We start from the raw sequence: 51,707 nt of genomic DNA, 5'->3' as shown, positions 1-51,707 counted from the left end.
GTACACACCAATTCACACACTATTGACAATTTAGAGAGGCCAATCAGCCTACAACGCATGTCTTTGGACTTGGGGAGGTAACCGGAGTACCCGGAGGAAACCCCTGAAGCATGGGGAGAACATGCATTCTCAATGCACACAGGGCGAACCCCCAACCGTGGAGGTGCGCGGATTTGCCAACAATTAAAATTTTTATTTACTAATGAACATCATTTCACTTTTTAACTGTTTATAGTTACATAGTTACATTTAAAGGGTTATTTCACCCAAAAATGAAAATTCTGTCATCAATTACTCACCCTCATCTCGTTCCAAACCCATAAGACTTGTGTTCAACTTCGGAGCACAAGTGAAGATGTTTTAATGAAACCTGAGAGATTTATGTCCCTCCATTTACAGTCCAAATAAACAAATCGTTCAAGCTCCAAAAATAAAGGCATCGTAAAAGTAATCCATGTAACTACAGTGGTTTAATGCTAATTTTATGAAGCAATGCAAATGTTTTGTTTGTGGAAAAAAAAAAATTAAGTCTTTATTCACAAAATATCTTCACTTCCATACAGATCTCGGACTTGCAAGACAACCGTGACGCATGCGTGTTGTGTTGACATGAGAGCGGACGAAAAATGTCCTCGTGAGCTGACAAAACATGCAAGTTCTCCTCTATGTTGAAATCTCCAGACATCATTGTTAAAAAGATTGTTTTGTGTCACTCAGTTTGTGCACAGCGTTCTTCTTCTTCTGCTGTAAACAGTGCAGTGCTTCCTGGGCCCTTTGTATCATGAGAGTGGACATTCTCGATTTCGACATAGAGGAGGACTCGGATTTTTTTTTTGTCCGCTCTCGCGTCAACAAAATCGTGCATGCGTCATGGTTCTCTTGTGAACTCGCATCAGAGATCTATGCGGAAGTGAAGATATTTTGTAAATAAAGACTTCAGTGGAGTTTTTTTGCACACACAAAGCTTCATAACTATATTGGTTCATAAAACTGGGATTAAACCACTCTAGTCACATGGACTACATTTACAATGCCTTTATGAATTTTTTGGAGCTTGAAATTTTTGGTTACTTGGACTGTAAATGGAGGCACAGAAATCTCCTAGGTTTTATTAAAACGTCTTCATTTGTGTTCCGAAGATGAATGAAGGTCTTCTGGGTTTGGAACCAAACGAAGGTGAGTAACTGATTACAGAATTTTCATTTTTGGGTGAACTATCCCTTTAAAGTTGTGGAACATCCAAGTAATTTCCAATTATCAGTTGTGTTATACCAGCTATGAACAGTTGTTCCCTCACTAGCATCTTTTTTTTCTTCCAAAAATGTTAAATAAATGTCTCCTTATAGAAGGCATCACCATAACAGAGATTATACACTCACTGAACACTTTATTAGGAACACTGTACTAATACTGGGTAGGGCCTCCCTCTGCTTTCAAAACAGCCTCAATTCTGCATGGCATGGATTCCAGAAGATGTTGTAAACATTCCAGATTCTGGTCCATGTTGACATGATTGCATCACGCATTTCCCACAGATTTCTCAGGTGCACTTTCATGCTGCGAATCTCCCGTGCTACCACATCCTAGAGGTCTTCTGTTGGATTCAGATCCGGTGGCTGGATCACTGGACTGGAGAAGGCCACTGAAGAACATTGAACTCATTGTCATGTTCATGAAACCAGTTTGAGACGACTTTTGCCTTGTGATATGGTGCATTAACATGCTGAAAGTAACCATTAGTAGATGGTAAATTGTGGCCATGAAGGGATCCAAATGGTCTGCAACAATACTCAAATAGACAGTGGCATTCAAGCGATGATTGATTCATATTAACAGGCCCAAAGTGTGCTAAGAAAACATTCCCCACACCATTACACCACCTCCACCAGCCTGGACTGTTGACACAAGGCAGGTTTGGTCCATGGATTCCTGCTGTTGGTGCCAAATTCTGACCCTACCATCTGTGTGCCTCAGCAGAATCGAGATTCATCAGACCAGTATACTGTCCAGTTTTGTTGAGCCTGTGCCCACTGCAGACTGTTCTTGGCTGACAGAGGTGGAACCTGATGTGGTCTTCTGCTGTTATAGCCCATACACCTCAAGTTTCCATGTGTTGTGCATTCTCAGATGCTTTTCTGCTCACCACAATTGTACAGAGTGGTTATCTGAGTTACTGTAACCTTTCTGCCAGCTTGAACCAGTCTAGCCATTCTCCATTGACCTCTCTCATCAACAAGGCTTTTCCATCCACAGAACTGCCGCTCACTAGATGTTTTTTCTTCAGTGCACCATTCTGAGTAAACTCTAGAAAGGTAGAGTGTGAAAATCCCAGGAGATCAGCAGATATAGAAAAACTCAAACCAGCCTGTCTGGCACTAACAATAACCAAAATCACTGAGATCACATTTTTTCCCCCATTCGGTGGATGTGAACATTACCAGAAGCTTCTGATCCGTATCTGCATGATTGTATGCATTGCACTGCTGCCACATGATTGACTGATTAGATAATTGCATGAATGACTAGGTGTACATGTGCTCCTAATAAAGTGTTCAGTGAGAGTATGTTGTTATTTATTTAATATTTATTCTTTAGTCTTAGATTATGTGGCGTGTCTGCCATACCAGTCCCTGTGAATGAGCTGATACTATAGAAATACTTACATATTAGAACAAGCGCATTAATATAAAACTGTGTGGTACTGGTGTCAGAGCTGCTGTTACTGTAATTCAACACCATTGTGGTATAACTTTCTTCAGAAGCAATAGACATTTAAATTTGCAGACATACTGTCGATTAATTACGCACTGAGACTCAGAGAATAAAAGAGAATAAGTGATATGTATTATCAATTCAATTTTCGATTCGATTCTTTTTTTTTTTTTTTTTTTTTTTTTTTGCTTACAGTGATATTAAATGTTGACTGGACTCGAATTCAATAGATAGCATTTAAAAAATAATTTTAAAAAAAAGCATGTTTCCTTAATAACAAAAGCAGAGAACCGCCATGGATTGAAAACAAACTGTTCAGTAAAGGAACTTTATGTTACATCTGTGACGTTAGAACAAACGTGACGTCAGCAGTCGTGGCGTTAATAGGAACCTCCAGGTCGCTAGATGGCGGTGTTTATTTTTGAACAGACCGCCGCACTGCGCTGATGAAAGAACTCCCGGAAGTGCTGTAACGCGGTCCTTTCCGCCTCCGGTTTCTCAACAAGCGCAAAGGTAGGCCAAGTCTAAAGCCAGAAAATCCGTTAAAAATCAACGCAATCTTTTTATTTATCGCGTGTTTTTAGATATAATTTGTAAAAAGTATATCTTGTGTGCATGTCCTTAACAGACTTTCGTCAATTAAGCTTTGCGTCACTTTATTTTTTGATGGTAGATGTGTATCGGTCAGAGTATGCTAAGATGGAAACTAGAAGTCATATGTTCAGAAACAGCAGCTGAATAAGTCTCTGAACAGTGTGTAAATTTACTGGTATTTATTTATAATATCACCGATATAAACACCGAAATATCACGGTGTACAAGCGTAGTTGTGAAAGTTTGTTGTAGTAGTCCGAGGGCTAGTGTTTAGCATGATAGCCTCAGTAATGTCGGGTTAATGGAGGGAACTACAGAAATGGAAAGCAGTATGAAGGTTTACAGTTTAATTTGTCCAGTTTAGATACAGAAGCGTTACTGTTAAACAACTCAACTTTAATGAGTTTTACACTGCACTGAGACCTGAAATGAAAGGGATGATGTACAGAACTATTGCACTGGGCTTAAAATGATCAACCTTTAGGTCTGCTTATAAGTTTTTTTTTTCTTTCTTCTCTCTGTATCTATATTTCTCAAACCTAAAGTCTAACATCCCTGTAACTTCTGTTTGTGTAGATGTTGATGCCCAAGAAGAATCGCATTGCCATCTATGAGCTCCTCTTCAAAGAGGGCGTGATGGTGGCAAAGAAGGACGTGCATCTGGCCAAGCATCCGGAGCTCGCTGACAAAAACGTGCCCAACCTTCACGTGATGAAGGCCATGCAGGTGAGGGTTTACTCTGGAACCTTGTCAGCGTGCACGTCCGAGAGTTTCTCAGTTTTTTTGAAAATAAGCAGACACACTTGCACGGTTGTGAACATCCTGGAGTACTTCTCATCTTGTCGAACACGGCCCATGCATGGGTGGTGTTCAAACATTAACACTTATGTGACTAACCTTTAAAGGCTTCTCAGAAATATTGGGATAATTGCACAGACATTATAGATGTGCAAATACAAAAGGAATGCAGTGTACAAAGATTTCGGATGCAAACGGATTAGTCCTTATTTATGTTTAAAATTAAAGATTAGTGTAAAAAAAAAAAAAAAAGAACGGGTAACCGTGGAGTGTCTCGGGTGGCATTGGTCCTTGGTGCCTTTTTTTGTTGGTGTCAGTACTTGGCTGGTTTTGCATTAGGGCTGGGCAAAATGACATCTTAAAATGATACTTCAGGACATTTCTATGATACACGATGCACAATATGATACAATTTGGTTAACAAACTCTGCAAGAGAGTATCAAAATAAACAAATGTTAGACTTTGAGTTTGACTGCTTTTCTTTAATGCTACAAAGAAGATTAAGTTTTTAAAAAATTACATTAAATCAACAGCATTTATTCAGTACCATTTAATTTGTAATTATTAAGTGTTCTATACACACATCACCATACCAGCGATATATCAGTAAAGTGTATCGTGTAATCATTTATCACGATATCGATGTATCGCCCAGCCCTACTTTGTATTAGTATCTAAAGATGTGAGAATTATTAAACAAAACAGTATTGATGATTAGGTCTTGTGCATCACCACAGTTAACACATTTTGTAATGTACTCCAGGTTGTTTTTGATTGGTTTCTTCACCCAGTAATTCTGAGGGTGACCCTCGCCATGGTCTCGGAAAAAGTTTTTTTGTCCCAGATTGAGTGTAAACTTTTAAACACATTGAGTTCTTTCATTAGGTTGTCTTTTACAACTGGTTCCACTGTTACATACGGGCGTGTTTTAATTTATGTTGAGTCCACAAAGACATTGAATAAAATGTTTGCTTTTGGCCCTCCTGACAGTCTCTGAAGTCCTGCGGGTACGTCAAAGAGCAGTTTGCATGGCGCCACTTCTACTGGTACTTGACCAACGAGGGCATCCAGTACCTGAGGGACTTCCTGCACCTGCCCCCTGAGATTGTACCCGCCACTCTACGCCGCCAGACCCGCCCTGAAACTGCCAGGCCCCGCCCCAAGGGTAAAGACTTCCTGCTCTATTAGTTAGGGGCTTATAATCATTGCTAGGACATAGGGCTGGGCGATATGACACACATCATATACTTGAGGACATTTCGATGATACCACTATGCATATCACAATATATAATTTTAAAACAAACTGTCCGAAAAACACTAGGAAAATAAACAAAATACAAAAATCTAATGAATGGCAACTATTCAGTACCATTTAATTTGTGATTGTTAAAAGCATACAAAATACTTTACCATACCAACAATATTTCAGAAGTGTATGATGTAATCATTAATCACATTATTATATCTCCCAGCCCTACTTGAAAGCATTATTTTGTGGAAACCGTTGGCACAGGATTATGAATACTTCAAGATCTTGACTGATCAAATGTCAAGAAAATAAAGGCCAATTCTTTTTCACCTTTCAGGTCTGGAGGGAGAGAGACCAGCACGTCTGGCACGTGGAGAGGGAGACAGAGATGCCTACAGGCGATCTGCAGCTCCGCGTAAGTACACAGCACATGTCACAGTTTAGAGTGGGTCAACACACACCCTTTATCCAGGAGAAATTCTAACTGTCAACATGGGCAAGAACACACCGCACTGGTGTTACAGGATGTACCCTATTATATCTGGGTTGTTTCCAAGCCGGTAATGTGTAAAGCCAAAACCAGCATGTGGTTACACTGCAGTGCTTCTGATGCGAGTTGTTTGAAGGCGGTCTGATTCATTGTGTTTCTGTAGCTGGAGCAGACAAGAAGGCTGAAGCAGGTGCAGGAGCTGCTACAGAATTCCAGTTTGTAAGTACTACTGCTTGTATATGTACAAGTGTCTTGTAATGTAACTGTTCATTATTGGGGATTTATGGGGAAAGGATAATGCTGACGGGTTCTCCCCTCCACTCTTTTCCCCCCCTCATAGAGAGGTGGCTTCGGGCGTGGCAGAGGACAGCAGCCACAGTAATTTTCCACATTCTCTGTATAATAAAGCTTGGAAAACATTTATGCCTGTGAGTGTTTATTTTTCCTATTGACTGTTTGTCACCTTTTACATCTGGCATTAGCATGCAACCTTTTCAGCTGTATGTACACGTGCGCATGCACAAATAAGTTTAACAGAACACATGGTCTGTGGGTTTTCATACAGTACAGCCTGATAGATCAGACTAGGCTTTATTTTTTTTTTATTTTTGATATCAATGGCATGTTCTGCAGCAAATGCGTTTCGTTGATTGAATATTACATTTATCCACAGGTTATATTCAGCCTGTGGGCCTAATTATGTTCTCCCAAAACTTGTAAAAGGGCCTTTTAATGTTTGAATCTGCTGGGATTAGACCACAAGGTGTGAGCTCAGTTTTAAGTGTATTGGAGGGAAAATAATTTGAGTCTGTCTCTCTGAACATTTAACAGTAATTTATGTAGCCTGAATTGTGATGTGTAACTGACAATGACTACATTTACATGCCCATCAATATTCTGGTATTAACTAAGTTTTGTATAATGATTTAGTATTGAGTCATGTAAGGAAGTGTATGTTCTAACAGGTGCTTTCCTGTAGGCTAGATATTTAGGAATGTCAACTCGGGCATACTTACAGCAACCATTATTGACCTTACATGGAATTTAATGTGTGTGTAAGTGTAGTTAGTGGCCACAATTCCTTGTGGACTAAGCACGCACATCTCCTCTCAGTGGATTTCTGAATATGTTTAAATGCACTGAATCTTCCAGAAGTGAGAATCAATATTGTAGTAATCTGAATCAGGCAATTGGATTGTGCTTACCTGACTTAATACTAATTAGAGTATTGCTAACTTCAGATTAATATCAGAATATTGATGTGCATGTAAATGCAGTCACTGTTAGTCAGATATTCTCCTTTGCATCTCAGAAGTTGGCACCCCCATCTAAAAGGAAAATTGGACTTGGTTTTAATTTCCTTGTGTGGAGGAATATCTCACACCAAATGTCCAGCCAGTAAGCAGTGCTAGTTTTCCCAGGAATGTCTGCAACATATCTCTTCCATTTGGCACTTACATTTTATATACAAAATAAACCCAGTGAAATGGTAATGTGAAATACTGATGTTTATTTGTTGGCACATTTATATTACATTCTCAAACTGGTATATTCCACAATCCCAAAAATCACAAAGCAAATGTTGCAGGTGTGCTGAAAGGTCACAGCTTTATGGGCTGTATAAGTGATGTAGGTTTTTATAGGCAGCAGCCCTTTTTGGAGCCTGAAGAAAATGTGAAATGTCCTGATTCGTTTAGAACATTTTTACTAAATCTAGCTGGTGTTTTGATATAATCTACAAGTTTACATTCAGGGTCTGATGCATTACACTGGCTCTGTTGATAGTAAGATGCAATTTTGTGAATGATATCTAGGTCAAATTTGGTCTGGACAGAAAATGCAGTGGTTACCAATCCTTAATTTTTGTTTGGTATTTTGGAAATCTTTTCAACAAGACTTGGACAAAGTCAGCTCTGGGCAATTTAAAAATGACTACAAAGCCTTTTTGCTGCACAGGAGATCTAGTAAAAAAAAAAAAAAAAGTCATACAAACATTTGTGTATGAAAGTGATGGAGCTTAGGGACATTCATCAGATTATCTCATAAAGTCCGTTATAGCCTCGAGCCAAAAAAAAACAAAAAAAAAAAAACGACACCATCTACCTGGTGAAAGGACCATATGTTGTATACATATGACCATATAATTGTAAACCCTGCTATATTACTAAGTAATAAGCTAAAGCAGTGATTTTAGTGTTATACAAATGAAAAAGTCCTACCTAGCAAAATCTCTCTTATGGATTGGCTCAGTTGGCCTATATCAAGATTGGCCTTTTTTTTTTTTTTTTTGCTTGCTCAGAATTAACCAGAAAAATCCTAAATAGCAGCAAAATCACCAACTGTGCAATCTGCACATCTATAAATTGACTCAAAATTAACTCGGATTAATAGTCATGCTGGAATTTGATCTAAACAAAGAAACAAAAGGGAAACGTTGTGATCGGCTACAAGAAACATTGTAAACCTGGACCTACAGCAACTTAAACAGCCCAAAAAGAATAAATTCCCACACGTCCTGTTTGGGGGCTTTAACAGTTCCATCGCCATTCACCAGAAACTCACAATGTGTACCATCAGACCCAACATGAAAAACCACACATACTGTACTTTGTCTTTTTGAATTTAGTTTATACAGAAAGAAAACAAAGTCTGGCTAACTACAGTGGCTCCAGATTCACAGTATTGTGCCAACTGCTGCATGCCATCAGAAGGGCAGTAAGCAACCTGGCTAACACAACTTACTAGACGAAGAAGAAAAGACAGGAATAAAGGAGGGGAGGGTGACAGTCCACATTTCTTACATTTTGAAACAAGGTCTCAGTTACAGCCTTGTTTAGCCCTGCATGTTTTTATATAGTTCCTGTCGAGCAGGTATCGAGTGCTCGATTGAGGCGCCAACAAATTCTTTTAAGAGATCAAGGAAAAAATATCACCTCAGAGATCAACGTACATAAATAATACCATCTCATCCAAATCAAGCTAACAAGAGGCCACGTTAGCCTTCATGCATTTGGCATGAGCCTTTTTGCAAGCTTAAAATAAATTTGTAGGATGACTAAGGCATGTGGGTTTTTTCTTGGAACATTCAAAGGGACTGTTTTGGCCAAACTGAAAAGTGCCTTCAAATGTTCTAAACATAAAACGAGATGATATTATTATTTGTTTAATCCTGTGGTGATTTCAGGGATACATATCAGGCGGTCTGGGGTAACCCGTTGGATGACGCTGAGATTAAATTCTGGAAAACAGAAAGAAGAAGAAAAAAACAAGGCCAGAAAAAGCCAAAATAGGGGGGTTTTTTTCCCCACCCCCTAACGATTATCAGTCAGTACAGGGTTTCACTGTTGCGTCCAAAAATGCTCGATCTTGCGGCGGCTTTTTTCAAAGTTGTGCGGCGTTTTTGTGCTTCTTTGCGGAAAACTCCTCGAATTGGCGAAATTGCAATTGCACAAAATAGTTTTGCGCAGTCTTTCTCAGTGGTGTTTGCTGGTAACTGAGACCTTTTAGCTGTACTCATGTTCGACACAGGTGAATCGAATAGGGCTTTGGCTGAATACACGTTTTGATGCGGTCACAACTCGTGTTGGCCCAAATCTGAGAAAAATTGCAGAGTTTCCTTGATTTTGCCGTTCCATTTCTGCGACTGTAAAATCCTGTAGGGACTGAATAATACACTGTGACATCGCTAAAGAAACACATTCTACATAAACGACACAGAAATGGTTCCATTTAGGTTACCTTGCCCTGGCTGTCTGCAAAGATCACGTCGGTTAAGAAGCCAGTTTAACAAACGCAGCAGGAAATGCCTGAAGACGTCTAAAAACCTCACTAGCCAAGTGTGACTTCCACACACAGTAAATGTCACGCTTTGTTCGAAAGCTACCCAACATGCTGAAATGAACATAAGTGTCAAATCTAGCCCTCAGCAATTAGTTCCCCACCAGTGTGAACATAAACCGTGATCAGTCAGAAGAGACATGGATGAGGCTCGTGGTTAAATGCTGCGAGTGACTTCTAGCTCAGGTGGATGTGGATGATGCCGATAATCAACAGTGATGACTCATTTCACATTATAAACCTGTAATTCCTCAAAATTTGGCTGTAATGTTTTTCCAAATGTAGAGGAGTTCATAAATCTACAGGTAAGTGGGGCATCTTTTAAAAGGGATCTTTAAATGTGATTTTCTTTATTTTCCTTTTTGGGGTATGAACAGGCTTTAATTGGAATACATGCAGGATAGACATATTTCAGTTCAGGAAGGCCTGTATGTCAAAATCTACCACCGTGGAGGGTTTTCCCAGGCCACCACACATATATTATGCAAAATCATTTGGGACCAAAGGGGGGGGGTTGCACCTCAATAATGGGCCCACATTTAGTTTTGACCGTTACCCTGGCCTGACCTACCAGGTCAAATAAACAGCTCCGTAACAGGAGACACTAATAAATTAAAAAGGTGGAGGAAACCAGGATCCATTTGATATGTGCCTAAAAGGGTCTTTTCCAAGAAGCTGTCCTGTTATATCCTCTGACATTCACAAACGTCACCTCGTAAACTCTACAACCCTGTCACGCCTTCTAATTTAAGTGGTTCTGAGTGGTGATTTGTCTGGTTAAAATGTAAATAAAATCATTTTTCCCCATAACTATCATCACCAATAACATTGAAGTTACTGGACCTGTAGGACTCACTGACAGCCATACATGTTACAGCATGAATGGATGCGAGCAGAGCATACAACTCATCAGGTACCATCATGTCCTGTTGGCTTACCCTGTTTGCTGGCCTTGTAAGCATTTTTGGGGGTTTACGATCCCTTTAAAGTCGGTGTTCTGACACATTTAGGCACCACTCTAGTAAGGAAATACGCATAATTAAAGCCGGGCGTGTATTTCGTCAACCCATAAAATATTTACAAAATGGCAAGGGGGCAAAAAAAAAAAAAAAAAAGAGGAGGAAGAGATCACTCAAAAGACCTACTGACACCAAATACAGGTTGAACATTCATCAGTTCCCAAACTTGTAAGACAAATAAATATCAGTGCTCATGCAAACCAACTGACCTCTCGCCAACTCCGTCCGTTCAGGCAACTAAGCATTTCCTTCTCGTTGTTGGGGTGGTTTCCGAGAACAAACACATACTCGCACTACTCACACAAATACATGCTCACTCGCGCTCACATACAAGAAAAATGGATGCGTAAAAAATATTGAAAAGCCTCAAGCATAAGCACTAGGCTACGTGTATTTACATCACAACAGTAAAAAGTAGTTCTTGCATTCATTTAACCTCACACTTGGGTCACAGAGGGCACTAAAGGGAAAAAGAGTAAGGGGGGGGGGGGGGGGGGTGTTCATGCAACTGTCCATTCTTAAGGAGAGGTGTGTGTGTGTTGGGGGGGTGGGTGGTAAATCAGAGTAGAGAGCGACAAACATTAAATTTACATTTACAAAACATGTTTTTGAATATTTATCCAACACTTTGTCAAGTTTGTGCCACCTCTCTGGCACAAAAAAAAGGGTTGGCAAGGCAAACTGTATTTTAAGAGAAAAGGAAAAAAAGAAAGAGAAAAAAAAAAGAATACTGAAAGAATAAGAGCGAGAGTGGTGGCGGAAGCATCCGGAGTGTCAGTGTTGTGCGTTAGTTATCTGATATCAGAAACAGAGCTCTGACTGATGTTGTAGCTGGGTGAGAGGTCTTCAGCTATCGTGGCCACTAGAGGAGTGCCGTTGCTGGTCAGGCAGCTCTCCTGTAGAGCCTCGAAGTAGGTGGCCTGCACTGGCTTGTGACACTGCAACACTTGTATGGCATCGTCTATTTTAAACCATTCCCTTTTTCTCCCTGTCAACAGAAGAGGGTGCACATGTGCTCGGAGTGAGGCAACAAAAAAGTACTCCATTTTAATTGCTCACCTTTTTTTCCATTACCAGGATATACACTCACCATGCAGTTTATTAGGAACAGCTGTACAGTCATGCAGTTATCTAATCAGCCAATCATGTGGAAGCAGCATGATACAAAAAGAAAAAAAATGAGGCAGATACAGGTTAAGAGCTTCAGCTCAAGTTCACATCAAACAAGAGTGAAGACAAGAAAAAAAAAAGTATGCTCTCTGTGACTTTGATCATGGCATGGTTGTTAGTACAAGATGCTGGTTTGAGTATTTCAGAAACTGCTGATCTCCTGGGATTTTTACACACACAGCAGTCTCTAGTGTTTACTCAGAGTGGTGCAAAAAACAAAAAACACCGAATGAGCGACAGTCCTGTGTGTGGAAACGCCTTGTTGATAAGAGAGGTCTGAGGAAAATGGCCAGATTGGTTTGAGCTGCCAGGAAGGATATAGTAACCACTGTCCACTTTACAGCTTGGTTGAGTCTGTGCCCATGATGGCCTCAGATTCTAGTTCTTGGCTGACAGGAGTGGAACCTGATGTGGTTTTCTGCTGTTGTAGCCCATCCACCTCAAGGTTTGATGTGTGTTCTGAGATGCTTTTCTGCTCACCACGGTTATAAAGCGTGACTGAGTTACTATATCCTTCCTGGCAGCTCGAACCAATCTGGCCATTTTCCTCCGACTTCTCATATCAACAATGTGTTTCCACCCACAGAACTGTTACTGACTCAGTGTTTCTGGTTTTTTTGCACCATTCTTTGTAAACTCTAGAGACTGTTGTGTGAGAGAATCGCAGGAGATTCGAAAATACTCAAACCATCCCATTTGGCACCAATATCCATGCCACAGTCAACGTCACAGATCACACTTTATCTTCATTCTCATGTTTGATGCGAACATTAACTGACGCTCTTGACCTTTCTTTTGTGTTGTGCTGCTGCCATATGATTGGCTGATTAGATAAGACTAAAATGCCGGCTAAGTGGTTACATCACAGTGTGTCAGAAGTAAAGTGCAGGATTTGGATAAAATAATACAAGGACAAAAGCGCGTACAAACAGAGAGGCGATTATGGTTACATTCCTGCTGCACACTGTACACACATCAGAAAGAAACCCCAAGTAAAATGGTCCGATTGTAAGTACAAAACATTTCTACACTTACCAATGTTTAGAGAGTCTTCCCAGTCTTCCAATACTTCTTTTACAATGAGAACATACACGTACGTCCTGTGTTTCCTATCCTGGTTCTGAGCGTGTGCGTAGGGGGACAAAAACAACAACAACAACTCTTTTAAAAGGTAGCAGTGGTTAAAAGTAGTTTGTCTTTTGTAGGTGTGTAGTGACTGATTAAATGGGAACTAACTACATGGAGAGACTAAATTGGGTCTGAAAGAATCATTTGAACCAGTTGTTTGGATTTGCAGATTTACCATCATACCTCAATCTCAATTCAAATGTTGTGTCACACGTATGAATGGGTCACGTGAACGTATGAAAGGGTCATGTGCTAATGTGAACATAGGGTTATAATTTACACGTGAACTTCAGGGGCTGCCAAGACTCATTTTGTAATACATACTAAGTAGACTTTTTGATTTAAAATTCTCTCATGGATCATTTTAAGAAACCGTTAACCAAAATGATCCATTATGCCATAACACTACCTGTTGATAGCAGTGTCAGTGAGGTTTAGTTAGTGCTTCAACTCTTGGTCAAGCTTTCTAACTGTCTCCCACTACAACATTTATGCTTATACCGCCATCACCGAGCTTATACTTGTTGCAAATTGCTAACCAACCGCGTTCTGGAACACAGAGTCCAACGATATAAAGTGCTGCAGGCATGACGTGTTTCTGTAGGCCAACCCGGAAGTGAACATCACCCTGGTTCCCCCGACAAAAATCCAACTGGATTCTTCCATTGGCGTTTGCGGCTTGATTGTAGAAAATAAATTCTGCGATCAACAACAGTTTATGATTCTTACACTTTTTCTTAAATCAAAATAATCTTCACAAATGAACAACTGTTATGAATTTTGAAGCCTAAACACAATCGCCAAAGCTAAAATTATTCTATAAACGAACTACACCACGGTCACCACCACTGAGCTTTATAGCACTACAATGTGATGACGTTTAATGTCCCGGACAACCTCTGTAGTGGCATTTAGCCACTAATTAGCAACCGGCTTTTTCAAGACACGTAAGAGCTTAACAAAACAACGAGTGGTGTATTACCTCTCTATATTATATCTTAAAACGTGAAAATATACCTTATTTCAGGCATATAACCTAAAACTAGAGATGCACCGATATAAAGGCGATTTTCCACGCTATCGACCAATAGTTTAAAAACATCAGACGATCAGGGCCGATTATATCCCGTCAATCAAAAGAGGGCGGGAAACCACATCGATTTCGTGCTGTCTGTAAAGATGATGTCTCTTGTGTGGAATGACGACAAAACTGCAGTGTGTAATATCTAATCTCTGTACTGATCAAATTTACTCTGCAGCAGTGAAGCGGGAGTTTCGGCGTCGAGTCTTTTTTTTTTTTTTTTGGTCGAGCTGCTCGCGTTGAATTAAAGCACCAGTACAGCGTTGAAAGATTTAAATGACGATGAGTTGACAAAAAAGTATATACATATTGCACAGAAACATATTTGTAGAGTAGTGTATTTCATATCCATTTAATGTTAATATATATAAAAAAGTTGATATTATATATGACCAGTTTGATGTTCAGTGATGGAGTAGAAATTATTTTGTTTGTGGAGAGTGAATGTGAGACTAACAGGAGGTTTTTTAGAATTCAGTCAATGTTAATATGAATTAATAACATTCAATAAGTTAATAATCTTACTTTAATCTTCAGAATTGAGTTCATGTGTTAATGTTAATCAGAGTAATGTGTTTTCTGTTGATGAGACCAGTTACTGTGAAACAACCTGCTGAAACGGAGAGAATAAAGTTTTTATTTGCATTTCCTTCAGAATTGTGGAATTAATTATCATTAATTTAAAAGAAGGCATAAAAGGCAGAACTATCGGTATTGGTTACCGGTATCGGCCGATATCACTCTGAATAATCGGTTATCGTATCGGCTGAGAAATTTAATATCGGTGCACCTCTACCAAAAACCCATTGACCCATCCGAAATGCTCTCATTTCCCTCTCATTTCTGCACCACTCTACTCAAGTCCCCCCCCCCAATATTGTGATGTTAAAGTAGGAAACCATCCAACAACTGGAACATGATCACTAATGAAAGACCGGTTTCACTAGCTCGATCAGGAATATAATTTGGATAACTGCATTCAAATTATAAATTGTTTGGAATGCTTCTCCATCGCTGAATCCCATTTGTTTTTTTGTTTTTTTTTACATTCAGTGGTCCAAAAATAATTCTCCAACTCTGTTATCTGTGAATGAGATTATTTCCATTACAGATCTAACACTTTCCATACAAGTTTCCAAATGGTCGACAATTTTAGGCCGAAATCACCTCATCATTTCTTATTAAAATGCTGAACGGTATGTTCCCTTGGGGCCCTCTGCACTGCACAGTTTTATGTTCGAGCTGAAGTGAGTGCAGTGCTTCCTGACTAGAATCACAATCACTACTGCAGGAACAAAGCATCATCAGTTTACTGGGTGATACTTACCTCAAATATTCCTACTAGTCTTCCTAAAGTGCCCTTGACACCAGCCTGTTGGAAAAGGGGAGAAAAAGAACAGTCAGAAAAACAAAACGCGATTACACAAACCCAACAGTATAAACGGAGCAGAACAGAAAACCCCGATCTGATAAATGGGGGTGTTGACAAGACGCGTCATTTGACATTTAATGATAACTTGCTGATCCGACACCACCACCTGTTTTATCCTTGATCATGTGAAGTGCTCGTCATAGCCTTGCTATTCCTCATTTAACATAAAGCAAATTTTAGAAGCAGCAACCTTGCAGTCACAAAGTCCCTCCGTTCGCAATATTACCCTAGGACACCTCATATAATCCTCACGAAAAAGGAGGAAATGCACTTAATGCACACTGACAAACATGTAAGCTAGGTTTAATCAGTGTTTGGAAAATTGGCCCTATGAGTAAATAACCGTGAAGTAAGAGATACTCTGAACAAATCCCGATCCAAACACCGTAAAGATACGCTACCTGGATCTTTGAGAATACAGTCTGAGATTCTGTCAGTGTTTAAACATCTCCTAATCAAATAACGTTACAGAGTTCTCTTAGGAAAGTCGGAGGACGTTTCAGTTAGTACAAGCAGAACTCCCTACACTCCCTACCCTCCACTGCCCCAGAATTTAAATACATTTCTCCAAACCAATAAATGAATAGATAAATAATTACATGGTCTTCTGTAAAGAACAAATTATGCGTATTATTATTTCCAAATGTATGAAACACTTGTGCTGGTACAGTTCAGGTGGCATTATGTAACAATTTGTGTATTAATTCGGTGATTCCTGAAAGTATTTCATGGATTATTCATTATGAATAAATAAAATCAGTGAAGTTACAAGAAATGCACCAGGTAGACCAGGCTATTTCACCTTCCAGACTGTCCAGCTACATTCACACTATGTAACCAGGCTTTTCTGATGAATAAAGCCGAACAGTATAAATGTCAACATCTCAAGATGTGATATATTTGTGTGACTCTCTGTGGTTGCTCTTGTGGTGTACTAAGGACCCAGTCGGACGTCTACATAGACGTCTAGATAGATAGCACAGTGCAACCTTTGTAAATTAAAACATTTTTTAACCAGATTTGTTGGAGCATGATACCAAATATTAGTACCAATAATACTATGACAAAGATTGGCTGGAGCAAGTACAAAAACCATGTTTGTGATTTCTTTTTTCCCACGTTTCAGTATTCAGCCAACGGCTTGTGGAAAGCCAAAATTTCAATATCCAGCCCTCGTGACAGAACAGCAACACTTAACGTTAAGGGTGAATACATATTAAAAGCCTTTCATCCTCGTGTAAAAAGGTTGAAACATTAAACGCCTGCCGCTTTCCCAAAACAGCTACTGTCTACAAGAAAGCCAGTTTGAAAGTGTCTCTTGTATTTTTGCATCAGTTTAAAAAAAAGCTGTAATTATGTCTGCTGAACTGATCGTTTTCCCTGACCTTGCATAAGGTTGATATATTTGTATACCCAGGCCTGTCAGGATAACTACGTTTGTTGGACGATATATTGTCCCAGAAATAATTGCGGTAAATGATGATATTATAATTTTAAGACCATTTTATGCCACTGGTATAATGATAATAACAACAGCATAATAACGCAAGTTACACCCTTTTAAACAGCGATGAACTTTTCATTCTTAAGAATATTCAGACACTGGAATTGGAAGGTCAAATAGTGTTTGTCTTCCGACAAAAATATCCTTTAAATGTAGTCGGTATTTCGTCACGTAATATTTATTCATCTCAGTCACTTTTACTCTGACTAAAATGGCTTCGATTATCAGTCAACATTTTAGTTGATGAGAAAATGCAAAAATTAACAAATATTCACACCTTTTATATATTCAATTAGACATGAATCGAAAAAAACGTGAAAACTGCAACTGAGGTGAAAACCTGCTCTTCTGAAATAATATTATTACATTGAGTACACTACTGTAATACAATATTATGAATTCTTTATGCTTCAGTTGTTCGTCGTCCGTGTTTTACTGCGTTGTTACGGAAAGAGCGTATTCACAACGTGACTTACCCATTCTACCCAGCGTCTTACTTACGTTCAACTTCACATGTGCGTTCGTGTCATTTTGTGCAGAAGCAGGATGTAATATTAGGTTTATGTTGTGTAAATGTGATTAATCTCATGTGTATAGGATGCGTTTGGGTGAGTTCATCAACCCGCTAGTCAAGCGCTTCAGTTTACCGTTATTCGTTCACTGTTCACTGGCTCAATCCCTGACATTATTGACTACAACTGGATTACTTTGAAACACTAGAACTGTTCTTTCTAGATTTTTCTTCTTCAGAAAACATCGTTAATATCTTGTCTTTTTTCAACAGTATGTTTTCATTCTAATCAGTGCTAGAGCTTGCTACACATCTTAAATTCGAACGCATGCACATTTTTTTTTTTGTGCATTTTTATCTTAAATTCGACAAATATTAGAATTTTCTTGAGCAGACGAGAGGACAGAAGCCGTGTGAATGGCTAAAATGGTGGTGACGTTCATTCTTATGTAAACAAACACGCGTGGAATCACAACGAGCAATATCGAAGTCAGCAAAAATGATCAAGGTCACGTCCGTATATCGTACGAGAAGTCGATAACGTAGAGGCCTATAATTAAAAGTAAGCAGCTCAGTGTTCTTTTAACAGCACCACGGTCACTTATCATTATGAGAGCTTCTGACCAACTCTACACCCTATTATTCGAACACGTTGAGGTAAAATATCTGTGAAATATAGTCTGCAGTCTGCGGGTGCCCAAAAAGGCCTCTGCTGTTGCTGGAGTTCAGCCGAACTGGAATTCAGCCAAGGTGTAGAATAAAGAGCAGTAGTTAATCTGAGTGGAACGCCCTTTAGCACTTGTCTGTAAAATGATCACCCCCCCTACACATGAGTGATGAGAGAGTATCGCTGTCTATCACAAGAAGCTATGATCAGGACATTAGGGTCAGCTTAGAACAGTTGTATAAGTATATAACAGCACCATGGGTTGGAAAACACAAGGTCTCACTGGATAGTGAGCACAGTTTTCAACAAATGAATAGCCTTTTGTTTGAAATCTGTTAAGAGGAAATGTGCTATATCTACTATTATTCTTTTTAATCCTCTTTTTTTTGTGCATTGTGAAACTGTAAAACTCAGTGATCCAAGTGCAGTAAATTAATAACACAAAAAGCACAAAAGCCAAAAAGAAAATGCTCTGACCTCTTCACACACTTCTCGAACAGCAGCAACGTTGGGCTCTTCGTCCGGTTCCATTCCTCCTCCGGGCACAATCCACTTATCAGGATGTCGGCTGCTACTCACCAACAGCACCTGAATAAACACACGGTAGGCATCTGAGCCAGCACGCAATATTCATTACATTCTTCAAGATTCAGGATCCTATCTGATCCGATACTGAGCATCATTATTTGGCCAAACTCTGTTCTGGTATCAGTGTGGCCAGCTTAATGACTCCGTCGTTAGATTTGGCATCTTTTAAGGCTCCTTTAGTGGATTTTTTTTTTTTTAAACCCACAGATCTACCGACTGTCCTGTCCAGCTCTCCACCTCATATCACAGCTGCTGGTTGTACGAGTTATAAGAGCAGGTTCAGTCGACTCAACATCACCTGACCGAGTTGCACCTGTGTCTGCCCATGTTCCCAACAACCAATTATTGATCAGCTTTGCTCCCAACAACCAATCACTGATGAACCAATGTTTGTCCCACCCCCACACTTCTTTGTTTTTCATGTTATACTCTCTTCTTGACTATACAAGTAATAAAAAAAAAAACTTTTCCAACGGTAACTTTTTCCTTGGTTTCCATTTAAAAAACAATTTTCCTCACTACCACTCCCTCTACTTCTCTGCGTTCTTGATAAAAATTACAGTATTTTGTAAACAGCTCAGTTTTGGTGCCATGACCAAAGACTTATTTCTATAATAAACAAATTTATATATTATAATCTATTCTGATAAAATTCTACTCTGTTCAGTGTCTTTTCCGGAAATCTTCCTTCTTCATTTAACACATTTTGATGTGAAAATTATTACGACGATTCAACGCCTACGTAAATGAATACAGAACATCATCAGGCGATATCTACCAGCTTTTTAAGCATGCATTAGCTACTTTCCCCTGAAGGTAGATGGTTGATAGCTGTATTATGAATCAGACAGCGATCTACATTTTTCAATGCTATGAACTGGCATATTTCATGCTACAAATGACTCAAATCGACTCATTGAACATGGAACAAAACTTGACTTAACGACAGCCACCATCACTTCACCGATTTTTTCTTATAACGCAAGAGTCAGTTCGGTTTCTGTGAGGATGTCTGCATCGTCTCGGTATCATCGTATGAGAATCAATCAATCAATCAATCAATCAATCAATAGATAGAAAGAAAACGTGGGATCAGTGCGTCCCGGATGAAGACTGAACAAAGTGGTTTGGACATGCCAAACAGGTGGCTTTTCTTGTTTTCACATAAGCTGTAGAAAAACATTTCCATGGAAAATGAACCCAGTTAGTAGAACTTACCAAGACTATAAACAAGCAGCACAGCCCATTAGGAAGTTCAAATAAATAACGTTAGCTAAAAGAGTCTGGAAGTTCATGGACTCTACAGTGGCTTGCATAAGTATCCCCCCCTCCCTCCCTTTAAACCTTTACACATTTGGTAGTGTTACAACCTGGTGCTAGAACTAGTTTCACAGTAATTGCTTGAATATTTATACAAGAACAAAAATGACGTTTTTCATTTATTAAACCCCACTTCAATATTTTGGGCTAGTTTGTGTATATTCCTAACATAGCATATATTAGCAAGGAAGTCTATTTCAGTAACTGGAAAAGGTGGAAAAGTTCTGGGGGGGGAGGGGGGACTGGAACAGGGGAATAGGGGGATGGGGGGTGAATACTTATGCAACGCACGGTATTCCGTTAACAAGCTACCTAGTTAATCCCATAACTCTGAGAATATCCCGATCATAGAACTGAATTTAAAGACAATCAAAGCTAGCTGCTCACACAGAGCTTCAGTAATGAGTAGGCTAGTTAGCTAGCTAGCAGTCTGTTCCTGCATAGCCACTTCACAGTGTCATCACATACCGCGGGTCAGTTTCATACCACACTGCTCCTGTTCGAGGAGACACACAGCTTTCCATCCAGCACGGAATTATTATCCTTTTAATTAAAAAAGAAGTGAGACGGTTTCAGCCGCCTCGCTAGCCAACAGCCCCACGACTAGCTACTAGCTAGCTAGCTACTTTAGCATTTTCATTGACAAATCGCACCGTCTAACTCAGCTAGCTAAACGTTAGCCCGCTACAACAGATGCTACCTTCCTTAAATAAGAGCTACTGAAACTCGGCAATTGCCGCTTCCTCTTTCTAGCGAAAATGCGTATTTATAACCTGAAAGCGCTCGGGAATATTGTAAACATTCAGTGATTAGAATGTGACCAGGAGTCATTATCGTGGCCCGCTGCGTGCACGCAGATCCGCGGCCTCACCTCCTCCTCGGTCTCGCTCCTGAAGCACAGGCAGGCGGCCCGCTTCTTATACCCATCTCCATCATAGGTGCGAGTTTGGTTAGACTTCAGCTTCATCATCTCGGCACGTCGGGAACTGGCGAATATCAGAGCGCAAACCTCCGCGAGATGACACGGCTTCACACGCAAAGTTCACGAATGGAAACCCCGCGTTTTCAGTACAAGAAGTAAGTTCTTCTACGCTTCATTTTTCTAAAGCCAAGCGCATCTCAGCCACAGACGCCATTACTGAAACCGCTACGCCGCGCGCGCAAGCTGATTGGCTGGCACCGGCTCTGCGCTAGTTAAATTGCGTAGGCGCTGTTGCGGAATCGCAGCCCGTAACAGCGAGGATCCGTATCTGTGTATACGAGAAACTCACAACACACTGGAATCCCAATCGCACAGGCGTATCAAACCTCTCCCTTCCAAAGAAAACAAGACGACTCAGAAATGAGAAAGTATACTTTATTAACAACACAACATGCTACACAGATACAACTGAATTCTCAATTAAACGTGAAATAAATAGGTATTTGCGGCATCAACAAACGTGGTATAAGCCTAAAAGAGCTTGTAGACAATTCCTCAGCTGCGTTAAAAATAGGTACAGAGCAAAGGTTGTTTTCCACAGAAATGATGAACACCTTCTATACAGAAGTTATCAGTGATATCTGAACACTACTTGGTCGGTCGCCTGTACTGTAATTCCTGAGGTGGCTGATGCATATTGTTGCTATGGTTCAGAGAATGTGGACAGATGGGATGGGTGATGCAGAGTAAAAAGCTATTCCGACTATTCTAAAGTAATCCAAATGACAGTCTCATGTCATCTGATCGGACAATATATGCAAACCTGTTACAAGCACAAGCCACGGTACTGAGGTATAGCTGCTCAAGTGTGCATTATTTCACAGGTGTTCTCTGTAAACTCCCAGAAGTATTCGGGTGGATCCTTAAATGTACAACTGTAAAGAAGTATCTTCTTTTGTTTAATGCTGACCAGAGATAAAGACTTGTCTGCCCGTGTGTACTTTTCTTTGACCTAGAAAAGTTACCTGTTGGTAAAAGTTACATAAAAAAGAGGCAAGACTGTCAATAAAAAGAAACGAAATGATGTATGAGGAACAGTCCACAATAAATTAGTCACAAGTGTGTTAAAATTGCTACTGGAATGTACTTGCAATGAGAATCAGACACATCTATATCAGCTACTCAACTATTACACCAGAGTGAGAAAGACTGAAAATTGTGTATTCAAATTCATCTAAATGTTTATCTGTTTATCTTGCAAAATACACTCACCTAGCCTTCACACATCAACATGTATAATAAAGGCAATCTAATAAGATAAAATCTAGTCAGTGCAGGGGGTGTTTTTATAAAAAAAAAAAAATTTAAAAAATAAAATAAAATAAAAAAATTCAGCTGCAGTTAAGCAGAAAGCCCTACACTAAAACTATAGGACCACTACACAACACAGTCAGAACAGATTTCTTCTTCTAATTCTATATGCCCCCTGACCTTCCACGTCACAAAGTACATAAAAAGCAAACCGAAACAAAAAAATAGAAAAGCACCAAGTAAGCACCATTAATGGACTAAACACTTATATGCAGCCTAATTCACAGATTCTAAAATTATTCCACTTTTTTCTTTTTAACATGTAACTGATTGTTATAGACATGATAATTATGTCAGTCCCACAGAGGTGGCTGAGCGGACGACATCCTGTTGTTAGAGGCTGTAGATTAGTGGTGCCAGGCTGTGTCATTATGAGGTAGTGCCGAGGACGAGGTAGTTACTGTTCCTCATCTTCATCCTCCTCTTCTTCCTCAGAGGACTCCTGGGATGCCTCCTTTTCCTTTGCATATAGCACACAAAACAGGTCAGCTTAAATATTCCATCATCTCATTTGGACAACTTTTTGACAGCCAGTGTTACAAAGATTGGATTCCATTTTGAACACAGTTCGCATTTTAGCTCCATTACCTCCTTCTTGGGCTTCCCCTTTAACTTCTTTTCTGAAGATGATCCCGCTTTCTATGGAGAAACATATCTTTAGTTCTAAATAGCAGGGGTTTTTGTCTAGTTAGAACAGATGGGCTGTGTATTAAAATTTGGCCATGAATTTTTATTGGCTTAGTATATGCTGAAAATGCTTTTAAAAAAATAAATAAATAAAAATTGATGAAAAAATATACACACACATGTATAGCATTATGTTGCATTTACTTATCTGGTAGATGCCTTTATTCAAAACAACTTAGAAGTGAGGTAAAATACAGGCCAGAATACAACTGAAGGTGCTTCCTTGCTTCTTCACAAGCACATAAAACGCAGAACATATATTGTACTTTAAAGTGCACCTATTATGGTTTTTCAAATATTACCTTTCATGTAGTGTTATAGAGCCGGTTGTTTATTTAAGAACGTCTGCAAAGTGTCAAAAATCAAAGGACAAACAGAGTTATTGACTCCCAAAAGAAGGAACCGATTCTGAACAGCTAAAGAGTCGTTAGTAATTCCAGACTTACTTCCTGTACTAACCTACTTAGGTTTGTAACAAAAAGCCCCGCCTCTGGTCTTCACTGGCTGAGCTGAAAGTTGTTATGGTAGTGGGAGTTTCCTTTTCGACACGCTGACAGCGGTAGACCAATCACAACACTGGGACATCTGACCAATCAGAGCAAAGTATGCTCTCTGAAAGGAGGAGTTTCGAATGAATCCTTAGGAACGGATCATTGAACGAGTCGTTTTTGACACTGGGGGAAAACAAAGGTAATGCTGCAGTTTAAATTATGAGCACATGAAAGTGTTTTTTGACCTTGGATGCATGTAAATCTATTGTATGAGACCTTAAATAAAATTAGGCACGTTTCAAAACCATAATAGGTGCGCTTTTATCCGTGTTTGTTAGAAATCCTGCTAGAGTGTGTGTTATCAGCAGGGAGCAGCAGGGGGCGCCATCACCAAGCTGCAAAACAGGTGGAAAGGGCAGCGAGTTCATCCAGAGCGGTGACGTATGGACCATAGACTGACAGCGATTATAGCTCAGAGTTAGCACTGAGCCCTCCACAACAGGCCTGAAAATCAGCCTTCAACAGTAAACACATGGAAAAGTGTGTGCGCGCGCGCGTGTTTATGTAAACATTAAGCACCGAAATGAATAAACTGCGCGCTCACTTTCTTGGAAGGTCCTTTATTTTTGCTGCCCTTTGGCCGCCCTCTCGGCCTTTTCGGAACCGGAGATCCACTGGACTCCTAAAAACGGCAAAACAAGATATTTACTTTTTTTTTTTTTTTTTTAAAAAAAAAAAAAGCGAAACGAAAAGCCGTGTTATAATTGAATTCGTTATTTCGCTTATCTAGCTATGTACAGGACACAGCAGTGTACACACGGGCCTGTTTCCTTCCCCTAGGCAAGTTTATGGACCTGTTAGCTCCTGAAGGACTGGTACTCACTACAAGTCAAGGAGGAAACTTAATAAAGGAGATGTAGCAGCGGAGTTAGCCTAGCTTAGCCGAGCAGCTAATAACCTAGCGGTTACCTTCGGATGTTTTCTCGGTCTTCCACGTCCCCTCTTCTCCACTCCGTCCTTTTCCTTCACAGAAATAGTCTGCTTCTCGGAATCACTCATTTTCCAGCGTCACCTGGTCGGGAAAAAAAAAACCCAAAACAAAACAGGCAGCACACACAGCTTTACCTTCTTCCTTTATCTCCAAACGGCGTCTAACAAGTATTGTTGATTAATCACACTGCACATCAACACGATATTAATCCGCCCGTGTGTGCTGGAGCGAGGGACATTAATCGTTTATTAGGCGCCATTTATTATTATTTTTTTTGTCCACGTTACTTTTAAAATGGCGTGAAATAAGTGCAGAGGTTTCCTACGAGTGTTTATGTTTGAGAGCAGACGCGGCTGAGTGCTCGGCTAATGTAGCTAATCCCGGATACAGAGCATGCAAACGTTGATTAAAACCGTAGTGAACAGAGCGCCGTCGCTTCAAAACAACTAAATAAAGCACGAAGCGTTCACTTACACACACCCGCTCGAGCTTTCGGATTTCTAGGCGAACCAAATACAAATATGAGCGGTGTGTATTGTATCTCGGAGTAGCCCCACCTCCAGCGCACAATGTCTCCTGATTGAATTAAAGGACAATGGCCATTCGGTGTAGCTACCGCTAAAACTTGTCTAACCCCGTAAATAACTTACCGCATGCGTAAATGGAGGAAATCCGCTGTGTATTTGCTGCCTGGGGCGAATTTTTTTTTTTTTTTTTTTTTTTTTTTTTTTAAGAAGCGCGTGCGTACGGCGAATAAGCGCTATTACAATAATAAACCAATCGCGCGCCAGCAGGAGTCTCAGGCTGAGAGACTATAAAGGGGCGGGGCTTCCAGCGCAAGCGCGCCAGCAGGAGTCTCAGGCTGGAGAGACTATAAAGGGACGGGGCTTCCAGCGCGCGCCTATATTACTCATGCTACTTATTTATAATAACACTAGTGTTCTGCGGAGCATAAGGTGGCTGTAATACTGCTCTACTGTGTGCTTAATTGATGCAGCACAACATTGATTGCAGAAATAAAAGAGAATTGCATTTTTTTAAATAAAAAAAAAAACAGTATGATAACTTTACAACCATTAAAATAATTGTAGATGCTTACAACTTCACATTTTATAACATTAAATGACATATTACAGGTGCAACTGGTAAAAAATAGAATATTGTGGAAAAGTTTATTTTTTTCTGTAATTTAATTCGAAAAGTAGAATTTTTATATATTCTAGATTCATTACACACAAAGTGAACTATTTAAAGCCTTTTTTTTTCTAATCTTTTTTTGTTCCAGCCTTCACATGGTCAAACTTTGACGTTTTTACTATTTACAGTTCTGAAAACTGTAAATAGTAAAAACTAGAATTTCAGCTTTTATTTTCTGGTATTTATATGTAGATCTGTTCAACAACGTAGCACGTTTTGTATCAGGCCACCCGATTTGTAGTCAAGCAAAAATATTGGAACATATGACTGACGGGTGTTTCTTGTTACCCAGATGTGTCCTGTTGGATTGATTATTTAAATTATATCTCTGAACATTTCCTCTTTGGTTTAGTCTTCAGTTTCACAGCTGAAGACTGCATTTGTTGTTTAAAAGGATAAGCCAATATGAAGATTAGAGAGCTGTCTATGAGAGAAAAGCAAGCCATTTTGAGGTTGACAAAAGCGAGAAAATAACCAATGGAGCATAACCAATACAACAATTATGAATGTCCTGAAAAATAAAGAAACCAGTGGTGTACTGAGCAACAGACACTGAATGGCTCAGCCAAGGAAAAAAACAACAGCTGATGACAGAAACATTGTGAGTGCTGTGGGGAAAAAAAAAAAAAAAAAACAAGCCAAATTCAACAGTCAGTGACATCACCAACAACCTCCACAGGGCAGGGGTGAAGGTGTCACAATCATCTGTTCCAAGAAGACGTTGAGAGCAGAAATATAGAGGCCATACCACAAGATGCAAACCACTCATGAGCAGTTACTATCAGAAAGCCAGATTGGAATTCACAAAGAAATACAGAGATGAGCCACAAAAGTTCTGGAACCAAGATTAACCTCCAGCAAAGTGATGGAAAGGCCAAAGTGTGGAGAAAGAAAGGATCTGCACATGATCCCAAACATTCAAGCTTATCTGTGAAAGGTAGAGGTGGAGGTAGTGTCATGGGTTGGGCTTGCATGTCTTCTGGAACAGGCTCCATTGATCTTTATTAATGATATAACTCATGATGGTAACAGAAGAATAAATTCAGATGTTTACAGGAACATTTTTTTGTCTGCCAGTTTACATATAAATGCATCCAAATGAATTGGGAGGAACTTCATCATGCAGCAAGACAACGATACAAAACACACTGCCAACTAAACAAAAGACTTTATCAGGGGGGAAAATTGGAATGTTTTAGATTTCCCAAGTTAATCACCAGACCTTGACCCAATTGAGAAGAATTTCACAATCTGAAAAGGAGACGGAAGGGAGAACTGACGGAAGGGAGAACTTAGTGTAGCTGACTTAAGTGCCACCATTCATGGCATTTAAACAAGAGCCTCATTGTCTGCTCTTCACTTGACTGATCACGGTTCATGTTAACATGGATTGGGAAATAACTACTGCTAATTCAGTCAGTTCTGTTCAGTTGACTAAATGTGTTAGACTAAAATGTGTTAGCCATTTTAGTGTCTGGTTTAGACACGGTTTTGGTCTTCACACTGGCAGTAAACAACACGTACCAGATAACTAATTTTGACATACTATTTGTGCTCTGGAATATGGTTTGGGATGCAGCCATTGTCAGGACGGCAGACGAAGCAAACTTTAAGAACTTTATCCATGCATTGATGCAGAGACAGCGAGAGACAGCTCACTCAAATATCCATGTTAAAGCTGCTGGAGAATAAAGTGTCAAACACTCAATCATCTGAATTAATTAATAATAATGATCATTCCTTAGTGAATAATTCCTTAATTCCTATTAATGATAATAGTGCTTTTCTAGACACTCAAAGTGCTTTACATTGTATGGGGGTGAGGGGAGGGGGCGAAACTCTCCTCAAACCATCCACCTAGATGATGCAATGGCAACCATAGTGCACCAGAACACCCACCACACACCAGCTATTGGTAGAGAGGAGAGGAGAGTGATGTAGCCAGTTCAGGGATGGAGATCATTTAGGGCAGGGGTTCCTGAACTTTTCCAGGGCAAGGCCCCCCAGATGGCATTAACATTTGACCGAGGCCCCCCTTTTGCAAGATGTCTTTAAAACACATTAAAAATACAGACTTCTGAATATGTCCCCCTTTTTTTTTTTATTAATAATTACATCTTACATCTTTACATTACATTACATTAGGAATTGATTGTGTGTGTGTGTGTGTGTGTGTGTGTGGTTGTCTGAGCGTGAGAAAGAGAAAACATACTAGTGGAAGGGATGAGCACACCAAATTGTTGAGGGCCCCCGGGTGCCCCCTGGCAGCCCCCAAGGGGGCCGCAGCCCCCCACTTTGTAAACCACTGATTTAGGGTGCCATGATAGATAAGGGCCAATGGGTGAATTTTGCCAGGACAACAGGGTTATACCTCTAATCTTTACAAGAAGTGTCCTGGGATTTTTCATGACCACAGAGAGTTAGGACCCTGGTTTAATGTCTCATATGAAAGACGGTGCTATACTGGGGCATTACGACCCACACCACAGAGTGAGCACCACCTCCTTGCCTCACTAATACTACTTCCAGCAGCAACCTTATTTTCCCCAAGAGATCTCCCATCCAGGTACTGGCCAGGCTCAACCATGCTTAGCTTCAGTGGGAACACCAGAGGTTGTTTTTTTTTTGACAATAATTCTCTGAACACCAGAGTTTTATCACAAACAACAACAAAAAAACAACTCCCAGACAAATCTGGAGAAGGTTGTCTATAATTTAAACTTTGACAATGACCAAAAAATTGTATTTCAAGAAAAAAAAAGGCCAGAAACATGCCCACCCCACCCCCAAAGATAATGAGCAGTAGTGTCCTAAACACTACACTTGAAGGCCCAAGCATGAAGTCTGGGTCTTTAGTTATGTATTTGGTAAATCTGACTTATTAACAAAAATGTTTCAGAAAGCAACCATTGCATTTAAGCCTGCTTTGTTTATTCTCAGTTTAATCTATTTGAGCTGCATATTAAATTGCTGTGGATAAGACTGAAGATTTCAATGGTGTTATCATTTATTAATATAGTCAAACCCAAAGCCCAGGTCAGCTGAGTTTCTGAGTAGAAACACTTCTGCTTAAAGGACAAGGGCATGGGCTCAAAATAATTTTATACAAGACCCGAGATATTGTTGTATTGTTGTGCCCAAGCGAACAAGTTGGACAAAAGCTAACCAAAGAACTGCGCAATAATATAAAATGAGAAACCGAATTTTCTCAATAATTCTATTTAGTTTGAATTTTATTGAAATTGTTCTATATTTATGTAACTAGTTATTTGTACCTTTGTTTAGAATGTTTGTAATCAATTTATGTTGATCTTTGAGCTGCTGTTATGTGTGCTATATGTGTTGCAATATAAGAAATGAATAAATATACATTAATACTAACAAAACTGGCATGTCAAAGATGTTTAAGTGTGAACTGTGATCGCACATTTTTTTTCCCACACAATTATTTACATGTAGGGGAAGTTTATTGTAGCCAGTCCACCTACTGGCATGTTTTTGGCAGGTAAGAGGAAACACTACACAGACAGTAACCTGAGCTCAGGATTAGGGATCCTGGAGCTGAGGCAACAACGCTACCTGTTACACCACCATGTCACCTGCTGCTATTTTTTGCTAATAACAGTTTGCCTCCATCCATAAATTGAGATTATTAAATACCACATGCCATTTCTTTGGTTATGAGATTTTTTTTAATTTTTTTTTTTTTTTTACTTTGGTCCAATTATCTTCTTAGTCATTTCTTATTCCCATCTGCTGTCTCTGTCTCCCCACTCATACTGCACTATATACAGTAGTGCTTGAAAGTTTGTGAATTGTAGTTTGTTTGAAAGTTTGTGTGTAGAATTTTCTATATTTCTGCATAAATAAGCCCTAAAACATCACACAAGACAAATTTCACCTCACCCAAGTCCTCAAAGTAGATAAAGAGAACCCAGTTAAACAAATGAAACAAAAATATTTTACTTAGTCACTTATTTATTGAGGAAAATAATCCAATATTACATATCTGTGAGTGGCAAATGTATATGAACCTACGCTTTCAGTATCTGGTGTGACCCCCTTGTGCAAAAATAACTCCAACTAATTGTTTCCAGTAAATGTTGATCCTTCCTGCACATTGGCTTGGAGGAATTTTGGACCATTCCTCAGCAGGGGCAGACTGGCAACAAAAAGCAGCCAGGGAATTTGCTGTCAAGCGGCCTCGATTTGATACACCACATTCAAACTGACACAGCATGTTTCTCGATCAACGAGTCATTAATAAAAAATAAAAAAAACACGATCTGTTCATTTGTATTGTTTGTGTTAAGCTAATATGTAAAACGATTAACCAATTTTTTTTTAAAGGTTTTCCTCCACATCTTTGTGTGTACAGTAGGCAACAATTCAAAGTTGAATTAATGTAATGATCACCTGACACCAAATTTGATTTAATAGCCTGCTTTTATTATCAGAATTATTAAAAAGACCGGCCCTCACAAGACCGGCCCACCGGGAAAATTCCCAAACTTCCCAATGGCCAGTCCACACCTGTTCCTCAGTACAGAACAGCTTCAACTCTGGGATGTTGGTGGGTTTCCTCATATGAACTGGTTGCTTCAGGTCCTTCCACAACATTTCTATTGCATTAAGGTCAGGACTTGGCCATTGACTTGGCCATTCCAAAACATTGACTTTATTCTTCTTTAACCATTCTTCGTTAGAATGTCTTGTGTGATTAGGGTTGCTACATAACCCACTTTCTCTGGAGATTCAGTTCACATTTTCCTTTAGAATTCAGTGGTTTAATTCAGAATTCATTGTTCCATCGATGATTGCAAGTCGTCCTGGCCCAGATGCAGCAAAACAGGCCCAAACCATGATACTACCACCACCATGTCTCACAGATGTGAAAGTTTTTATGCTAGAATGCAGTGTTTTCTTTTCTCCAAACATAATGCCTCTCATTTAAACCAGAAAGTTCTATTTTGGTCTCATCTGTCCACAAAACATTTTTCCAATAACCTTCTGGCTTGTCCACATGATCTTTAGCAAATTGTAGATGGGCAACAATGTTCTTTTTGGAGAGCAGTGGCTTTCTCCTTGCAATCTTGCCATGCACACTATTGTTGTTGTGCTCTCTGATGGTGGTCTCATGAACATTAACATTAGCCAATGTGAGAGAGGTCTTCTAAGCAACTAAAATTACCCTCGGTTCCTTTGTGACCTTGCAGACTATTATGTGTCTTTTTCAGAGCATCAACAACTCTTTTTCTGAGCTTCTCAGAAATCTTCTTTAATTGTGCCATGATACACTTCCACAAACGTGTTGTAAAAATCAGACTTTAATAGATCCCTGTTCACATACTTTTGCCACTCACAGATATGTAATACTGGATAGTTTTCCTCAATAAATAAATGACCAAGTATAATATTTTTGTCTCATTTGTTTAATTGGGTTATCTTTGTGTACTTTTAGGATTTTTGTGAAAATCTGATGATGTTTTAGTTCATATTTATGCAGAAATATAGAGAATTCTAAAGGGTTCACAAACTTTCAAGCACTGCTGTACTTGGTAATGGATGTGGTTATTTGTTATACAGATGGAAGCTTGAAATGAAACAATGAAATATGGTAATAAAATTTCCTGTCATACGCTGAAAAAAAGAAAGTAAGTATTTAAATTTATAGGAATATATAAATAATGATACATCATAATTGAAACAAAATGTAAAGTATAAATGTGTACTATGGTTTAGCCTATCATCATATTTTGTGTATTTTTCTATGCAAAGCACTCACTCATATATATGCTGTTATGGTGTTATATATTTGCCAAATTCCTGTGTCCATGAGGGAATTTTTTTCATTTTCTGAAAGTACATAAACTTCATGCTGCCGAAAATGCTATTTTTTAAAATTCTTTTAAAGTGTAAATCAATTTAGTGTTCACTGAAAACTTCTGAATCCGGGCCTTTATGATTCCACAGTTATTTTTGTGACATGACTTGTTCTCTCCACATCTTTTTAATGTCCTTAGAACCATGTCCTCAGACGCATGTAGTAAGTTATTTAGTTAAAAAGTATGTAATAATTAAGGCCTTGTACGGTTTCCTATTCAGCCATAAACAGAAGGCATGTGGTGCTGTATTACTGGTAAATGATGACTCAGGTTACCTTCACTCAACTTCTACACTGCTGACCAACAAAGATGATGACCACATGATGTTTTTGTTAGGGCTGCTACAATGATATATGAAAATAAAACATGACTAATGTGCTAAACCAATAAAAATAGCAGATGTTTCAAATCTCATCTCACCTCGCACTGTTCAAATCTCTGTCGTGAATCAACGTGTGCTTTAGAGTGGCACACACACACACACACACACACAGAGAGAGAGAGAGAGAGAGAGAGAGAGAGAGAGAGAGAGAGAGAGAGAGAGAGAGAGAGAGAGAGAGAGAGAGAGAGACAGACAGACAGACAGACAGACAGACAGACAGACAGACAGACAGAGCTCCATGATTACTAAGATTTTCAGCTTGCTACCTGGGATGTTGTGTCCTACTATTCTAAATTGTGTTCTTGATGTTTGCACTACTGAGCAAACACTAACATGAAATACACTGTTCTTCACATGTCAGAACATTTTCAAATGATTTTAAACAATAATGACCTTGTTAGAACATAATATTAATGTTAATATTTGCTTAGATTGATATAATAATAATTATCAATAATAATCAACTATAATTAGGCAAGAAGCATAAACGGATTCGAAAACACAACCCATAAAACACAAGTTATATTGAATGTTAACTTATCTTTGGATCTGCTGAGCCTCAGCACTCAGTCTGAGGTAAATTTCAGTACATCTCTTTCTGTGAGTTTATTACAGGCTGCTCGAATTTGTCTGACAGAATCAGTCACTAAGCAGATAACACTGCAAACTAGTCCATTGGTTCCCAAAGTGGGATCCGGGGACCTCCAGGGGTCAATAAAGCGTAATCAGGGAGCCAGTGCTCAGTTGTTGTTTTTTTGTTTGTTTGTTTGTTTGTTTTCAAGTATTTTATTACAGTGGTAGAAATCATAACCCACTATCCCTGTTTAAAAACAAAAAACAAAAAAATAATAGAAACTCATCGAATTTGTAATGGTTTTAATGGTTATAATGGGAATTGTATCGGTTTTAATGGAAACTCTAAACTCTAATGGTAATTTGTTGCCTTCTATTAGTGGCATGATATGTCTAGTGGATACAATTAAGGACCAATAATGATAATGGTAATGCTTTTAATGTTTAGCTGATGGTTTGGAATCGTATTTGTTGTGGAAACCATTAGAATTTCTTCAATGGTTTCTATGGGGGTTTTATTTTCAGCGGGGACTCTCCAAAAAAAAGGTTCTATGGCTTCAAATAATTGTTGTGCACATTTTAGCATTAGATTATATTTGTATAGTTGGATGATGTTAATAAAGCTGTACTGGTCTGTGAAACTGATTTGAGAAGCCCTGATGTAGTCTGTTCTGTCCCTGCTCTTCCCACCAGTCCAATAGATGGTGGTGTTTTACTGCTGATTTACCAGCCGCCATGATACACCAAAGAAGAGAAGGAAGAAGACAAACTGGTCCCCAGAACACAGCAGTGGGTGGCGGTAATGCACGTATAGTTGTTTACAAACCGCTGTTAAAAACGAACAGAAGGAGAAAAGCGAGGAAGACGGACACAAGACGAGTCTTTAGTGTAAACATGACCGTGGCTAAAAGCTAACGATGACATGACTACAGTACGTATGACACCGACTAATGAGTTTGGTTATTAATATGCCAAGAACAACCTTGCATCAAACAACAAAGTGTTGTGTGTTGTCTTGCAGCTAGTTATTTAACCAGCTGTTCTATTGACATTTTTTTTTTATTTCTATTAACGAGGTCCTGTTGAAATAGCGGCAGGTAGCTATGGTTGCCTAGCTACCTCACAGTTATACAGTCGGACTACACTCCACTAGGAAATGTAGTAGGCTAGTTTGAGGATTTTAGTGTGGCTAAAGTAAACAAGGTCCTCCAGAAAATAGGTCATGTTCATTTGAGATTACTGCTCTGAAGTAAGGCTCTCAATATATATATATATATATATATATATATATATAATATATATATATATATATATATATATATATATATATATATATATATATAATGTATATATGTATATGTATATATGTATGTGTGTGTGTGTGTGTGTGTGTATGTATATATATGTATGTGTGTGTATTTATTTATTTATTTATTTATTTATTTATTTATTTATTTATTTATTTTTAAGCCGCTCAAATATTTTTATGTCCTTACTATCAGGTGTCAGTCAGCAAAACTAACAGCTCTTTCTAACAAGAGAGTATGAGGAACAACAACAAAAAAAAATAAAGTTTGCTGTTCAGGTAGAAAATCAGATGGATGTAGAGTTGGTTTGTGGGGGAATTTGTTGTTTATATGTGTAATTAGGCTTGGAGTGAAGTAAATAATAAATAAATAAGCTGAATAGATCTCAGGGCTAACTGTAGTAGGCTGCTGTTTATCTGAGGAGGTCAGAGGTGTACTTTGCCTTGCTTGTGTTCTCTGCTCACATTTAACACACCGCAGAAGCTACTACTCTCATTTAGTTTAGTCTGATTTAGCATTTGAAAATATTTATTGTATACTCTTGTGGTTATGCAAGTTACTGTCGTCGTCCCCCGCAAGCTTTGTAGGCCATGGTATTTTCACGAGTTTTGAAGTCTTCACTTATTGATTCAGCTATGTTTTCTTGTCGGATTAAAACAATGGAACTGGGATAAGAATAAGAGGCTGAAAAACCCTAAACCCACATGTAGAGTTGAATTATCCTAATTCCATGTCTGTGGATTTGCCATTTACAGAAAGAAAAAGAAAAAAAAAAAGGGTACAATTATCTAAACCAATCCAGGCTAGGCTGCATAACAAGCATACACTGTGAAATTTAAAAGCCTGAACAGTCTGAACACTGAGCATCTGCAGAAAGGACAGACAACCTGGAGTTTTTGATTTTGTTTTGGAAACGATGACATAACTAATTATTTCATGCACATACTAAAAATATATCATTGAATATTATATGTAATGCAATAGGGCGCACGGTGGATTAGTAGTTAGCACGTTCGCCTCACACCTCCAGGGTCGGGTTTTCGATTCCCACCGTGGCCCTGTGTGTGTGGAGTTTGCATGTTCTCCCCGTGCTGTGGGGGTTTCCTCCGGGTACTCCGGTTTCCTCCCCCAGTCCAAACACATGCATGGTAGGCTGATTGGCGTGTCCAAAGTGTCCGTAGTGTATGAATAGGTGTGTGAATGTGTGTGTGATTGTGCCCTGCGATGGATTGGCACCCTGTCCAGGGTGTACCCGGCCTTGTACCCCATACTCCCTGGGATAGGTTCCCCCATGACCCTGAAGGAAGGATAAGCGGTATAGAAGATGGATGGGATGAATGTAATATAATAAATATATACGTAGCCAAAGCAACAAGTGCGGAAGACGACATGATAGATGGCTGGTTTGAATGTTTCCAAATTCAGCATCTTAACTATATTAATACTCATTATGCTTTAATTTCACAATTTCACCTCGTTGCATATTTAAAAAGCAGTGAAGGTGTGTTAAATGTACTTCTTTTTTAGAGATTTATTGATTTCCTAGAGAGACAGTGTTTTCCTAGTGAAAATTGCAATTGCATGAAATTGTTTTGCATGGTCTTTCACAGTGATGTTTGTTCTACTGGAAATCTACCGGAAATCGTAGACCATCCGAATACTTTTGGGATACTCATTTCAACATACTACGATTTGAGACACACTAATTCTGATCTCAGATACTGTTTAGGACTGACAGTAGGTGAATTGAGATGCAGTGAGTGTGTCACGTTGAAGATGTGAGGTTTTATGTGACGTGCAACTGATAAAAGGGATTGTTAGTAAGACAACCGAAGTTAGGGATTACCAGTAAGACAACTAAAATCTGAATCTTTTGGTTGTCCAGTGCAAAAAAAGCACAAGAAGTTTCCTCGGTGTAGTCAGGTTTAGATGAAGCTTGTTATTTCCCAGAGCAGTTTCAGAAAGTAATTTGTCATGGCAACTGGACAAGATTTCATCTAATCTTTGTATCTGGAACTTTTGTGAAGTTATGTTATCTGGCTAACTTGCAAACTCTGGTTTGTGGAAGCACATCATTAGTTACTTAAAAATTACCTTATGTTAACAGTACCTGAGGTGTGTTCGAGCAGTAAAACCATGTTATTGTACAGGTTAAGGTATTCAGGACTGTCTTATAAGAATCAGTGTGTTAGATTGTAGGCTGTAGTACTGAATATCCTCTAGTAAATATTGCCAGTCGTTCTAGTATACTGCGGCCTGCACTGTTAGATTATGTCACTTCCTGGGACCATGCTGTTTGAGATTATAATAAGAACCTGCTGTTGTGGTTTCTACTGCTAATTAAAGAGAACTCGAGGAACCACTGTGGTGCTTTGAAGCCATACCACAAGCACAAACCTCAAGCAGAAGGGTAATCAGATTTTTCTTTGTAGTTAAACCACATGTGCTTTTTCTTTTTTTTTTTTCTTTTCTTTTTTCTTCTTCTCCAGGCTTGAGCTACAGAGAACTGTACCTGTCCGTCCCATTTAATAATGAACTTTCATTAAAGATGGGAGGCAGTGGATCCAAAGCTAAAGGAGTCTGGCCCTTCACTGGCTCAGGGGCCAATGGAGACTCTCCTGAGGTCAATGATCAGTCTTTATCCCGGATGTGTAGCTACAAAAATGCAACCCCGTTTATCTTTACAAGGAGGAGGTAAATAGTAATTAATTCACCATGAATTACAACTAGAACTGATTGAAATACTTTGATTTACTTTCTTTGCTCTTTGTGTTGATTCTTTTTTTAAATAATAATATTAATGCTTTTCCAGAATTGCTTGATTTATGGATATATATTATACACTCAGCAAAAAAAGAAATGTCCCTTTTTCAGGAGACTGTATTTAAAAGATAATTTTGTAAAATCCAAATAAGCTTTAAAGATCTTTATTGGAAAGGGTTTAAACAATGTTTTTCATGCTTGTTCAATGAATCATATACAATTATTGCACATGCACCTGTGGAACAGTCCTTAAGACACAAACAGTTTACAGGCGCTAGGTGATTAAGGTCACAGTTATAATAAGTTCGGAGTTATAATAAGAGACCTTTCTACTGACTCTGAAAAACACCAGGAGAAAGATGTCTAGGGTTCCTGCTCACCTGCGTGGACATGCCATAGACCTGCTGCAGGGAGGCATGAGGACTGCAGATGTGTTCAGAGCAATAAACTGCAATGTCGGTAATGTAAGACGACTAAGACGGTGCTACAGGGAGCGGAAAATTACATGTAACCGTGTGTGTCCATGCAGACATGATGGAGAACTTGTAAATGTCTTGGTGGAAGAGTGGAGTAACGTCTCACAGCAAGACCTGACCAATCTGGTGCAGTCCATGAGGATGAGATGCACTGTAATACTTAAAGCATCTGGACTACACACCACATACTGACTGTTACTTTTAATATTGAGCAAAATTGACATTTTGCTAAAAAGCATTAATTCCCCGTATGTATGGGGACTTTTTGGACACCCTGTAGCTCTCAAACATCAAGCTGTAGGTGTCTTATTTCGTCAAATATGAGGTCATGTTTTACTCAGACTGTTAAGAAAGATGTGTCTTCACTAGTTGCTGCTGTGTGCTTGCAGCTCTCTGTATTACGATGAGGATGGAGATCTGGCTCATGAGTTCTACGAAGAGACAGTGGTGACTAAAAATGGGCGAAAGAAAGCTAAGTTGAAGAGGATCCACAAGAATCTCATACCTCAGGTATGAGTAGTGTTGAAATCGATGATCATTGGTTGTTTTCTATTAATTGAATTGGTATCTTTTCATTATTCAAATTTATGTTTGTCAGTGTTCTGATGTTATCCTCCTTACATCTGCTATGTCTGCATCTCTCATGGAAAAAAAAAAAACTCTCTTGCATTTCTTATTTCCAGGGGATTGTGAAACTGGATCATCCACGAATCCATGTCGACTTCCCGGTCATTATTTGTGAAATATAAAAACACAGACGTGAGACTAGGAGATGTTTCACCAATCAAACCTCTCTATTACAATCCTATCTTTGCTGATGGGCTTTAGTGGCGCTCAGTATCATAAATGTTTCTCTTGGAGTGTGAGCGAGACTGCCCTCATGTGGCTGGAGGGACTTGCAGCAGCTTTTCTGTCTACAGAGGAAACCTCTCGATGTAAAATTTGAACAGCAGGCTGAATTGGAGGACTGTTTGTTCCCTTTGTGTACTGCTAGTCAGTAAATCTATTCCTGTAAATGAAGGAGTGAATACAGAATACTGAAATGAAGGGGTTTCGGGGTTTATATTTTTGCTGATTGAGCATGGCATGTCTTTTTTGTTGTTGTTGTTGTTGTTGTTGTGTATATAAATGTTCTGATTTCTGTCTGCTTCCGTTCATTGTATTTAAGCCCAAACCTTCACTGATAATTATTTGATGTACAGTAATTTATGAAAATTAAGACACTTTAATAAAAATAAACTGGTATCAATTGTGCAAATGTACTGTGTGTGTGTGTGTGTGTGTGTGTGTGTGTGTGTGTGTGTGTGTGTCATAAAATAGATTACTAATTTATTATTTTCACAAATGCTCTCAAGCACTGCTTCATGAATGTCAGTTTACAAAAGAATTTATAATACAGTGATAGTCATCATTTTGTAATATGTAATATAGTGTTACTTTTCAATTTAATGAAACATAGTAGTCATGTGCATGATGCACATTTGGGATTTGAAAGGTTGGTCATTGTTTGTGGTAATGGCAATGGAAGTCATTTACATAACACAAGCCTTGGTGAAAGACATGGTGTTTGCAGTCTTTATTCTGGCAAGATGGAATGTGGGAGGAAAAGCTAGAGGTTACGTTCTTTGTTAGGATCTCTGCCCTGTGCTTTGAAGCTCGCTGCTTGGGGGCTGTCCAGTGGCTTCTGCTTTATAGTCGTGGCAATAGATGCATTATCATGGGACATTCCATTGGGAACAACTGCTCGGCCTTGGCTTAAATAAGAGGGGGAGGGAAGGTTGCCTGAAACGATTGCATAGGGGCCCCTTCTGCATGCACTGGGATATCTGGAAGCCTTAGAGATGTTCCTCCCTCCCTTCCTGCGGACATGCTCAAAAGTCAGCCACACTGATAACGAAGCCACTTGAAAAAGTATGAATGTAAGGGTAAACCAGATGAGAGTGAGGAAAGCTGAAAGTCATGTTCGCATGTGGGGTTGTTGATTGTGTGTGTGTGTGTGTGAAGAACATCATGATAGGCACATTGTATTGGGTGTTGACTAAGGTTTTTAAAACATTTTTTAGCAATCACCAAGGTTAGTCCTAGCTAAACCTAATCTTTGCCTGGAAACTGGCTTGTAATGATTATAGTCACCAGCGAACTATTTATTCTAGCATTTTCACAACAATACTTTTTTTCTTTGGAAATGGTGGAATTATATAAAGAATGTACTTTTTACACACTTTTAATTGATTTGTTTTTAAAAAAGAAGGGCATGGCACGGGATGTATAAGAATGGGTGGATATGCATTCAAGCAATGGGTGTGTATGTGTGTGTGCAGTTTTTTCTCATTTTCAGTTATTTCCTTGACGGGCCTGTTCTGAGTCAGCAGTGATGTAAAGCCCCGAGGCAGGGAGAATGTCGAGAGGAAGGAAGCTTCTCTCTCTCTCTCTCTCTCTCTCTCTCTCTCTCTGTGTGTGTGTGTGTGTGTGTGTGTGTGTGTGTGTCTCTCTCTCTCTCTCTCTCTCTCTCTCTCTCTCTCTCTCTCTCTCTGTCTCTCTCTCTCTCTCTCTCTCTCTCTCTCTCTCTCTCTCTCTCTGTGTGTGAGTGTGTGTGTGTCTCTCTCTCTCACACACACACACAAAGAGGCCACATACAGAATCAGCAGAAATGAAGAGAAAAAGCGGAACAGGATCTGGGAAGGTTTCTGTTGGACAGGAACACAGCTAAGTGTAGGAACATGTTGGGCCAACAATGTTCTCATGTCCTACCTGTCATATTCTCCCACGAGGCTCTCGACTTCCACTCACATCCTGTCTTCAAAAGAAAGACTCTTAGGAAAGTGGGGCTTCTCAACAATAAACATTCATTGCTTTGTATCAAATTCAATTGATATATTTTTAAACACACTAAATGTTGTCAATCAGTTTTAACATTCATTTAAGTGACCATAATATAGGATTTCTTTCCTTATAAACAAATAAAAGCAAGAATAAATACCTGGGTGTGGTTGTGGTACTGTAGTCTAGAGAGGGTTTCTAAAACATTTTGCAGTCAGAGACCCATTTAACTGTAAACTATAATTAATGAACTCCCTTAGTACATTTTTAAAACATACAAAATCCAACTCTTCAAATATTAGTCTCATTATATTTATGTGCGCAGTAATGTTTTGATTATTTATTGGAGCTTTTCGATTCTGCTCTATGAAATAATTTCCATCAACAGAACACATTCGGTCCTAGTGTATAGGCCAAATTGTTTATGAGTCAACTCATTCGATTCAAGTAAGCAGTCAACTTTGATATTCAATATAAAAACTTTGATAATGGTTGGTTGCACAACAAAAACAAACAACCAAACAAACAACCCTATTTCTAGAAGCACTCATTAAAAGGGATCAGAGTTGTTATACCTATAAATCATGTAAACTCGAATATAATGACAATTTTAATAAAAATAAAAAAAAATTAGAAAATGGAAACTCTCTGGCTCCAGTAAATAGCCAGTTTACATATTATACACTTTCAAATAATGTAAAACCCCAAGAGTAGAGGTGGGTGCTTATATTTTATTTAATACAAATAAAAGGTATAGAGTGCATTCACCATTCTGAACTCATCTCTTTCCCCAATTTATTATTGATTTATTGCTCTGACTGAGTGGTTAAAAAAATAAATAAATAAATAAATAAAAAAAGGCCTATAGGCCTATATATATTTTTTTTAATGTTCAATTCTAATTCATATTATTGACATAACATATGTATGATTTTGTTTAATTTTACATACTATTCTACTTCAACCTTATACACTGCCGTAAAAAAGAAAAGAAAAAAATACAGCAAATTAATGCGATTTATAATAGGTGGTAAAGGGTTGTAAAGGACACGCCCACTACGGATCATGTAGCGTAGCAACCACACAACCCCGCCCCTTATTCTTCCTCAATGAAAGCGCAGCCGGGCGTTTTGTGTGTGAGTGTGTGAGTGAGTGTGAGTGTGTGTGTGTCCACTATAAAACTTCAAGCAAAGTCGTCCAGGTGATAAAAAGCCAGTACGATATGCGGCTGTGATTTGAAGCAGTGTGCTGTGAGACGGGGGTTCAGTGATAGGGAGTTCTGCGAGGTGTACAGCACTTAACAGAGGGCGTCATTTAACTGGGAATGGTTGCTCCTTTTGATGTAAACGGTAAGTTGTGTTACTTTTCAGAGGCTTGTTTCTTCTGTTTCTTTGTTTTCAAGACGTTTTCAGGTTTTAATCAAAATGTCTCTGTCACTTACACTGTGAAATCCACGAGATCCGAATAAACTACACGTTATCTGTAGTGAAAATACTGTTAAAGGTGACTTTAATTTACAGACGCTATTGAGTCTCGACCTACTATCTATCTGTCTGTCTATCTATCTGTCTGTCTATCTATCTGTCTGTCTATCTATCTGTCTGTCTGTCTATCTGTCTATCTGTCTCTGTCTGTCTATCTGTCTGTCTATCTATCTATCTATCTATCTGACTGTCTGTCTGTATGTCTCTAGCTATCTGTCTGTGTGTCTATCTATTTTTACTTTCTCGTTGAAATAGAAATATTTCATCAGTTATAAAGTATACAAGAGGAACGTTTTTCAGCTAAAATGTAACTCCTTATCATTCATTTAAACAGACGTTAACAGAAACAAATCTGTTGCTGTGAAAGGAGCACAGAAGGCATGGCTAACTGGTTTTTGTCTAAATGGAAACTCTGGTTACTAGTTCCACTAGTGTTGGACTCTTTTACTGATGCCCAAAACCTGAAACCCACACGATGGCCTCTGTACAAGGGTAAGCCTTTATTGCTAGCCTGGAATGCTCCCACTGAGGATTGCCGGCCACGCCACAATGTTAATTTTCAGCTGGACCAGTTCCACATTGTGGCTTCACCCAATGAAGGTTTCACCAAACAGAACCTCACCATTTTCTACAAGGACCGTCTAGGCCTGTACCCATATTTTAATTCTGATAACAGTCCAGAGAATGGTGGCCTTCCTCAAATTGCCAGCCTGACCCAGCACCTTGAAAAGATGCCTCAAGACATAGAGAGATACATTCCTAACTCAGCAGCAAAGGGCCTGGCCGTCATTGACTGGGAGGAGTGGCGCCCCCTTTGGATTCGGAACTGGGATACCAAGAACGTCTACAGAAACCAGTCGCGGCTCTTGGTGTCCAAAAAGAACCCAACGTGGGATCAGGGCCATGTGAATAAAGTGGCCCAGCAGGAGTTTGAGATGTCAGGACGCACTTTTATGCTCAAGTCCCTGCAGTTGGCCAAAAGTCTGCGTCCAAACCAGCTGTGGGGATTCTACCTGTTCCCTGACTGCTACAACCATGATTACCTCAAAAGCCTGGAGAGCTACACGGGCCGCTGTCCAGACCCGGAGATAGCAAGGAATGACCAGCTGAGGTGGCTGTGGACGGACAGCACGGCTCTTTTTCCATCCGTGTACATAGGTTCAGTGCTGCGTTCAACTGCGTTTGCTTGCCAGTTTGTTCGCAACAGGGTGAAAGAGGGCATGAGAGTGGCATCTCTGGGCTCTGACCTGGCACGTCCAGTGTTTGTGTACGTCCGTCCCACGTACATCGATGAGCTGGCACTACTTACAGAGGTGAGGTTGTCAGATAATTGATGCATGTTATATTTTAGGCTAGACGGAGATACTACCATTTTTACTTAATGGATCATAACAAATGTAACAGTCTGTTTAGAACTGATAATACTCCTTTACAGTACCTTAGTCTTAGTTGCGTACGCTTCGTTGTATGTGATTTTGCCATGTCTCCATATTTTTTTCCATTAGTATTTAAACTTCTGTGTAAATTTCCACAAAGCTTCGCTTGCTACCTAACCTTAAACTTTCCCCCTTATCTCTACCAGCAGTCTTTTCCTGCTCAACGAATTATGCTTAGATTTGTGTACTCAAGTCTGCACGCAGGAAGGGAGGTGGTCACATTTTTCATGACCACCTCCCATTGTACCAGCCCTCGGGTTATTTCCTTACTAAAATAAGAGAGGACGTGCAAAATTGTAGTTAAAGAAAATAGTTATCAAAAATAAAATTAAAACAAAACTAGCAAAAACACCATTGATTGGTCCTTGCAAATATTTGACCTAATCAGTGATTGGCCCTTGTTTCTCTCCACAGACTGACTTGATCTCCACCATTGGAGAAAGTGTGGCACTGGGTGCTGCTGGCATTATACTCTGGGGCGATGCCAGTTATGCAAGCAGCAGTGTAAGCATTTGCATATTATATTGAAAATATCTCACTTAAATCACAAAGAAGTAAATACTATTTCTGAAGTATCTGTCTAGCATAGCATACATATGTCTGTTCTGCCATATTATTGTTTGTACGTATTATTTGGCCTAAGCAATCTTTTTCTGCATGTATTGTTTCTTTTATCTGTGCCTCCTCTCTCTCTAGGTCAGCTGTAGCAGTCTGGCTGAGTATGTCCAGGGACCACTGGGCCGTTACCTTCTCAATGTTTCCAGTGCAGCTGAACAGTGTAGTCACACAGTGTGCGGCTCCCGTGGCCGATGTACGCGCAGACAACCTGACGCAGATTCGTACTTGCACCTGGACCCTCAGAGCCACAGTATTGTGGAGCGGGGGAAACGCCTGTTTGTCGAAGGGCACATGAGGCCTGAGGAGCTAAAACGCATGAGGGAGGATTTTATCTGTCAGTGTTTTAGGGGCTATCAAGGGTATAACTGTAAGCTGCTGGATCCCAAGTATGACAAGGGGAACAAACTGCATGTATCGTGGAGCTGCTGTCTTATCTTTTTGCTGCTCGTGTTACTGAACTGAGACCTGTGGAATACTGGACACTCATACAGACTGCTGTGGACATTTATACATTTCTTGTGAGACAAGTGAAGCATTTGTTTTTGTAATTTTGTAGAACGCAACCTCGTTGTACAGTTTCTAATGCTACTTTCAGATTGCTAAACAGATTTTTATTATAATTTAATTTGTTTAATATAAATATTCAAGGGTGTTCAGGGGAGTTCAGCAAAATGTCTGGGAAATCTGATAGTTGGTTGACAAGTGCTGCCTTGTACAAATGTCAACCTGAAGATTTATGGCAGCTTGTATGATATGAAATTTGTTACATGTGTAGAAAGTTATGCGTGTCCCCCCGTGTGCACACAGCGCTGATATGAACACAGGAAAATTGATCCAAATAAGCACTTTTGTTTATTGTCATAAATAACGGATTCACGACTGACATCAGAGACTAGTAAACGTGTTTTGTCTGTAAGGGGTAATTTAAATTAATTTTAATTTAAATGAATTATTCTTGATATTATGTTGTGAAATAATGGCACTATCACTAAATGACTACTACTAAGACCTTTTGTTTGCTGTCATATACACCTGATTCACACAACTTTTCTAGGTTTACATTCGCTATCGCTTTTTAAATAAATACACAGCGTGCTGTGAGTCACTTAGTGATCTAAGACTATCTAATTTACTTTCCCCATTGTGTCTCTGAAAATTTCATTGGTTGGATGTTTGAGTATGTGTAAATATGCCAAGGCAGTGGAAAGGGAAGAGGGAACATTTGATTATGTATGTGTTACATATTACACCATTTTTTTTCAAATAACTTTTTATATAGACGTCAAGTGGACACTAGATGAAGGACCACTACTTGTCTCAGTTAGAAACCGTGTGAATTGAATAAATCCTTACAACAAATTAACAGCATAGTCATTATAGTCTATGTGGCAGTAAGGTTCCTGAGTTAACATTCCGTTACAATGCAGTGGAGTGAATCATAAAGGAAGCACATACTGCATCTGTAACACTTGCTTTTGCAAAGGGGCCACTGTCTGCATTTTGCCAGCCCACAATTACAGGCTTGCACATGCCAAGCAGTTCTATTTGTGTCCTCTAGTTCATTGGGGGTTTCCAATCTAGGGAATTTAGTGAGTTGTTGCAGGAAAACACAAATGCATTAACAATACTTTTTGTTAATACAACCCCCAACTATCACAAAAAGTGTTTCGCCTTCATTAAGCACTTTTACATATAATTACTGTCAAGTCTGTGTTAATATGATACAACACTTCTAAAGTTTATTATTGTAAATGGTTTTGTAAGACGGGGTGAAACTGGAAACACATCCGGTAGTGATCTTTCAGCTGAACGGTAAAAGTCGACCCATAGGCTGTACTGATAAGAGCTTTGTTCCAAAAACACAACAGAATGTAATTGCACACCGGAGTCAATTTGTGGATATCAACTGGAAAAATGTTTGGCTTGTGCCTAATCGTTATTTTATAACAAACATGATTAAATGATTAGACTTATTCATAGAATATAAACAACTGCTAAACATTATGTTATTAAATAGAAGAAAGATATAGACGCAGACTGTAGCGTTTGCAATTTATGTCAAGAGACGGCTACCAATTTGTTTTGGTACTGACCAATGGTTAAAAAAAAATTGTGGCAAAATGTACTGGACTTTATTATTGAAAATATTGATGAAAATGATCATTTACAGTGGAAAAAATGTGTTTTTGGGGTCTTGATGCAAGTCAGAAGAACAGGCAAACTCACATATTTGATAAATGTTATTCTCTTAATGGCTAAATTCCATATCCATAAATGGATGTATATGTATATGTGTAAGTATGACAAAGCAGTGGAGAGGGAAGAGGGAACATCTAATTATATTATGTGTTACATATTACACCATTTTATAAATAACTTTTTACATAGATGTCAAATGGACACTAGATGATGGACTAGGGAAGAAACCATGCTCAGTGTTTAAAAAGGAAATGATCAATCTTGCCCTAAAAATAAATAAATAAAATAAAAACAAAAAAAGACAGAAAAGAAAGCTATTCAGGCTGTAAAGTCATGTACTTTTTTCACTTCTTTGTGCAATAATATTTATTCCCCCTAGCAATTTTATTTGTTAAACTGTTTATACATGTATATCAATTTAAGACAAAACAAAAACATGGGCTATTCTGCTCAAGTGCTGGTTGCTTGATTCTTGGCTATGTCTACAGTATGAGGCAACATAACAGGAAGAAATGTGCACTGAATCTGAAGTAGTTAATTTTGTAATTTTGTTTGTACCAGTTATCAGAATAAATGGAAATTAATATTCTTACACACACACAGCAGACACAATAATATTACTGTGTACAGAGCACATTTGTAGTTTGTGCTCTTACAATGAATATATATATATATTTCAATTCAATTTTATTTGTATAGCGCTTTTTACAATAGACATTGTCTCAAATTCAGCTTTACCGAAACATCGACACGGTATACAGATATTAAAGGTGCGAATTTATCCCAACTGAGCAAGCCACTGAGTGGCGACGGTGGCGAGGAAAAACTCCCTAAGATGTTTTAAGAGGAAGAAACCTTGAGAGGAACCCGACTCAGAAGGGAACCCGTCCTCATCTGGGTAACAACAGATAGTGTGAAAAAGTTCATTATGGATTTATATGAAGTCTGTATGGCGTTAGGAGCAGCCGTAGTCCCAGCAGTCTGGAATTGGAGAAGATTTTAGCTCCATCCAGAGGCAGAAAGGATCAGGATCTCTAGTATCTCCATAAAATCGTGTGTGGCTCGGCAGAAGGAGAGAGGGAGAGAAAAGATTATTAGGACTGGGAATTCGTATAATAGAAAGTCTAGTCAGGGTAGGTTTGAATAATCAAATACGTTTTAAGCCTAGACTTAAAGATCGAGACTGTGTCTGAGTCCCGAACACTAATAGGAAGACTGTTCCATAACTGTGGGGCTCTATAAGAGAAAGCTCTTCCCCCTGCTGTAGCCTTCACTATTCGAGGTACCGTCAAATAGCCTGCATCTTTTGACCTAAGTAGGCGTGGCGGATCATAGAAAACCAAAAGGTCGCTTAGATATTGTGGTGCGAGACCATTTAGTGCTTTATAGGTTAATAAAAGTATTTTATAATCAATGCGAGATTTTACTGGGAGCCAATGCAGTATTGATAATATCGGGGTGATGTGGTCGTATCTTCTTGTTCTAGTAAGGACTCTAGCAGCTGCGTTCTGGACTAACTGGAGTTTGTTTATGATCCTACTGGAACATCCAGACAGTATGGCATTACAGTAATCTAATCTAGAGGTGACGAATGCATGAACTAGTATTTCCGCATCATGTAGTGACAATATGTTTATTATTTTAGAAATATTTCTGAGATGAAAGAAGGCTATCCTAGTAATATTATCTACATGAGCATCAAATGATAGGCTGGAGTCAATAATCACTCCAAGGTCTTTAACTGCTGTACATGATGAAACAGAAAGACCATCCAGAGTAGCCATGTGATCAGAAAGATTACTTCTAGCTACACGTGGGCCTAATAAAAGTATTTCTGTTTTATTAGAATTAAGTAGAAGGAAGTTAATTAACATCCAATCTCTAATGTCCTTTACACATTCCTCAACTTTACTAAGCTGCTGTCTGTCCTCTGGCTTCGCTGAAACATACAACTGTGTATCATCAGCATAACAGTGGAAGCTAATTCCATGTTTACGAATAATTTGTCCTAGGGGTAGCATATATAAAGTAAATAGCAGTGGGCCTAAAACAGAACCCTGTGGAACTCCAAAGGTAACCTCAGCATGCATAGAGAAGTCTTCATTTACATCTACGAACTGATAACGATCGGTCAGATAAGACCTGAGCCAGGAGAGGATTGCTCCCTTAATGCCAACAACATTTTCTGATCTATCAAGAATAGTATGATCTATTCTCATATCTATTCTCATATATTCTCATAGATATTTGAACGTATCGTCAGATTTCATGAAATAATTCCAACCATAGGTAGAAAAAGTGGAACAATCACTGGCCAAAATATCGCAGAATTTGTTCCAAAAAAATAATGCCTTAATTTTTTTGGGAGTCGAAAGAGTCGGCTCTTATTAGTGAGCTGAGTCAAATGATCTGACTCACTGCATCGCGGATCGCAGAACTCGGGGAACAGACGTGACAAATATGACGAGACAAAAGAAAAAAAAAAAGACTCGGATCGGAAGGTGAGCTGAACTAACAGACCTGCATAGCCTGAAGACCTCATGCTAAGCTCTTAATGAATCATTTCTGTTTCTCATAATTCGACCTTGACTGCATTAGCCTATATATTATTTTACTCCTAAGTACAAGATGTGTTTGTGGAGTTAACATTTTAATTATATTCCGCTGAAATGAACGAAATGCCTCGGAAAAAAAGATTCGTTCATCATGCTGAACGAGATCCAAAGATCCGAGTCAGTAAAATGATCCGAACTTCCCATGACTAACCGCGAGTCAACGTTACAGACCACGCCCCTCATCCGCCCTCCACATTCAGACCCCGCCCCCGACAGGATTCTTCCTCTTCTCACGTTTTCACAGTCAATTCCGAGTCACGAGTAGTTTCCGTCTCCTGTTGTGTGTTCTCTCCCTAAAACACAACCGAATCGACACGGCACGGTAGGTAAAGCCAGCGAATTAGTTTTATTTATGTACGTTTTACGTTGTAGAATCAGTGCAAATCATAACATTTTAAACCTTCACTGCACAAACCCTTTTATCTTAGCGAGTACACAACCTTAATTAAAGTATAGACGAGTTCAACTGAAGTTCCTCTTGATGAGATTGTTTTAAACAAGCAGAATATTGTTCAACCTATTTATAGATGTCTTTCAAGCTTAAAACTCATTCTAAAACTCTTTTATTTCTTGAAAGAAGTACAGTTATCTGCTAGTAGAGTAAGACTGTTATGCTTGAACGTAGATATGTTTATAAATAGGTTTAACGGTCATATATTTGTTATATAATAATCTCATAATTAGACAGATTGGATACCTTGTCCTTTATTCAAGACATATTCCCTTGATATCTTTCTTTCTACTTCCCCCCTTTACCCCCAAGCCCTGTGCGTTCCTGTCTAATCTGGAGATTCAGTAACTAAAATACAAATCTTTTGACCTATTGACCTGGCAAAATTTTTATTTTTTTGATTAGACTGCAATACTCTGCATTCTATAAAATCATTAGCAACAAGAATAGTTATCAGTGTTAAAGTTTTTAAAATATATATATATATATTTTACATAATTGCATAGTAATTGTGATCGGATTAAATTATAAAGAGAATTTGCATTAAAAGACTAAAAAGAAGTGAGATTTATTTATTTATTTTTTAAAAAGAAAGCGTGGAATCAAGCTGAGAAAAACATTTAACTGATTGTTGAATCGTGATTAAGTTTATTTTTTAAGTAGGTGAAGGTGTGAGTAGGTCACAGGTGCACCGATTTCCAGCACTTGGGTTTATAGTAAATAAGAGCTGAGAAAATATATGCTTATTCCAAAACCATGGGTATTAACACAAAGTTGGTTTGCTTTTGATGTTATAACAACTTCCACTCTTCAGGGAAGGCTTTCCACTAGATTTTGGAGTGTGGCTTGATTTGCAGTCAGCGTTCATGTTCATCTGAAGGGTGTTCAGTGGGGTTGAGGTCAGGGCTCGGGCCACTCAAGGTTTCCCACATCAACCTTGGAATGATGTGCCTTAATATTTCCAGGGGAAGTCTTAATGCTGCAGTGTACAAAGATATTCCAGACAGTTGTGTGCTTACAACTTTATGGCAACAGTTTGGGGAAGAACCGCATATGGCTGTGATTTTGTTATCAGAAGCGTTAGGTTGCAGTTATTGCTGCTAAAGGTGGCACAACCAGATTTTAAGTTTAAGGGGGCAATTAGTTTTTCACATTGGTGATAGGGGTTGCCTATCTAAAACAAAAAAAAATATATAATAATAAATAAATAAAAAGATCTAAAACTATTTAGTATGAGATACATAACAGAAAAAAACGACCTGAAGCATACAGAAAAGACTTCGCTGGAGAGGCTTCAGGACAAGTCTCTGAAAGTCCTTGAATACAGACCAGATATCAGTGCTGAGACTTCAAGATGATCATTCACAAATGTTCCCGATCCAATCTGATTGCGCTTGAGAGGATCTGTCAGGAAGAATAGGAGAGACTGCTTAAATCCAGGTGTACAAAGCTTGTAGAAACTTACCCAAGGAGAATTGAACCTGTAACTGCTGACAAAGGTGCTTCGACAGAGTACTGAACAAAAGGTCTGAATACTTACTGAAATGAGAGATTTCTAAATGATACCTTTAGAAAACCCCTAAAAACCTTTTTTTTTTTTTTGCTTTGCTTTGTCGCTATGATTCATTGATCGGCAAATATAGTCGATTTAGTCGATTTTAAATTAAAACTATACACAGTAAAGTGCAAAAACTGAAGGGATCTGAATACTTGAATACATCTCCCTAAAACGCCCCAAGGAAAAAACCTTGAGAAGACCTAGACACTAAAAGGTCTTTTACTGCAGCACGTGGTGTAATTGAAAGGCCGTTAAGATTGACTACACAGTGAGAAAGCTTGTAGCTGCTTATGGGCCTCGTAGAAGTACTTACTTACTTACTAAATTACTCCGTGTCTAATGTCTACACATTCCTCAACCTTTGGGAGCTTTTCTTGATAAATATGGCAGAATATTCGTAAACATTGTGTTAGCTTCTACTGCAATTGGGATGATACTCAATATTAATGCAAAACATTGATTTTGGGGGGGTTTATGTTGATTTGGAAGTATTTTTGGATGAAAATGATAAAAAGTCTGAATCTCTCAGCAGAGGTAAGACTGACGAGCTGACGTGATTTTTTATTCACAATCTCCTTGACAGGCTCTGAACTCATTTCCGCATGTGTTTGTGTGTTCTGATGTCACGTGGCGATGACGCAACCGAACCCCACAGATACGCAACTTGTTACTGGCTGTTTGCTTGTCACTCGTAGTACGCTCCTTTAAAGGCATCTGATAGGCTGTTTGTGATCCAGGGACTGCGCACGTTTGAGGGTTGTTCATGCAACAAAACTTCATGTCTGTTTACATTTGAAGATTTTTTCGATCGTTACCGATAAAGGTGTACCGTCGATAAATACCGATACCGTTTTGTAACCCAGCCCTAACAGAGCCTGTCGGACACTGATGTTTTGGCTGCGTTGGCCAATTATAGTGGATCTCACTTTTAATCCACCAGATGTACATAAAGTACCCAGGCGAGTGTGTGTGCAATGCTGCATATGTTCTGGCTGCTTCTGCACATACACACCAAGTCACATGTCAAGTATGAACAAGGCCCCTCTGCTTCACACAGGCTTGTATTACACCACCCCAGCAGGGATAATTTTCCTGTAACATACCCCGTCTTGTTCTTATGTATTGTGACTGTAACAGCAGAAAGAGATGTGCCCTTTCAAGCAAGCTCACCCTACCCTCTAAATGGGTAAGTCAGTGCTAGGAATTTGGTTGTTATTCCCAGCCATAACATTAAAACCACCGGTCTTATATTGTGTAGGTCCCCCTTGTGCTGCCAAAACAGCTCTGACCCATTGAGGCATGCTCGATTGAGATCTGGGGAATTTGGAGGCCAAGTCAACACCTTGAACCCTTTGTCATGCTACTCAAACCATTCCTG

The 51,707-nt window shown here is 39.0% G+C and overlaps 6 protein-coding genes across 11 annotated transcripts in view; 4 read left to right on the top strand and 2 right to left on the bottom strand.

Moving 5' to 3' along the window:
• Positions 1-3,202: 3,202 nt before the first annotated feature.
• rps10 (ribosomal protein S10) lies at positions 3,203-6,264 on the top strand. Its single transcript, NM_001200146.1, has 6 exons — positions 3,203-3,225; positions 3,883-4,032; positions 5,096-5,270; positions 5,694-5,771; positions 6,010-6,065; positions 6,187-6,264. Exons 2-6 carry the CDS (start codon positions 3,883-3,885, stop codon positions 6,226-6,228), a joined length of 501 nt encoding a protein of 166 aa, NP_001187075.1. The 5' UTR covers positions 3,203-3,225; the 3' UTR covers positions 6,229-6,264.
• A 1,072-nt stretch (positions 6,265-7,336) lies between these two features.
• nudt3b (nudix (nucleoside diphosphate linked moiety X)-type motif 3b) lies at positions 7,337-21,275 on the bottom strand. Of its 2 annotated transcripts, XM_017479829.3 has the most exons (6): positions 20,975-21,275; positions 18,673-18,783; positions 15,409-15,453; positions 13,544-13,699; positions 12,908-12,992; positions 7,337-11,690 (listed from the first exon to the last, which is right to left on the bottom strand). In XM_017479829.3, the coding sequence occupies exons 1-6, from the start codon at positions 21,071-21,073 to the stop codon at positions 11,494-11,496; spliced, it is 693 nt and encodes a 230-aa protein (XP_017335318.1). In that variant the 5' UTR covers positions 21,074-21,275; the 3' UTR covers positions 7,337-11,493. The 2 variants fall into 2 exon arrangements, with proteins under 2 accessions (XP_017335318.1, XP_017335319.1); XM_017479830.3 differs by lacking the exon at positions 13,544-13,699 and having other exon boundaries at positions 20,975-21,271.
• Positions 21,276-21,446: 171 nt separating this feature from the next.
• On the bottom strand, positions 21,447-25,377 carry hmga1b (high mobility group AT-hook 1b). 3 transcript variants are annotated; one of them, XM_017479832.3, is made up of 5 exons: positions 25,216-25,377; positions 24,544-24,646; positions 24,179-24,256; positions 22,985-23,035; positions 21,447-22,856 (listed from the first exon to the last, which is right to left on the bottom strand). In XM_017479832.3, exons 2-5 carry the CDS (start codon positions 24,631-24,633, stop codon positions 22,794-22,796), a joined length of 282 nt encoding a protein of 93 aa, XP_017335321.1. In that variant the 5' UTR covers positions 24,634-24,646; positions 25,216-25,377; the 3' UTR covers positions 21,447-22,793. The 3 variants fall into 3 exon arrangements, with proteins under 3 accessions (XP_017335321.1, XP_017335322.1, XP_017335320.1); XM_017479833.1 differs by lacking the exon at positions 25,216-25,377 and adding an exon at positions 25,040-25,209; XM_017479831.1 differs by lacking the exon at positions 25,216-25,377 and having other exon boundaries at positions 24,544-25,209.
• Positions 25,378-33,345: 7,968 nt separating this feature from the next.
• On the top strand, positions 33,346-38,400 carry tusc2a (tumor suppressor 2, mitochondrial calcium regulator a). The gene is made up of 4 exons (XM_017480014.3): positions 33,346-33,533; positions 36,399-36,603; positions 37,538-37,658; positions 37,832-38,400. The coding sequence occupies exons 2-4, from the start codon at positions 36,458-36,460 to the stop codon at positions 37,895-37,897; spliced, it is 333 nt and encodes a 110-aa protein (XP_017335503.1). The 5' UTR covers positions 33,346-33,533; positions 36,399-36,457; the 3' UTR covers positions 37,898-38,400.
• Positions 38,401-41,070: 2,670 nt separating this feature from the next.
• Positions 41,071-44,619, top strand: hyal2a (hyaluronidase 2a). Its single transcript, XM_017480013.3, has 4 exons — positions 41,071-41,317; positions 41,787-42,765; positions 43,303-43,392; positions 43,585-44,619. Exons 2-4 carry the CDS (start codon positions 41,833-41,835, stop codon positions 43,966-43,968), a joined length of 1,407 nt encoding a protein of 468 aa, XP_017335502.1. The 5' UTR covers positions 41,071-41,317; positions 41,787-41,832; the 3' UTR covers positions 43,969-44,619.
• Positions 44,620-48,482: 3,863 nt separating this feature from the next.
• The window catches only part of hyal1 (hyaluronidase 1), a 10,716-nt gene continuing 7,491 nt past the window's right edge, over positions 48,483-51,707 (top strand). The window contains exon 1 of one of the 3 annotated variants that reach the window (XM_017480012.3): positions 48,483-48,642. The gene's annotated coding sequence lies outside the window, so the exon portion shown is untranslated. The remainder of the gene's footprint in view (positions 48,643-51,707) is intronic. The other 2 variants (XM_017480008.2, XM_047158674.2) reach the window with 2 other exon arrangements.

This window comes from Ictalurus punctatus, chromosome 11 (genome assembly GCF_001660625.3).
Source record: "Ictalurus punctatus breed USDA103 chromosome 11, Coco_2.0, whole genome shotgun sequence".
Taxonomy (NCBI): Eukaryota; Metazoa; Chordata; class Actinopteri; order Siluriformes; family Ictaluridae; genus Ictalurus; species Ictalurus punctatus.
Note: the sequence above shows the minus strand (reverse complement) of the source record. Positions and strands in the feature narration are given on the sequence as shown.

What these genes read in the sequence shown, in the direction of transcription:
- rps10 (NM_001200146.1), top strand. Translation starts at nt 3,883, where the DNA reads ATGTTGATGCCCAAGAAGAATCGCATTGCCATCTATGAGCTCCTCTTC. An exon ending in TGCCAGGCCCCGCCCCAAGG is followed by an intron (nt 5,271 to 5,693) that starts GTAAAGACTTCC and finishes TTCACCTTTCAG; the next exon opens with GTCTGGAGGGAGAGAGACCA. An exon ending in CTGCTACAGAATTCCAGTTT is followed by an intron (nt 6,066 to 6,186) that starts GTAAGTACTACT and finishes CCCCCCTCATAG; the next exon opens with AGAGGTGGCTTCGGGCGTGG.
- nudt3b (XM_017479829.3), bottom strand. Translation starts at nt 21,073, where the DNA reads ATGATGAAGCTGAAGTCTAACCAAACTCGCACCTATGATGGAGATGGG. An exon ending in TTCGAGAAGTGTGTGAAGAG is followed by an intron (nt 15,454 to 18,672) that starts GTCAGAGCATTT and finishes CTTTTCCAACAG; the next exon opens with GCTGGTGTCAAGGGCACTTT. An exon ending in ACTCTGTGTTCCAGAACGCG is followed by an intron (nt 12,993 to 13,543) that starts GTTGGTTAGCAA and finishes GCACACGCTCAG; the next exon opens with AACCAGGATAGGAAACACAG.
- hmga1b (XM_017479832.3), bottom strand. Translation starts at nt 24,633, where the DNA reads ATGAGTGATTCCGAGAAGCAGACTATTTCTGTGAAGGAAAAGGACGGA. An exon ending in GACCGAGAAAACATCCGAAG is followed by an intron (nt 24,257 to 24,543) that starts GTAACCGCTAGG and finishes TGCCGTTTTTAG; the next exon opens with GAGTCCAGTGGATCTCCGGT. An exon ending in ATAAAGGACCTTCCAAGAAA is followed by an intron (nt 23,036 to 24,178) that starts GTGAGCGCGCAG and finishes GTTTCTCCATAG; the next exon opens with AAAGCGGGATCATCTTCAGA.
- tusc2a (XM_017480014.3), top strand. Translation starts at nt 36,458, where the DNA reads ATGGGAGGCAGTGGATCCAAAGCTAAAGGAGTCTGGCCCTTCACTGGC. An exon ending in TTTATCTTTACAAGGAGGAG is followed by an intron (nt 36,604 to 37,537) that starts GTAAATAGTAAT and finishes GTGTGCTTGCAG; the next exon opens with CTCTCTGTATTACGATGAGG. An exon ending in ACAAGAATCTCATACCTCAG is followed by an intron (nt 37,659 to 37,831) that starts GTATGAGTAGTG and finishes TCTTATTTCCAG; the next exon opens with GGGATTGTGAAACTGGATCA.
- hyal2a (XM_017480013.3), top strand. Translation starts at nt 41,833, where the DNA reads ATGGCTAACTGGTTTTTGTCTAAATGGAAACTCTGGTTACTAGTTCCA. An exon ending in AGCTGGCACTACTTACAGAG is followed by an intron (nt 42,766 to 43,302) that starts GTGAGGTTGTCA and finishes TTCTCTCCACAG; the next exon opens with ACTGACTTGATCTCCACCAT. An exon ending in CCAGTTATGCAAGCAGCAGT is followed by an intron (nt 43,393 to 43,584) that starts GTAAGCATTTGC and finishes CTCTCTCTCTAG; the next exon opens with GTCAGCTGTAGCAGTCTGGC.